The 70492-nt window shown below is 50.2% G+C and overlaps 3 protein-coding genes across 3 annotated transcripts in view; all 3 read right to left on the reverse strand.

Moving 5' to 3' along the window:
- Positions 1 to 10714, reverse strand: part of RBP3 (retinol binding protein 3) — a 10804-nt gene extending 90 nt beyond the window's left edge. The window contains exons 1-4 of the mRNA XM_032141830.2: positions 7539 to 10714; positions 5546 to 5736; positions 3544 to 3686; positions 1 to 1970 (exon numbers count right to left, since the gene is read on the reverse strand). The exon at positions 1 to 1970 is cut by the window's left edge and continues 90 nt beyond it. Coding sequence (XP_031997721.1) covers positions 1615 to 1970; positions 3544 to 3686; positions 5546 to 5736; positions 7539 to 10592 — 3744 coding nt within the window. The 5' untranslated portion in view covers positions 10593 to 10714 and the 3' untranslated portion in view covers positions 1 to 1614. The remainder of the gene's footprint in view (positions 1971 to 3543; positions 3687 to 5545; positions 5737 to 7538) is intronic.
- Positions 10715 to 30259: 19545 nt separating this feature from the next.
- On the reverse strand, positions 30260 to 35403 carry GDF2 (growth differentiation factor 2). Its single transcript, XM_032170962.1, has 2 exons — positions 34843 to 35403; positions 30260 to 33023 (listed from the first exon to the last, which is right to left on the reverse strand). Exons 1-2 carry the CDS (start codon positions 35186 to 35188, stop codon positions 32080 to 32082), a joined length of 1290 nt encoding a protein of 429 aa, XP_032026853.1. The 5' UTR covers positions 35189 to 35403; the 3' UTR covers positions 30260 to 32079.
- Positions 35404 to 44268: 8865 nt separating this feature from the next.
- On the reverse strand, positions 44269 to 57495 carry GDF10 (growth differentiation factor 10). The gene is made up of 3 exons (XM_032170976.2): positions 56718 to 57495; positions 47098 to 48023; positions 44269 to 45235 (listed from the first exon to the last, which is right to left on the reverse strand). The coding sequence occupies exons 1-3, from the start codon at positions 57031 to 57033 to the stop codon at positions 45044 to 45046; spliced, it is 1434 nt and encodes a 477-aa protein (XP_032026867.1). The 5' UTR covers positions 57034 to 57495; the 3' UTR covers positions 44269 to 45043.
- Between the last annotated feature and the right edge of the window lie 12997 nt (positions 57496 to 70492).

Consider the following 70492-nt stretch of genomic DNA (forward strand, 5'->3'; position numbering starts at 1 on the left):
ACGCAGGGGACTTTCGCTCCTCTCTATCTCAAACCCCCTTTCCAGATCAGGCCCAGGGTCTCTTCATGATGTGGTGGAAACAGAAGGATCTTTGGAACTGTACAGCTATGGGTTCAGATCTCACCTACCCTTTAACCAGCTGCACCAGACTGTGCTGTTCAATATAGAAAAATGAAGTCTTTGGTGGATGGAAGCAGACAGCGATTTCATGAAGGAGCCCGGATGGTGCCCAGTCCTAGATGGGCAGGCTGGGGGACCTGGCTGAGCAGTGGGTTGGGACAATGGGTCACTCCACCAGGACCACAGCCAAAGTCACACCAGGAAGTCTGGGAAGCACCTCTTGAGGGTGCTGCTGCTGTCCCTGCTAAGCACAAGGCATGGCTGTGTTGTCCCTGTACACTAGGCTTCTGGCAGATGGCCACTGCCCAGGCTCCCTGGCCACTTGCTCCAGATTAAACATCTTGCACAGGAGCTTCTGGTTGACCAAGGCAGGACCACATGCCCATGCCCTACTGCCAGAAGGGCTGGAAAAGTGGGGCTTCCGGGGTGTTCTGCTTTGTAGTGGAGAAATTACGACAGCTAACATTGGCTGGGCACTAGATTAACTCACTTCATTCTCACAACTCCAAGTGTAGTATTATTTCTCTCATTGAACAGATGAAGAAACTGAGGCCCAGAGAGGTGAAACAAATTGCCCAGAACCACTCAGCTGGGGAAGTGGCTGGGCTGGTTTCCCACCCAGGCGGGGCTGACATCACTGTTTCCGGCTGATTCCTATGGGCAGTGATTCTCTGATCATCCAAAGGTGCTGCAAATGCTGGGTGGCCCAAAGGACACAGGTCCACCATGCTGGATGTGTGACCTCGGGTGAGCTGTGGAGTTTGTCTGTGTCTCAGCTGGCTCCTGGGTAGAAGATGAGAGTGGCCAGCTATGCAGCTGGCATGTGGCTCAGAAGAGATACAGCCAGCATATGTACATCACCAGCAGAAGGGCCGCACCAGCCCTTTCCCTATTTAAGATCCACGGGATCTTTGCCACCTGCTGACCCCACAGCATCTTGTGCCACATCTTAAACAAAATCAGCTGTTCATAGAGGCCAGCAGGGCAGATCCAGAAGAGCTAAATAATGTGAATGGAGAACTCATGAAAAAAGAGATTTAACAACCACTAGTGATCACTAAATTGCGATTAATGGCTCGGTTATATAATTTATTTTATCTTCTTTATTTTGTAGTTTGGAATAATGATGGCTGCATCTGAAAATAATGATATATGCACATTAATGAGTATTTAAGAAAAAGAGCAAAATATGAAGAATAAAGGTAAAAATACCACCCCAAGTTCTACCACCTAGAAGGAACCTTTGTTAAAATTTAGGTTGTTATTGGAAAGCCATATATATATACATATATATACATACACATATATAAGTGTATATACGTGTGTGTGTGTGTGTGTGTGTGTGTACACACACCTCTAGCTGTAACCTAACCGGAGCTCAGCAGGCCCCTTTGCTGCCCCTGGGAACCTCAGGCTGGGCCATCTGCAGGAGTGCCCTTGGTGTGTGTCCCAGAGTTTCTGTCTGCCCTGGGGCTCTGCCTACAGGGCCCTTCCCTACGGGTGGTCCTGCAGGCCTGGGCTCCGCTTCACCCTCAGCTGGTTGTGCTGGAGCATCTCCTTGGCCCTGGCGAGAGCCTCTTCTGCAGCGACAACCACATGGGGTGTCACCCCCACCCCTTCCCAGGAGCTGCCATCCGAGGCCCCCACAGAACGGGCTGTGGGGATAGTGAGGTAGAGGTTGGTGTCATCCACGTGGTAGGTCTGTGGTGGCTGGCAGCCCCCGCTGGTCACCTCCCCGATGACCAGGGCCCGGCCCAGCCTCTTCATGATGTAGGTGAACTCCTCCGCGGTGCCGGCCGTCACACTGCTGGTCAGAATGACCATGCTCTTCTTGGAGCCATAGCGTTCACCTGAAAGACAGAAGGCCCTTCAGGATGGGGGTCATGTCAGGACCCTGGAGCACCTGTCTTCTCTATCCTGCCTGGGCCTGCCGTGATGGAGGAAGCCCCGGGGTTTAGGTCTGTGTCCTCGTGTCCACTTGTGAGCCACTTGACTTCTCTGAGCCTTCATTTCTGCATCCGTAAAATGGGGACAAGAATGCATGCCCAATCCCGATGATTTCAGTGCTTGACAACTCCCAACGAGGCCTTTTTATGCCAAGTGATAGGAAAGGCTTGACTCTTCTGAGAAAGGGGCGTCCTCTCTCTTCATGAATAATGAGAACACCTAAACTGAACTGACTTCCTTTTCAGTTTGGACTCAGAAAAGCCCAATTTATGATGTCATAAGAACAACCCTCCAGGACAGCACTGTCCAACAGGAATGCAATGTGAGCCAGAATGCTGGCCGTAGATGTCATTTTAGGTTCCCTAGTAGCCATGTTAAGCAAGCAAAAAGAAACCCATGGTGTTACTTTTAATCATGTTTTGTTTAAGTCAATGTATCCAAAATACATTCATTTCAAAATGTAATCAAATAAAATTATTAATGAGGTATTTTCTTTTTTTTTCATAATGTCTTCAAAATCTGGTATGCACGTTACACCTCCAGCACATCTCAACTTGGGAGAGCCACATTTCAAATGCTCGGTGGCCACAGGTGACTTGTGGCTCCCATATTGGACCTCGTGGTTCTGGGACCTCACTATCTGTGGAACTGAGTCTATTTTTAACTTCCAGTCTTGAACATCTATTTGAATTTAGAATTCACCTGGTTCTGATTTGTATTTACACTTTGTAATATTATGGAATGTACGTCCTGGAAGCTACAGCAAAATGCCTGTGAATTACAGAAGTGTGGACATGAAAATGGTGGGGTGTTTCTCTGGTCACAGGCACACCCCCATTAGTCTCTCCAGTCCTTTCTTGTTGGATAGGAGCACAAGTTCCTTGGTCTTACACACTGGGCAGGGAAGATAGATGGAGGCCATCCACCCTGGAATGGGGCTTTGAGAGTCATGGTTCTGTAAAGCTCAGGGCCTGCCTTTGCTCCTGTAGCCACTGCTCTGGGCCCAGGGCAGGGAACAGAAGCGCGATCAGCATCATGACCTTTCCAGGCAAGTTTGTGGCACTGTGACTGAGAGCTCAAGTACAGTGAGCACTGGAAATGCCCACTGGGGTCGGAGGGGCGGGGAGAATCCTTCAAATTCTGCATTTGTCCTGCAGGCTGGTGATTATGGTGCAAAGCCTGGGGGAAATTTTGGTATTAGACAAACTAATATTCACATTTTGGGTTTCACTTATTAGCTGCATGACCCTAGAAAAGATATTTGACCTAGTCAATCCCCCCTGTTTTTTCCTCTAGAAAACTGGCGTAGTGATACATGCTTTTCAGGGATTCCAGATCATGCACATCTAGTGCCCGGACTAGGACAGGGCCTTACATTCCGGTTACTATGACTTTTCCCTACACCCAAGCTGTCTTTCCCTGATTTCCCAGAAGCTTCTAGAATGACAGCAGAAAGGGGAAAGCTTCTCCACATACCTACAACCTCGGCGTGTGTCCAGAGTTCACTGACGGAGTCATCAGGCCGGCTGTAGATCTTGTCCAGCAGAACTGGAGGGCCTTCATCAAAGAAGTAGGAGCACAGGATGGGAATGGAGGATGTGGGGCCACCGATGTTGAACCTGAAGGACGGGAAGCAGAGCCTGTTCAGGGGCTGAGCTCACAGTGAGGCCCTGTGTGCCCCTCGGGGAGGCCAGGATCTTTGTCCTGTGGAGGGTTCTAATTCTTGGCAGCCTCAGTCTAGTGCCTCTAGACTGCACTAGAATTCCATGGGTTGGCATTTTCCAGAGTATTTCCAAGGGTACTAGTCTCTTGAGAACAAGAAACTTAGTGGTCAAATATGTTATCCTTTCCTTCTGCTATATAATTAATACATGTTAATATATTAAAGGCCCTGACAAGTCCTGCAGTAAGAAACCGGTTGATAAATCTCCCCCATTTATTGACCATGGACTGCTCCCCTGCACCCATATCTGCCTATGAGTGGAACACATTTTGGGAAACATTGTTTTTCCCAGTTGCATTCTGTGACAATCTTATGACACCTACCAGCTGTCTTAGTTCAGGTGTCTTAACAGGGCACTTAGTGTATTGAAATATTCAGGCTTATGGAGCCACACTGGGAGCAGGGGAGCCTGCATTTCTCCCAGGCCATTTAGACTTGTCCCACTGTGTGACCTCGTTGGGCCCCTGTCTCCCCACTGGGGCTAGTGATGTGTTAAGGAGCCTCGTCCAATTGATGGCCTGGGATGGCCTGGCTGGGTTCGGGGCCTGTGATGTCAGTGTCTGAACCTCCCAACAAACCTCAGGGGTGGAAGTGTCTTTAAGCAAAGTGCACTTGCAGGCTGGGGCCATCTCCTCTTTAAAAAGTGTAATTGGCATATTCAGAAGAAAGGGACTTAGCATGAGTGTCATTCAGGTGCTCAACAGAACTTCTAAAGAATAAAATGATCAGAGACCGTAGGAGCCCCAAGCTCAGGCTGTGAACACACACAGAACTGGAGCCAGGGCTGATGTTTTATCTCCCAGGGAGGAGAAGCAGCGGGTGCAGGACCGAGAGCCACCTAGTGACCACTAAGAACCATGTGAGTGAGCGCTGAGGGCTAGAGAACTGGAGCTGGGTGAATGCTTCTGCTCCGCCACACCCTGCCACTTCTTTCAGACAACAGGGGAGCGTGGAAGGGTCCTATCTGAAGAAGGCGGCCTGCCCATGGAGGGTGCCGGGGCACGTCCACCAATGAACCCTGGAGTCATGGGATGCCAGGTCTGGCCACTGCCTGAGGATGCTCATCCACCTCCTACCCCTGGTCGATGATGTAAACTCATGACATATGAGGCATATTTTTACAGAAACAGAGGGGAGGTGGCTAGCTGAAGACATCCTTCTGACCATCATTTGGTGATGCAAAGAATTCTTTTGATAACAATAGTGATTAATTTCTAAATTCTCCCTGTGTGATTTCCAAATTCTGCCTGTAAGATTCATATGACCAGGATTGTCAAGAGTTGATTTTGTATGACGTGAGGTGCACTCCCAGGTGGGGGGCCTGGCTGTCTCACATGCCACTGACCATCAGAATCACCTGGGATGCCTGTCAAATAGAGATTATCGGGCCTGTCCGCTGGAGCTTCTGAGTCAGTAAGGGGGCAGTGGGGCCCAGGAATCAGTGTTTTTAACGTCTCCTTCCTCTCGTCCCCACTGAATCCTATGACCAGGCAAATCTGGGGTAATTCTCAATCTGGAATGCACATTGGAATCACTGGAGAAGCTTGCAAAAACTACCAGTGCTGGGTCCCACCTGCAATGAAAGCAGATCGCCTGGGCTAGCTGGCCGGATCCCTGATAGGCAGGAGGCCTGGCCCCCTCAGGTCCTCTGCTGTGTTGTAGGGTTCCTTTTCTTCCCTGCTGTGGCCCATCGCTTTGACTGTCCCCCGGCAGTCCTGCGTCCTGGCTAGGAAGCACCGACCCCTGGCCACTGACCTCATGTCGACGATCATGGCATCCGTGTGCATGATCTTCTTCCAGATGTGCTCCACCAGCAGCCTGGAGACCTGGGTGAGCAGCTCACCGTCCCCAAACATGTCAAACCTCAAGTAGCCAATGTTGTCCTCAAGCACGTTAGTGTGGAAGGAAAACTTGATCAGCTCTTCAAAGACTTCAGGGGAAGGGATCTGTAAGAGGTGGAGGTCCTACTGTCAGGAGGAGCAGCCAGTTTTAGAGCCCAGGAAAGCAGGCGCCACGGATCGCCTTTGTGGCATGGGAAATATTAAGGGCATGGGACAGGAACTAACATTTCTGAAGGAGTTAGTAGACACCAGGGACTTTCCCAGTGGCATGTCTGGGATGTGACGTGCCATTGGGACATGTGTGATCTATGGGCAGCCTCCTTGCAGAGGATGCTCCTGTCTGCCACCCACATGCCCTGGTGTCCTGAGCTAGAAGGCCCAGGAATGGTCTCCCCTCTGACCTTTCCAACCTCACCAGATACTTCCTAATGTCTCTAAGCTGCTCCACTGGGGCAGGATTGGAACACGTTAGTTACCTTTACCAGGCGCCTGGCCCTGCACTAAGCACTTTGTAGAGCTTATCATCATCCTCACAGCCACCTTACAGGAGATAACATGATCCCCATCTTTTTCATGGAAAAACTGAAGCACAGAGAGATTAAGTAACTAGTCTCAGGTCACACAGTCAGTAAGTGGTGGAGCCAGAATCTGAATCCACATCTGACTCCAAATCGTGAACCTTGGCTATACTGGAAAGGAAGGAGCTGTTGATTTGGAAACTAGGGATTCTGCAAGCCTAGCACAGGCTACTCCCAAGTGGATGCACCTCCTCCTCCCTCACTAAGGCTGCTGGAGGGAGGCAGGTCTTGGTGAGATTGACGGGCAAGGAGCCTTCGTTGACAGAGACACTGCCCTCCAGGCCCTGCCCTGCCCTCAGTCACAGCTCTCTGGCCTCAGGCCACTCCCCTCTGCTCCTCTCTGGGCCTCAGTTGCAGAAAATGGGGATGACAATTCTGTAGCAGATGCTTTTGGCACTCTCAGCCCCCTCTGCTTTCAGCTGCACACGACCCCACCGACAGGCTGTCCTATAGCACAGCCCTGTGTTTCCACCCTCAGCTTGGGCCTTCTCCAAGAGGGGGGAGCCTGTCCCACCCTGAGTCATGTTCTCAGGGCAACTCTTGGCCAATGCGGGACAGGAGCCACTGGGCCCCGCCTGCAGAGGGCTGTGCCGGGGAGCATCCCCACACTCGTCAGGGTCCTGGCTTCAGCAGAACAGCTTTGAGGCACCTGCCTGTCAGCTTCCCATCTCACTCTCCCTGCTCCCTCCTTCACGGCTGCTTCAGCAACCGCCTCCCAGACAAACTGTCTGCACCCAAGCCCTGGTCTCAGACCCTCCTTGCAAGGGATCCCATGACAAATGCTGCCCTGCCCAATTGTGACGATGCAGCAAACCACAGGTAGAACAGCGTGCAGGTGTGAGTGCTGCCTAGATGGAGCTCCCGGCCAGCGGTGGGGCACTTGGTGAAGCCCATGGCCACCTCTGCCAGGTGTTGGCCTCTTCCCCAACACTGACAATGAGAAGCCCTGCCAACACTCGCCTTCCACCCAGCCAAGGCTGAAATGCCTTCTATCCCAGGAGCTTCCGAATTGGCTTCCTGTGAGTATTGGTTGGCTTTCAAACTGGCTTCCTGTGAGGTGGGTGCAAAAGTAATTGTGGGTTTTGCCACTGAAAGTACTTTTGCACCAACCTAATATGAATGTTCTACAGAGGTGTTCAGCAACCTCAGGGTCACAGAGAGCGGATGGAACAGGTTGAGAAAAAGGAAAGGACTTGACTGGTCAAAACTTAAACATGAGAACAAATCTAAAAGCCATTGTCACGCACTGTGCCCAGAGCCCTGCATGTGCGGACAATGGGTCAACTCACTCCCGGGACTGGGCTCAGCCAGGTCTCTCTTTGGTCTCACCTGCATGGGCACAATTCCAGGAATGCGGTCCTTGGCATTCTCAGGGATATGGGCTGCCTTCAGGTGTGGGTCTCCGGAGAGCATCTGCAGGTCAGCCCCCAGGATCTCGGCCAGGGCCACTTCTGAGGTCACCCTGGAGTAGCGGCTCTGCAGACCGCTCAGTTTGGCGGCCATCTTGGCCCCCAGCTGGGCAGAGGCGTAGTTATCAGCCACCAGCTTCCCAGCTGTCTGCAGCACCGTGGGCACCTTGGCACGCAGAGCCACTATGTCCTGGGCTGTGGAAAGGGCTTCGCTCATGGGCACAGTGATGTCGGGCTCCACACCAGCCAGGTCCCAGGCCTTGCCTGTGGTGGCACTCAGGGCCATCTGGGTGGGCATGGAAGCATATAAGGGGCTGCTGCCCACCTGGTAGATGCCCACAGAGAGTGCCCCTCCGGCCGTGGGCTCCCCAATGACCGTGGCCCGCTGCAGGTCCTGCATGGTGTGTGCAAAGGCCTCTGCCGCAGAGCCACTGGTGTGGCTCATCAGGATGTAGAGGTCCTTGTGTGAGCCGTAGCGCTGGCCTGCGACCTGGGGCAAGGTCCACACCTCCGTGACTTTCGAGGTGGCCCTGTCAAAGACAGAATACAGGTGCTGGCGGGGCTCTGCCTCAAAGAAGTAGGAGCAGAGCAGCGGGATGGCCGTGGAGTAGCTGCCAGGGTTGTAGCGCAGGTCGATCACCAGCGCAGCCGTGTCCACCAGCTGTTGCCATACCAGCCGCACCAGCTGTGGCCCGACAGCCTTCACTGTCTCCAGTTCAGCCATGGCGTCAAAACGCAGGTAGCCCAGCTGGCCGGGCAGCACCTCTGTCTTGAACAGGGCCTCAATAAGGTAGGTGAGCTCCTCTGGAGAGGGGACAGCAGGGGGTGGTGGGGGTGCTTCCTCTACCACCAGCTCGCCAGGGCTGTGGAACACTAGCAGGCGGTGGTCCCCAGACACCTCCTGGAGGTCTGCTGTGAGCTGAGAGGCCAGAGACTCCAAGTCCACAGCTGTGCGGTAGGCGCCCTGGGCCAGCTTGGCCCGCAGCAGGGCACTCGTCTGCCCCACGACCTCTGGCCGAGCATAGTGGGCCTCCAGCAGGTGCCCTGTGTCCTCCACCAAGGCCCCCAGGCTCTGGTGGAACTCCAGCACTTCCTGGGCTTTGTCCAGGGCCTCCTCGGCCAGCACGATGGCATCTGGCACCACTCCACCACCCAGCCAGGCCTCGCCGTGATTGTCGATGAAGGTGAGGACCGGCACGGTGAGCGCGAGGCTGCCTTCGGGTGTGTCCAGCAGCGGCACCGTGCGGGTGTGCAGCAGGTTGCCCGCAGTGATCTCACCTACCAGCGTGGCCCAGCCCAGCGACTGCATGAGGAAGGCGAACTCCTCCGCGGCCGTGGCGGTGCGGTGGCTGGTGAGCAGATACACCCCACGCTGGGTGCTGTAGCGTGGGCCCGGGAGCTCCATGTGGCTGAAGTGCTCCTGCGTGATGTTGGTGCGGCGATCGTAAGTGGTGAAGAGGTGCACGGGGCCGGCCTCAGGGCCCTGGAAGTAGGACAGGAGCAGGGGCACAGCAGAGGATGGCCCTCCAGGGTTGTGGCGCAGGTCCATGATGAGGTGCTCCGTGTCCTGTAGCGGCTCCCACACCTGGCGCAGGACATATGGGGCCAACACACCCAGGACGGAGGCGTCAGCAAAACTATCGAAGCGCAGGTAGCCCACGTTGCCCGGCAGCACTGACACCTGGAACACAGAGTCCACCAGTGCTTGCCGGATAGCGTCGTCCTCAGGCAACTCTGGGGCCACCCCTGGTGGGTCTTCGGCTGCAGCGTCGGGCGCGGGCCCAGAAGGAGTTTCTCTGGGCCTGATGGCTCTCACCAGGAGCCTGGGATCCTCAGACGCAGCCTGCAGGCCGGCATTGAGCTTGGTGACTAGATCTTCCTCGGAGACCACCGTGGAGAAATCCATGCTGGCCAGGTGCTGCAGCAGGGTGGGCACACGGTCCACCAGCGTGTAGTAGTCCTTCAGGACCTCCTGGAGGCAGTGGACTACCCCTGGAAGGGCTCTGCGCAGAGTGAGGATGGCCAGGGCTTTCTCCAGGGCCTGCTCGGCCGGCGTCCCCACACAGGGCAGCACCCCGCTGCCCTCCCACGTCTGGCTGCCTCCACCCAGTGGCCCCAGGGACCTGGACACGGGCACCGTGAAGAAGAAGTCAGACTCGCCTATCCTCAGCTTCCGGAGGTCCAGGGCCCCTCCCCCAGTCCGCTCACCCACCACGATGGCCCTGCGCATCTGCTTAAGGATGTGCGCGATGTCCTCGGCCACGCCCCTGGTCTGGCTGCTGGTGAGGACCACCACATCCTTGTCGGCACCGTACCTTTCTCCCAGGACCTGGGGCAAGGTCCAGATCTCCGTGGTGGTGTTGGAGGGGCGGTTGTAGATAGTGTCCACGTGCAGGATGGTGTTCCCTGGGTGCAGGTAGGAGATGATGTAGGGAATGCCGGAGACTTGGCCTCCCGTGCAGTGCCGGAGATCCAGCACCAAGGCGGAGGTGCCCATGAGATTCCCCCACACGTGGGCCACCAGGAACTCCCCCATCATGCTCAGCACCTCCTGGCCCGGGACGCTGTCCACCCGCAGGTAGCCCACATTACCCTCCAGAACCTCATGGCGGAGGCCCCTTTGCAGCCAGGCAAGCAGTTCCTCTTCTGAAAGGCTGGTGAGTGCTGGGACTTGTGGGGGAGGCTCGGGGGTGCTGGGCTCATAGGAGATGACCAAGCGAGGGTCGTTCAGGGAGCTCTGCACCCCGGCTGTCAGCACACTGGCCAGTGTCTGCGGGTCTGAGATGCTCAGAATCTCATGGCTCTTGATGGCCTGCTGGATGGCTTCCTGCATGCCTAGCAGGTTCTCCGGGAAGCAGTAGTTATCCAAGAGGACCTTGGCCATGTCCAGCACCAGGCTTGGCTGGAACAGGTGTGTGGGGCCAGCCAGGCCACAGAGCAGCGTGGACATGAGCAGAACCCATTCTCTCATCATGGGGACCCAGGGGGAGGCCTGGCTCCTGCACCAAAGCTCCCTGGACTGTGTGCAAGGCCGTGGCCCCGCTCTGTGCAGCTGCCTTCCGCCCTTGTCCTTCTCAGCTGGTGGACAGAAGGTCTGGGGCTAAACTCCTGAGTTGGGGCAAGGCTTCCAGCTCCAGTAAGCCTTTAATCCTGTCTAATTCGAGCACATCAACCCTGGGTATCGGGGAGGAGTGGCCAGGGTGGTTTGACCCAGAAGGTACATTGCATCTTATCTTGCTGTGTTGTGTCTGCATATCACAACATTAATCACTGCCATTATTTTAGTTCCTGCTACATGCCAGACACTGTGCGCCATCCTTTACAAGCTGACAGTTTCCACCAGAGCCTTGCAAAGTCCAGTTATGAACTTGCAAGTCCTCCTTGGAGAACTGGTTCTGCCACTGTCTTTCCCGTGGCCTCAGGGAAATGTCTTAATTACTTATTGTGTAGATTAAATGAGAAAATATGTGTAAAGCACTTCTTCCCAGTACCCAGTAAGTAGGAAGCATTACTGGTAAGTTCTCTGTATTAGATATTACCTCTGTTTCATAGCTAAAACAAAAAACAAAAAACAAAAAACAGGCCAGAGTTCTGTAACTAATAGAAGCCCATCATTTTAGGTGTGGACAGATAGGGGGTGCAGCAAGAAGTCCTTGGGGCTACAATTGGCCCATACAGTGCAGAGGCTGAGTCTGAGGCTGGCATTAGCCTCAGATCTTGAGATTTATTTCTATGTCCCTTTAATGCCTCCAGGGAACAGAACGGGTCCCCCTACAGCTTTCTAATGCCAGGAATGATGTGTCTGGACCACCATGTAGGGTGTGGAGTGTAGAGGCGCCCACCTTCCAGACATCACAGGACTAGTGTTCCCATTCAGATGAGGTTAGCTCTGAGAGTTAATGGCTAGAGGGGACTCCTGCTTCTTGAAGGCTCAGCCCACAGCCCGCAGTTTGCAGGGAGAATCAAGCAGGAAGTCTTGGGCCTCTGTGGTCCCAGGCTTCACATGGAATCCAGATCATTCCTCCTGACTGCATAAAGCACAAGAAACGGGGAAAGGTAGACTGCGGAACTCTTCAGATCCCAGCTCCTGCCACTTCTTATAGAAATAATGTGGGTGCTGCTTGCAACTGACTGGCTGTAGAAATCCAAGAAGTCCTGCTATGGGGTCGGAACCTGGAAGCCCTGCTTTGCCGCTGGATGCCTCTGGAGATGGGCCTTTCCTCACTTAACAGACAGAAAACTACGGCCCAGAGAGTGGTCGCAAGGCCAGGGCAGAGTGTCGGGAGAGCTGTCCCAAGCTGGCTCCAGCAACACCGCCTTGGCTGAGCGGGCGGCAGGCAGGCGCCCCCGTGTGCCTCAGCAGGCAGCTGGAGAAGGTGGTCTGAGGGACATGGGCTTTCTCTGCACAGCTGAGACCCACAATCTGCTCTTCGGAAATGATTATCTGAGGATGTTTACCAACTGCTTTATGAAGGCCAAAGAGGTCAATTAGCTAAAACAAACATATTTTTAGCTCATTAGGATTTGTGTAATGCTCAAGTGACATATGGTCACATCACTCCACTGAATGCAGCCAATGGAAGTGAGCCTGATTTACTATGAGAATGGGGTGGGGCTGGGATGCTGCCAACACCTCCGGATGAATGCACTCCTTGCATATCCTTAGCCCTGCTGGGAAGGCTGGGCCTTCTCGTCTGCCTCCACTTGGAGAATCACAGTTCTGAGCATGCACTTCTGTGTCCTCAGAGGGCACTTGTCTGCCATTGCTTGAGTCCAGGCAAAGCTTCCAGCCCAGAAAGGGCTTGGGGGAGAACAGGAGTAAGACTGTCTTTGGGGAAAGGATTCCCTGGAGTCTTGCTAAGATGTAGTTTCAGGATAGGATGTCTGGACCTATCACTGGAATTTGATTTGTGTGGCTAGCCCGGAGCCTTAAGAGGGACATGAGAAAAAATCAGTCTGTTGCAAGTCCCTGGGGTGCCTGAGTTGGATGGGGCATGGTAGAGAGGCAGTGCTTCTCCTGTGGGTAAGGCCCAAGCAGGTGGAAGAGCAAGTTCTGTCCTCAGAGTTCTCCAAACTCCAGGGGGCCAGGGTGTCCTTGCCCCCAGGCCGTGGGGGGATGTAAGAAGATGGCAGCCAGCCTCCTTAGCTCATGAGGAGAATATGTTCTAGGTAAGTCCCCAGAGTGAAAGCCGAGAGCTCTACATCTTCCCACCCAGTCCCTGACAACTGTAGGCCCAGGGTGGGTTCAGAGAGCCCACTTGATCTTGGGGGCTGAGTTTTGGAGTTGGAGGGGGCTGGAAGGCCCTGCACCCCCTCACTTATACAAATGTCCTGTGGGCAGAGCTGTGGAGGGTAGCTTAGAAGCCACCCTGAACTGAACTGGTGAGAACTGAATAGGTGAGTGGGTGAGACCTTGATAAGATAACATGAGACCTTGATCAGGTGACATGAGACCATGATTAGGTGACTCGACTGCTCTGAGCCTTGGCTTCTTCAAAAGGGAAAACAGAATAAAGAGAAAAGCCTCAGTATTGCTGGAGGATGAGGTGTTACCATCCCAGAAGTTATGAAAGGAAGTTGAGGACATAGGAGTTGGTGAGGGGCAGCTTGGCTCTGCCTGGGATTAGAACACCCCTGTGGTATTAGGGAAAGTCATTCCAAGAGGCTGGGGCTGCCCTGGACACCTGGAGTCCTAGGGCTTCTTAGGCTCCAAACCTTTCCTCGGCCTCTACATATCTAAGGAGAAATGCCCAGACCCAGGCTCCAGAGCCCAGCCCTGCAGCACCTGCAGTGCAGGTTAAGAGGAGGACAATGACACATCAGGGCTGCTGCAGGGATGGTCAGGGAGCATGTGGAGCCGGGCAGTACAGGAAGGAGCGTCTTGCCTATTGCATCACAGATGTTGTCTTTTCAGTGGCCAAAGCCCTGATCTGTCTATTGTTTTATGTTAGTTTTCCCCTCAATGTTTTATAATGGAAATGTTCAAGTGGTACCGCAAATATCTATATGCTATCATTTAAAGAAATGCTTTGACATATTCACATTTTAAAGAACTTATCTGAGCAGACAGCGATTCATGAATCCGGTAGCTCCCCACAAGAGGTAGTCTGGGGCTCTGCAAGGGAGCACAAGGGGAGGCTTCCACAAGGTGAAGGCGGAAGTGGAATAAATATTACAGATGCTTTGGTTGCTTAGCGTTTCGGCCCTTGCATGATTTGGAACATCCTGGTGGAAAGTTCGAGACCGTGCAACTGATGTCCAGTTGGCCGTCAGAGATTGGCTGGACTTAAGCTTCGGTTCCTTTTAAATTAGCTGCTTACAGTAAATGAGTCTGAGTTAGGTTTCAATTTGCTCTTCTAGGAAATCAGGGAGTTACAGCCACCTTGGTTTAATGGTTGCCTCCCTAGATTCTACCACAGACATTTTATTACCCCTTTCTCATCTCAGCTCCGCCTCACTAGCCTCCTCTACCCTACAAGCCTCCTCTCCCCTGCAAACGAACACATTTTTAGATGCACTTCAAAGCAAATTGAACTTTGACTTTTTATTCATTTTAATGTATTTTCATTTAACTTTTTTCTTAAATCAGAGGAGTAAAACATACTCATTTCTGTAGAAATGTGCAAACAAACCTTTCCCAAAGCTTTTAAAATCCAGCCTCCTTTGGTAACAAATAATCAGCCTTGAATGTCTAGCCATTGTCACCTGTCTCTGTGTACACGCAGGGAGGTGCACATACAGGAGAGATCCATCCACACATCTATGGGCACACCATCCGTTTGTCCATCCTATTGTCAGCTCTTTATTAGCATAGATGATAATTTGCATTTTGTTTTACTCACTTAAACTTACAACACAAACATCCTTCCCAGTTGAAGTATACTCATTAAATTCATCCTTTTAATGGCTACCTATAGTCTGGGGATCCCTAATCTAAAAATCTGAAATCTGAATGCTCCAAAACCTGAAACTTTTTGAGCACCGACACAACACCACAAGTGGAAAATTTCACACATAAGTACTTAACACCAACTTCATTTCATGCAAAAAATTATTTAAAATATTGATATAGTTACCTTTAGGCTATGCGTTATAAGGCATACATGAGGCATAAATACTGTGTTTAGACTAGGGTCCCACTCCCAAGATATCTCATTATGTACATACAGATATTCCAAAATCCAAAAAGAATCTGAAATCTAAAACACTTCTTTCTCCAAAACTTTCAGATAAGAGATACTCATCCTGTAGTAGTTCTTGATGATTTACTGATCTGTTCCCTTTGTGAGGCATATTTTAAGTTGTCTCTGTTTTTGCTTCAATATTGTTTCAGCGATATTGTGATAAGTGTTTTTAAGAACACGTTCTTAAGGGCCTAAGGTGCTTTTTTGTTTGTGGATAAATTCCCAAACCTGGGCTTGCTGAGTCAAAGGGCATATACACGTTTGTTTTTTTTGTTGCATTTTTTTCAGTACCTTTTAAATTACCTAATAAGTACGTCCTTTTTTTTCACTACTTAATTGATGTATAATTAACATATAATGAACCTATTTGAAGTGTATCATTTAGTCAGTTTTGACACATGCACACCCCCCCGAAACTCTCGCCACCACCTGGGCAACATATATTGCTGTCGCCCTCTGCATTCCCATATCCAGACAAACATGGATTTACTTGCTGCCAACACTATAGATTAGCTTGTAGCTTCTAGAATTTGCTATAAATGAAATGATACCATGTGTATTTTTTAATCTCTTTTCTTTTGCCCAGCATAATGATTGTGGGATTCACCCAGGTTGTTGAGTGTACCAATAGTTCATTTATTTTGTTTGCTGAGTAGCTTCCATTGCACAGATGGACCACAATTTGTTATCCATGCACCTGTCGATAGCCCTTCAGGTTGCTTCCAGTGATGAATATTACAAAGAAAGCTGATATGAGCCAGGTGTGGTGGCTCACGGCTGTAATCCCAGCGCTTTGGGAGGCTGAGGTGGGCAGATCACCTGAGTTCAGGAGTTCGAGACCAGCCTGGCTGACAAGGTGAAACCCAGTCTCTACTAAAAATACAAAAATTAGCTAGGCGTGGTGGCAGATGCTTGTAATCCCAGCTACTTGGGAGGCTGAGGCAGGAGAATTTCTTGAACCCTGGAGGCAGAGGTTGCAGTGAGCCAAGATTGCACTACTGCACTCCAGCCTGGACTACAGAGCGTGACTCTGTTTAAAAAAAAAAAAAAAAGAAAGCTGATACGGATATTTGAGTGCAAGTCTTCATGTGGATATATGTCTTTCTTTTTGCTGGAATAATATAATACCTAGGATAGGAATGTATATTTAACATTTTAAGAAATGACTCAACTGTTTTCCAAAACTTAAATTTCTACCAGCAGCAAGAGATTGCCAGTTCCTCCACATCAGTGGCAACAATTGGTAAGGGGAGGCATTTAAATTTTAGCCATTCAAATAGGTATGTTGTGGCATCTCATTGTGATTTTAATTTGTATTTGCTTAACAATTAATGGCGTTGAGCATCTTATTATGTATTCATTGACCACTTGTATGTCTTCTATGGTGAAATCGATGTTCAAATCTTTTGCTCATTTGTTGGGGAAGGGAGGCAGTTGTTTGTCTTACTATTGATAAGGTAAAAGTTATTTTTATGTTCTGGATGTAAGTCTTTTGCCTGATATATGTGTTGCAAATATTTTCTTCCAGTCCATGCCTCGTCTTTTCATGCTGTCAACAGTGTCTTTTGAAGATTAAAAGTTTTTCTTTGATGAATCCAAATTTATCATTTTTTCCCTTTATGATTCATGCTTTTAGTGACACAGCTAAGAAATCTGCTGATCTCAAGGCCACAAAATCTTTCCTTTAGTATTTTGTTCTAGAATTTCCACAGCATTAGGTTTCGCGTGAGTCTATGATCTGTTTTCAGTTAAGTAGATATCCAGTTGACCCCACGCTAGTTGTTGAAAAGACTTTCCTTGTTCTAGCGAAGCGTATTGGCATCTTGATAAAAAAGCAATTGGTCGCATTTGTGTGGGCCTATTTCTACACAGTCTATTCCACTGCATTCATCTATTTGTCTGTTTTCTACCCACGTCACACTCTCTTGTTTACTACAGTTTATGTCTTGAAATTATGTAATCTGAATCTACCAACTTTGTTATTGTTTATCAAAATTATTTTGGCTATTCTAGTTCCTTTGATTATCCATATACATTTTTGATTCAAATCATTGACTTTACGATCAGATTATTGATTGGGATTGAGTTGAATGTATAGATGAGTTTGCATATAATTTACCTCTTAACAATACGGAGTCTTTCAACCCGTGAATATGTTATATCTCTTTACTTACTTAGGCCTTCTTTGATTTATTTATCAGTATTGTGTGGTTTCACTATATAGATCATGCAAATATTTTGCTAGGTTTATACCCATGTATTTTGTGGGGGGTTTTTTTTTTGGTGCTATTGTAAATGGCACTTTTTTCTTTAAATTTTAATGTCCAGTTATTCATTATGTTTTGATCATATATTTTACAACTTGCTAAACTCCTTCATTTATTCTAGTATACATTTGGAAGATTCCTTGGAGTTTTCTAAAGGGGTGTTCATGTTGCATTTCTTGATTGACAACTTATGGATGCTATTTTTTTTTTTTTGAGACAGAGTCTCGCTCTGTTGCCCAGGCTGGAGTGCAGTGGCGTGATCTCGGCTCACTGCAAGCTCCACCTCCCGGGTTCACGCCATTCTCCTGCCTCAGCCTCCGGAGTAGCTGGGACTACAGGCACCCACCATGAGAATGCTATTTTTTATTCTTGCCTTATTGCCCTTGCTAGGGTCTCCAGTGCCTTGTTCATGATCTTAGGGGGAAAACATCCAGTTTACCATTGAGTATAAAGTTAGCTGTAGATTTTTTTTTTGGTAGAGGCTCTTTATTAGTTGAAAATTCTTTTCTATTCCTAGTAATTTGAGAATTTTTTAAAAATCATGAGTGAGTTTTGAATATAGTCAGATGCATCTACTAACATGATGTTTTTTCTTCTTTAGTTTGTTAACATAGTTAATCATATTGACTAGTTTTCTAATCTCGAACCAGCCACTCATTTATGGGTTAAATCTCACTTGTTCATGATGTATTAGCCTTTGAATATGTTCCTGGATTTAATGTACTGGTATTCTGTTGAGGGCCTTTGCATGGTTATAAGGAATATCGCTCTCAAGTTTTCTTTTCTTTTGGTTTTGGTATCAAGGTAACGTCTACCTCATAAAAGTGCTGGAAAGTAATTTTTTCTCTTCCTATTCCTCCCTCTTTCTATTTGCTGGGAAAAGTTTGTCTGGAATTGATATTATTTCAAGTACTTGAGGGGCTGAGAAGTATTGCGCTAAGCATGAAAGGAGGGCTGGTTGTGCTTATACCTTATTCCTACTTTTCGACTGAGCATTTCACAGTTTTGTGTCATCAGAAGAAAACGATAACTGAAGTATCAGAACATAGATTATTCTAGCTGTTGATGATCTATATTAGAAAGTATTCACAGCCTCAAAGATGACATCACTTGCCTGATGGAAGGCAGGAGCTGGAATCATGAGGGTGCATTACCCACTGCTGCCTCCAGGGGGTGCTGTGTGTCAGGCAGCGGAGCCCAGGGCCTTTGAACCTGGATGAGTTCTGAGGTGTGTAATGGGTTCAGAATAGTGACCAAGTTCCCGTCAGCCAGGGGCTCATCACCCACACAGTGGTTGGGTGGAAGGATAGAAGTCCCTTCTCTGCAGGATGGAAGCCCCTCGGAAGCACATGGCTGTCCTGCCCCTCCCTGCGCGACACCTTTTCTGTGCAGTGAGGGCAGAAATTCAAGTTTTCAGACAGTTACAGTAAATTTCGGCCAGAGATATCCTAGAGACTGAACACAGGAGGGCGGGGACTTAGGTGGTTTGGAAGGCTTGATTTGCACAAAGAAATGAGGAAGCAATTTGCGTCTGGAGAGAATGCATGAATGACACTGTTTAACAGGAAGGTAAGACCACAAGGCTAGCGACCCAGGATCGGAGTCGGGTCCCTGCTGCCTGAATTTGCAGGGCATGTGCCGTGTTTATGGATGATGCCTTCATCACTCCCCACCCAGGCCATTTCTCCTGAGCCACTGCTCCTTCTGCTTTGGGGATGAAGAAGCTGGGGCTTAGGGAGAGCACAGAACTTGCTCAAGAGCACAGAGCTGAGGAGACATGGACCTGCTAAAGGGAGAGAGGATTCCACACACACTCCCCTGAGCTTTGGTTCCTGTTTGTGTCGTATTCCCAGGCACGGACTTGTGGCAGGAGGTGGGGTGGGGAGAGAGGCTCCAGCAGGGACTAGGACCCCTGTGGCTGTGGCAAGGCTGTGTCTCCAGTAACTGCAGGGCATTAGTCTAGAGGAGACGGAGGAGATGGACCCCGCACTGACAGATGCAAGGGTGAAGCCTGAACCCAACAGGCAGAGCAGCCGGGGCGCCCTTCAGGAATCCAGGCCATTAGGTGGGATGACACAGGGGGCTTGGGAGTCGGTAGTGGAACACAGCCTTGGGAATCTGAGAGCAGGACATTGCAGGGTTTGGGAAGCAGGGTTCACCGGGGAGGCCTGAGAACAGGGAGGGCTCAGGGCCCAGGGCTGGCGTAAAGTCCAGGGAGCGAGGCTGGGTCCACTCATAGGGATGTGGTCTCAACATGAGGACCGACTTCTGGGCAAGGCAGAGTATGCAGGGAGCAGGGGGTGTAAAGCGTGGCCAGGCAGCAGGAGGCAGCCTTCTCTCTCTCTTGCCTAAGGTGTCTGATGTGGAACTGATTCAAGGAAGTGGAAATGTTGGTCCAGGGGCTCAGGGTGGTCTAAGGCAAGGAGGTCCCTAGCAGGCACTCACAGGAGTCATCTTCCTCCCTGAGTGTCCTCCTTTATCAGCACCCTAGGCACTTTCTAGAAGCTGAGCAGGGATGCTGAGGTAGGTATCTCAGCGGAGCACCACATCCACGAAGCCCTGTGCCGGGCGCTGCCCTGACAGTCCTGTGCTTTGGAAACCCGGGCTTGTGTGTCCTGAGCCTTGCTGCAGAGAGGACTTAGTCTACAGGGGCATCTGTTTCCCCACTGGTGGATCTGTCTCTGAGAAGAAAAGTCTGGAGTCTGGCATCTGAGGACAGCCTAACTGTGAGGGATTGGAGGAGATGCTTTGACTCATAAAAGCTGGGACAAAGGCAGAATGGCTTTGGAAAATACTTACCACTTCTGTTTGTACCCTGTCATGAAGATTGTCTCTTTTAATCTTTTCTTTAATGATTTTCTTGAGATACAATTCACCCATGTAAAGTATATAATTCAATGATTTTTAGTATTTACAGAAATATATGGCCATTACCAAAATCAATAATATTAGAACATTTTCATCACCTCAAAATAAAACCCTGTAACCTTCAGCTCTTACTCACTATCCACACCCACATCCCTGCTTCCCAGCTCTAAGAAACCACTCATCTACTTTTGATTTCTATAGATTTTCCTGTTCTGGAATTTTTCATGTGAATAGGATCATATAATATGTGATTTTTTGTGACTAGCTTATTTCATTTAGCAAAATGTATTCAAGGTTCATCCATGTTTCAGGTTCATCCATGGCTCACTACAGTCTCGACCTCCTGGACTCAAGTTCACTCCTTTTTATGGTTGAATAATATTCCGTTCTATGCATATGCCACATTTTGTTCATTCATTCATTAACTGATACAAATTTGTTTTTTTCCCACCTTTTGGCTATTATGAATAATTCTGCTATAAAAATGTCCGTATAAGTTTTTGTGTGAACATACATTTTCATTTCTCTTGGATACATGCCTAGGCATGGGATTGTTGGGTCATATGGTAACTCTATGTTTAACTTTTTGAGGAACTGCCAGTTTTCCAAAGAGAATGTATAATTTTGCACTCCCACCAGCAATGTGTGAGTTCTGATTTCTCCACAACCTTGCAAACAATTATTATCCAACTTTTTGATCATAGCCATCCCAGTGGGTGTGAAGGGGTATCTCATTACAGCATTGATCTGCACTGCCTGATGACTAATGATATTGGGCATCTTTTCATGTGCTTATTGGCCATTTGTGTATCTTCCTTGCAGAAATGTCTATTTAGATGATTTGCTTATTTTAAAAATTAGGTTATTTATCATTTCATTATTGAGTTGTAAGAGTTTTTTATATATGCTAGATTCAAGTCCCCGATGATATATGTAATTAGCAAGTATTCTCTCTCACTCTGTGGATTAATCTTTCACTTTCTTGAAGATGTCCTTTGAAGCAAAAAAGTTTTTCATTTTGATGAAGTCCAGTTTATCTAATTTTGCCTTCATTGCTCTTGCTTTTGATGTCGTATCTAGGAATCTTTTTCCAAAGCCAGGCTCATGAAGACTTACCCTTATGTTTTCTTCTAAGGGTTTCATAGTTTTAGCTCTTATTTTTAGTTCCTTGATCCATTTTGAGTTAAGTTTTGTATATGCTATGAGGTAAGGAAACAAATTTATTCTTTTGCATATGGAAATCCAGTTGTCCCACCATGTTCTCATTTAATCATTACAACCCAGAGATATCATGAGCCTATTCTTTAAAATAAACATCTCCCTTTTACATCCTCCCTTTAAGGAGTCTTACGGGGAGATGTAAAACGGAGATGTTTATTTTAAAGAATAGGTTCATGTGATTGTGGGAGCCGGAAAGTCTGAAATCTGTTGTGCAAGCCCCAGCAGACTGCAAATTCAGGCAAGAGTCCATGCTGTAGTCTTGAGACCAAATTTGACAGGGCAGGCAGCTGGCTGGTAACTCAGACAGGGTTTCTCTGTTATAGTCTTGAGGCTGAATTGCTTCTTCCTAGGAAACTGCTCATAAGGCCTTCAACTGGTTAGATGAGACCCACCCGCATTATGGCGGATAATCTGCTTCATGTACAGGCTACTGGTAGCAAAAGTATATTGCATCCACTAAATACCTTCCCAGCAGCATCTAAACTAGTGCTGCACCAAACAGCTTGGTACCACAGGATAGTCAAGTTGACATAAAATCAGTCATCATAGGTAGTATGGTTGCCGTTTCTTAGGAGAAGAATCTGAGGCTTGGAGAGGTTAAAAGATTTCTCCAGAAGCACAGTCAGTAGCAGAGTCTAAACATAAACTGGATTATCAGGTGCTGGGTGAGGAGTCAGGAAAGGGAAATGGGAAAATGTTGGCCAAAGGGTACAAAAGATACATAAATTCCAGAAATCTTCTGTGTAGCCTAGTGACTGTGATTTATAATGCCGTATTGTATACTTGAAAATTAAAAGAGAGTAGATTTTAAACATTTTCACCACAAAACGTGTAAGGTGATGGATATGTTAATTAGCTTGATTCAATCATTTTGCAATGTGTACACAAACATCACATTGTATACCGTAAATATATGCAATTTTATTTGTCAATGACATCTCATAAAGCTCGCAGATAAAAACGACACTTAGACCGGAAGCTGGCTTCTCAAGGCACTCCATTCTTATGCCCATACTAAGCCTCTCTGTTCTGAGAACAGTCCAGACTTAGGGAGCACTTGAGTTCTCAGAACTCCAAGTAGGTTCCAGGAAAAAGTACCTTTTCATTGATGGCAGACACACACATTGTGTGAATGACTAGAGTTTCTCTAAAGCATACATTCCTCCTCTCACTGTGCCTGCGCTCTTAGTCACTGCAGTGTGGGGTGCCATCCTCATTTAGGAAAGTTCTTCCATGACGTGGCCTCTCTCTTTGTGTTTCTTCCTGCTGTTTCTCCTAAGCTCATCAGACATGTGCTTGTGTCTGAACCCCAGCAATGAACAGGCATTATGATCTTTTCCCTGAGAGCCACGGGGACTTGGCTCGCCTTCGGGAGGCTGTGGCTGCCTAGCAGACGGAGGGCCTGGGGGTGTGCGTGCAGCAACTTCTAACTCAGGTATGACTAGAAAGGCCGACGGCACTAGGAGAGCATGGGAAAGACAATGAAGAGGAGGAAGGAAAAAAAGAATGAGGAACAAAATGAAGGTTTCAGGTGACAGAGAACGCAGTGGCTCAAATGTTTTCCTGAGCATTACACACAAAGAGAAGCAGGCAAGGACAGAAGTACAGGCTTCCCAAGAGCCCGGGAAACATTTGTGTATGTGACACTTTGTGGATCATGAGCAAGGACCCAGTGAGCCACCTCCCCTGGCTGTGACCATGCAGCCAGTGTGAGACCTGGTCAGGATTTGAACACAGGCAGGGCCAACTCTCCCTCCGCGCCCTGCCAGCCACCCCGCTGTTTCAAGCTGGCCTCTGCTATTGGCTCCTGAGCTCCCCCTGACTGGGGATACTGCATAACATCATCCAGTACCCTAGTACTAGTTACACAGGAACAGCAGGCATTAACCAGAACCATGCCAGGCAAACTAGGACGATGGTCACTGAGCCAGAGGAAGAGGTGGCCCAAGTACTGCCTAGTGGGAGCATTGTCCAGAGAAGGGAAGAAGAATGGTCTAGCACTAACATAGATGACCACAAAAGGTGCCAGAGGTTGGGGTGCAGCATGGCCTCCAGGATTTGAGTGTGATGTGGGGGTCCTGAGTGCTCACACACTCCCCACCTGGCTCACATGAGGTGGTCACACCTCGGGCATTGTCGGGGATTTGAGAAATGTTTGCAGCTTCATGCCTTTTGAGCTGGGTCTCCCTTCCTTTTGTGTCCACTGCTGAGCCTCAGAGTGCCCGGTCCAGTTTGGCCTGGGGACAGTCTGTTGCTTCCAAGAGTCATTTCCAGGGTCAGCTTCATTTTACTTATGCTGAGACCTCCAAATGCCCTTAGTACTAGGGATGTCACCCCCCGCCAGCCGAGGAGAAATGTCAATGCACAAGTTCAGAACACCAGGAGACTGGGAGTGCAGATGGACTTTGAGACCTCTCTTCCCTTGCTTTCTGCCTACATGCTCTCCTAAGAGCTAACAGGTCAGTAAGAGACATCAGGCATGAAGGTGTCTGTGCAATGGGGGGACAAAGTCACCCAGAACCACCTACTCTCAACACCAGCTCATTCACTTCCATTCTTTTTTCTACGTATGGATTTTACAAAATCACAGAAGAAAAAAAGACCATTATCAATTAAGTGACATGTCTTTTTGACATTCTTCTCCTTCTTGCCATTTGCTGTGTGTCTTTCTGGTCCTTTTATGAACTACTTCCTTATACATAAGCATATCCTTGGAACACAGACGCTCTGTGGGTTTTTATGTATGTGCCAGATATCACATGCCACTCCGCAACCTGCTCGTTTTGCTCAGCACTATATTTTTGACATGTAGCCATGTGGGTGTGTGTCAACTAGGATGATTTTTAATGGTTCTACATTATGTCACCATAACCATGTATCACTCTTTAGTCAGCTCTTCACTGACTGATGGATATTTGGTCTGTCACAGGTCTGGTTTCCAGTGAAACAGACTGAGATGGGACTGGCTGCAGGAAGCATGCAGGTGGCGCCCTAGGGAGCTGCACTTGTCAGGAGGGGAGGGCCTTGGACTGCACAGACAGAAGGAAAGGTTGAGAGTGATGCAGCTGCCACGGACCTCAGCCAATTCCAAGGGTAGTGGGGTTGTCTCTTCAAAGTCACCCCAAATTGAAGCCAGAGCCAAGCCTTCATGCCCCCCATGCCATTCTCGGATGGAGATTGTCCTCAGGGATGGGATGGGACCTGGGCAAGTTGCTCCCTATAGGCTATTGAGGACAATTCCAGGGGAAGGGGTCCTGATCTGGGCAGGTGCTCGGCACCCACTATGAGGCCATGGCCAGCCTTTCATGATTACAAGTGATGCTCCAGTGCTTCTCTCTGAAGTGCCCGTTTGCTCCTGTGCAAGCATTTCTCCAGAATGGGTGTAAATAAATGGAGTTTCTAAGTGTTTCATCTCCACTTGATGCTGCTGAATTGTCCTCCGGGATGACTGAAGCCATGACAGTCCCACCAGCCACTGATGATAGTGCTCGTTCCTCCCCTTACCAGTGCCAATATGCTATATTGTTACACGCCTTCATTTTTGCAAATCTAATGAATATAGAATGGAATCTTGTTATCATTTCCATTTGCTTTTCCATAATTATAAATAAGGCTAAGCACACACACAGACAACACTTTGATGCAAATTCTCTCTTCAACATCTGACTTTGGCCCTGAATGTAAACCACAGCATCCTCAGACACCCTTTCTTCTCTTCCTTTCTTTCTGCCTCAGTTTGCCCAAGAAGAGGGCATTTCCTCTGAGCCTTTTAGTAATTTCGGAAGTTGCCTAATGCATCAGAAAGTCCTGTTGCATGCATGTGTGAGCCTGTGTGGGTGTGCACATGTGTGGTACACATATGTATACCATGCACACACGTGCATGCATGCATGTGTTAATGTATGATGTGTCCATGGATGCACACAGGTGATGTCTATGTAATCAGTGAGAAGTTTCTGTAAAGAGTCTTGCAATACTCATACTCTTTGAAACAGGAATCTTGACTTATAGCCTCTCTCTTAAAAAATATATGAAATATGGAAAGATTGAATATATTAAGTTGTAATATATTAAATTATATATGGTGTGTCCATGTGTGGACGTGTCCACATGTAGTGTGTGGTGTGTCCACGTGGACATATGTAAACAGCTACGTGTCTAGGGCGGGTGTGGGTGAGGGCGCTGTCATTCCTGGTCAGGCTCTGCTTCAATTCAAACCTGTGTTGTATGAGGCAAAGAGGCTGGTCTCTGGAGTAACTGAAGACACACACAATCTTGTTATCTTTCTATCTCCTGCTGCCCCTCAGCTGTGTGTCTCAGTGACTTCTGGAGAAAAATTGGATGCTCTCTAACCTCACCCCAAATCAGGTCCAGGAAGAACGAGGAAGGGAACTAACCACAGTTCATTAAATTATTATCCTATTGTTGGTCATTTTAGATAGTTTCCTGTTTTTCCGTACGAAAAGCAATGTTCAGTTAACATCAAATTACACTAAATTAAAGCTACACTTATTTTTAAAATTAATTTAATTTTAATATACTGAATCTTTCCATATTATTAATTTTTAAGATATAGACTTGGAGTCAAGATTTCTCTTTCAGAGAGTGTGAGTATTGGGAGGCTGTTTAATAGAAACTTCTTGTTGATCTGATCTTCATTGCTTTGGTTAGTAGTAAAAGCAGCCGCCTTCCACTGAGGGCTCAGAGTATGCCAGTGCCGACGCCTGCGTGGGACTAGCATCTGTGTTCATCTCGTCTTCCCACCTCTGGGCTCCGGTCAGAACTTGTGTAGTAGTAGTAGTCCCAGCTACTTGGGAGGCTGAGGTGAGAGGATTGCTTGAGCCCAGAAACTAGAGGTGATAGTGAGCTAAGATCACTGCACTCCAGCCTGGGCAACAGAGTGAGACCCTGTCTCAAACAATCATTTTGAAAATCATGCAGAGTTGTCACAATTTTATTTTGCCAAGTCTGAACATTATTAAAAAAACCCCCACAAACCTGTTACCTTACTGTCTCTATTATTTCATAAAAAGTAGGAAGATATTTGGACACTCTTGAAACTGTATTTGGCTTTTACAAACAATATTTCATTGTCTTCATTTTTCTCACTTTGATCCAGAAAGTGACCCAGCCCCTGGCCCCTGGTTGGCTACAACCCTGACCATTTCTGCCCAAGCCTAACCCCCTCTACCCTCCAGGGAGATGGGTCATATATCACGGCTCTCCAGGACCAAGGGGACCCTGGAGTCAGAGCAGAAGCTCATGGGAGGGTGCTGCGGAGAGACAGACTTTGGCTGAGGCTCGAGAACATCCTTCTGACAAATGGGCGTGTTCACATGAACCGGGCTTTCTGGGAGAGTGGTGGGCGGCTAAGCCAAAATTGTTCCAGGGAAGCTGAGGCCCCTGCTGCGCAGGTTTCTGCCTGGAGTAGGTGCTCTTTTTGAAGGCTCAGATTCTACGATTTGTAAAGGAAAGGAAAAATGTTCTGAAGCTTTGTTCAGTCTGACCCTGCATAAACCGCCTGTGTTCCCTGCTGGGTTGAGGTGTGGCCTGCCTTGGGCACGGTTTCCTTGGTGCTTCGGGAGAAGGCCAGGGAAGAAGTGGCAGCAGTTCCGACCCCTCTTCCAAGGCGCTGCTGCACGGATGTCACAGGCTGGTCTTTGAGAGATGACCTTGGCTGACACATTGGAGAAGCCTCAGGGCTTTCTTACCCTGCACCTGGGGAGGCAGGCAGGGCTGTTGGACTCCCTGGGAAAGCTCTTAGCAGCAATGTTCAGACTCCTGTTTTCCCAAGACCGAGTCACCCCTGAGGCCTGAAACAGCTCCCAAGTATCTCTGGGACTTAGGAAACCAAGATGCCACCCCCTACATGCATTTAGAATTGGCTGTACCGTTGGTGGAGCTGAGTGCGGAATGAAAACATGGGCCCCTTCTTCTAAACTTACTACACATTTCAAGATGGCAAGAGCAGACCATTAAACCAAGCGCAGAGCCTGAGCGCCTAGTGGGCCACACACTGGAGCCTGTGAGCACTGTAGCGTTCTCGGAGCCAGGCCCCTTGTGGGTGAAAGGCCAGCATGGTCCTACTGGCCTCTCCTCCATCTCTGCACCATCACAGCTGGAGGCCAGGCCTGCTGCAGGGCCTGTCAGGGAAGGGAGTGCACCCCCAGAGGTGACAGTGGTCCGGGCTCCGCTGCTGTGTGCCCAGCACTGCCTCCTCCACCTCCCTTCCTCATCTGCAGAGGAGCAAACCCACCTCCCTGAGGGTTGCTGTAAGGACCACCAGAGATGATGGCATGGAGCCTTCCAGGTCCAAGCGGGCCTATCTTAGGGGCCCAGAATAAGAGGCCCCAGGGGCAGTCATAGCAGAAATCTAAGGAAGATTCTGAGGAGGAGCTGATGTCCAGGGCAGAGACAGCAGATCAGAAGAACCAGATACGGAACCAAAGCCTTGGTGCCCCACAGGGAAAAAGAGCTTCTGAGTTCAGTGGGGCAGGGCCTCCCACTTCCATCTGCGCTGGGGAGTTAAGCCAGGCTTGAAAAAGACAAGGCTGCACACTCCCAAAAGTACTGACCAGGGATTATCCTCTTGCAATTCTGGTAGAATTCTGAAAATGGGACAGCCCCAGTGTTTAGTGACCTGCTAACAAGACCTCTCCTTCTCAAGTGAGTAGTGACCTACAGGTGCCAGGCTGACCAGAGATTCTCACACTGGCAGGGCAAGAAAGGCAATGCCCAGGGAGGGTGGTCCCTAGGTGGGGAAGAGCCTAGGGAGGGGAGAGTCCAGGGAGGGAAGAGTCAAGGACAGAGACAACCCAGGGAGGGTAGTGCCCAGGGACGGCAATGCTCAGGGAGGAGTGATCCCAGAGAGGGCAGAGTCCAGAGAGGGTGGAGCCCAGTGTGGGTGGAGCCCAAGATGGGGCAGCACCCTGGTAGAGCAGCATTTGCCCAGGAGAGCATAGATTGTGTTTGTTTTATCTTTTTTATGCCCTCGTTTAGATTTTTCCTTTCAGTGTGACTAACTTTGACACTGAGGAAAGCACCAGGACAGTAGTCCCTACAGTAGAGAATCTGGGCTTGGTGTCACAAACTGGAGCTCAAATTCTGGCTCCAGCAGTTGCTGGCTTGTGGCTCTGGCAAAGTGTGAGGGCTCCAAGTGCTTCTGTCTCCTATGTGTTTGTAAAAGGTAGGATAAAGACTCCTACTCATCTGCTGGTTATTTAGAGGCACTGGAGGCAGCGCTGGGCCAGGGCTGGTGCTCAGAGGTGCTCCAGGCAGCCTCTCTGCATCCCCATTACCTTACTGCCTCTGTCTCTCCATGTGTCTCGCTGCTGCTTTCTACATGGCATTCCCCAGCCTCTCTCCACTTGCTGTAGTACAGAAGTCAGGTCACAATGAGGGGCAGAGGACAGCCTGGCCATCCTGCCAACTCAGTGTATGGCTGGGGACAGGCCCCTGGCTTTGCTGGACTTCCACTTCTTCATCCATGTGGCATTGATAAGATTACTATCCTGATGGAATGCAAGGGAAATACTTCAGGAAACATTACAAATGCAGCCTTGAACGTGGCAGTCATCAGGCAGAGGAAATTTGATCACAAGAATCACCCAGTGACGCGGAGGCCAGGGAACATGCCTTGGGTGTTTCCTTGTATGTTCTGTCACTGCACATCTGTCCCAATTATGTTGGCCCTCCGGGAGTGACCAAGGTGAGAGGCGCACAGGACTTTTCTCCAGGGGACTCAAGAAAAGATGTCAGCAGCTCTCAGAGCCAGGCCAATGATGACCATGCGGGAGGAATATTGCGGCCCTCCTCAGAGCCAGAGAGGTCCATCAGGAGCATCAGGAGAGGGGTGGGGATGGTGGCACTGTAGCTGGACCACCCAGAAGATTGGCTGGAGCTATAAGGCTGGGAGTGGGGCCAGCAAGGTAGCCCCCCTGGGGGTCAGAGAACAAGAAGGTGGTGTTAGGCTGGAGAGGAGGGGAGGAGTTAAGGATTGTCTTTTAGGGCAATTCAGGGCCCCCTTCTCCAGACGTGGGGAGGTAGAGGAAGGCAGGGAAGTAAGTGTCATCTTTGACTTGAAAACCCCTACACATAGACATCCCACCCCCTCACACATAGAAGCCCATACGTGAGCACTCCACTCACCCCAGTGTGCACACACCACATCACTCAACCCCCTCAGTGTGCACACACCACATCACTCACCCCAGTGTGCACACACCACATCACTCACCCCAGTGTGCACACACATCACTCACCCCAGTGTGCACACACCACATCACTCACCCCAGTGTGCACACACATCACTCACCCCAGTGTGCACACACATCACTCACCCCAGTGTGCACACACATCACTCACCCAAGGGTGCACACACCACATCACTCAACCCCCTCAGTGTGCACACACCACATCACTCACCCAACCCCATGTCACACACCTCATCACCCACCATGTCACAATCATCATCCATTCATGACACCAAATCTCACCCCCATGTACACACCACATCACTCACTCCGGTGTGCGCACACATCACTCACCCCAGTGTGCACACACCACATCACTCACTCCGGTGTGCACACACATCACTCACCCCAGTGTGCACACACATCACTCACCCCAGTGTGCACACACCACATCATTCACTCCGGTGTGCACACACATCACTCACCCCAGTGTGCACACACCACATCACTCACCCCAGTGTGCACACACCACATCACTCACCCCAGTGTGCACACACCACATCACTCACTCCGGTGTGCACACACATCACTCACCCCAGTGTGCACACACCACATCACTCACTCCAGTGTGCACACACCACATCACTCACGTGTGCACACACCACATCACTCACCCCAGTGTGCACACACCACATCACTCACCCCGGTGTGCACACACCACATCACTCACCCCAGTGTGCAGACACCACCCACCTGCATCCACCCAGCCCTGAGATGGCCGCCTGCCCCTCCCCTCTGCCTCCTTAGGAAGGGGAGGCCCATCCCTGTGGGGTCTGGAGAGTAGGGTAAGCAGGGTATGAGTCTATAGGGTCCTCAAGATCGGGTCTCACATTCAGCAGGGGCTGCAAATTAGACATTTGACTTTATTTTCGAGTGAAATTTTCAAGCAGGCACAGAAGCACACCACTAGGACTGAAAGAAGATGCTCAGCACCCAACTTGGAATCGCATTGTAACACCACACTGCCCGGCATGTACCAGGAATTCATATTTTCTCTAACGCCAGTAATTAAACAAGAATGTTTCGTTGTATTTGTGTGTTAAAGTTGTTCATTGGTTCCATGTAAACATTTAACATAACGTTTTCCCCACCCCCCACTTTTTTTTTAATAAATGGGCGCTTCAACCACGGAGAGAGACCCTGGCCTCTCTAAGCCTCCCCTAGGCCCTGCTTTGGCTGGAGGTCAGAGGGCCATAGGTGCACTCTTCACCACTTTCAGACTCTTCCTCATACTGCCCTGTTCCATGTGTGGCCAGGAGAGTCAGAGGAGAGGGTGAAACACAGAGCAAATGGAAGCCTTATCCTCCCTTGGGTTCGGGGAGGCTGAGTCTGGTCCCACAGTCCGAGCCCAGGCGGGGCGCTGGGATGCACATGACTCAAGAGAGTCGGCAAATGCAGGCAGAGCCAGTGATCGCCGATAAGGACTGCAGCTCTTCCGAGGCTGGGGAGGCCTCACCCAGGAAGGCTGGAGTCTTGTCACTTGAGGACATGTCACCAAGGAATAAAAATAGGTATGTTTCAAAGACCAAAGCCAGAGCACATTTAATTCCCACAAATTCAAATCCAGGCCCATCTCCCATGGGGTTGTCGCTGGGGGGCACCCTGGGCACAGCATGCTGGTGAGCTGGCTGTGCTGAGTAACTGCAGAGGTGCTGGCCACAGGCTGCCCCATCCCTCAGGGGAAAGTGTGCCCGGCCCTCTCAAACGGTCACATGGTTTCAGTCCATGGACAGTGAATGGCCCTGTGTGCACCATTGGCCATGGGAGCACTGCACCAGGGGGTCACAATAGCTCCGGCCACAGTGTATCATGCAGCCCACGGGGCTGCTGTTCTGACCTCTCTCTCTATCCTGCAGTTGGCCTGGGGTTAGTTTTTCAGTGCCTCAGGGGTGATATTAAAAAGCATTTGGCCGCTAAGTGAGCACTGGCGACAGTGGCCAGACCACGCCCTGTATGTGACACGCCCTGTATGTGACAAGCAGCCCAGTCACACCTGTGACTGATAGGCCTCAGCCTGGCCTGGCCTCAAAACTCCTGGGCTCCCAATGTCTCACTGCTCTTTAGCTGGAGAGAACCTGCTAAGCTGCAGCAGGGCACTTGGGAAGATCCTGGGCTTTGGTGTCCCACAAATCTGAGTTGGAATCATGCCATTGACCAATGCTACTTGACCTGCCTGTGTTTTGTGTCTCTAAATTGGAAGCCATGCCCCTCTAACTGGGTTGTGGGAAATAACATGCAATGATGGATGTGGCACGCGGCCTGCTCCTTCCCTCTACTCCCCAAGGGTTTTGGAGTGAGCTGGCCTCTTCCACCTCTCTAACTTCCATCAACCTCTGCAGTCACCTGCCCGCCTGTGCTCCTCTGGCTCACTGCTATTGTTTTCTGCTGACTTTGGATTATTTTTCCCCCTGTCTCCTTTTCATTACCTCCTTGCACCCAACAACCCTCCCAGGCTTTCCTGTTGTGCTCAAATCCCCATTTCCTTAGCCTTCCCTGGCAGTTGAGCTCAGTGGTGTATGCTTTGGGTGGGGGATGGGGAGGGAGAGCGGGCTCCCTTTCCTCCTCCAGGCTGTCATGCAGATTGAATCAGTCCTTGTTGTGCCCAGGGGGATGCAGGACCTCTCATGTGGAGCCCCTTTGGCCTGCCTCCCCAGCCCCGCAGGCAGATACTACCTACACCCACACTCTGCCACGCTCATGCCCTCATAATGGTACTTGAGGGTGGGCACCCCCATGTCATCCTTGTAGAGGACGGAGATGGGGCTCAGTTTGGTGGGCACACAGCAGGCCTTGCCCACCTTTGTGGGGAACTTGAGATGCACCAGGGTCTGCACGATAGCGTGTTTCGTTGGCGTCACATCATCAGCCAAGGGGAAGAAGCAGCCGCCCTTACACTCGTAGGCTTCGTACTCCTTGGGTGCAATGATCCAGCTGTCCCAGCCGATGTCCTCAAAGTTTACCCGCAGGGAGGTCTTTTGACAGTGGCTGCCAGCCCCGGTGCTCCTTTTCCGCCTGGCTAAAGTCGACCCCGCAGCCACGTGGCCATCCGCGTCCTCCTCGTGGCTGCTCTCACCTTGCTCTGTGGAGCCGTCCTTGGACAGCTTCTTGAGCACGCTCTCTTGTTCATGGCTGATCATCTCCCTCAGCTCCAGCCTGGTCTCCTTGGTCCCGCTGCTGTGGTCATTGGAGAAGACGACAAAGAAGGGCAGGTTTCTGGAACCTGGGGGGACACTGATGTCCAGCGTGTCGCAGCCCTTCCTGTGGTTCTCCACAGTCACTTCCAGCTTATTTTTGCTCTTGGTGGAGTCAGACCGGACCCAGCGCTTCACGGCGCTGGACACTTCCAAGGTCTCCCAGCCCTCATCCTGAATGTCCTGGGACACCAGGAAGGTCTTGGTCTCTGTAGCACTATCCCAGGCATCTGTTCCATCCAGAACATCATAAATGACCACATTTCCTTTCAGGTCGTGAGAGGGGTCCACATGATTTTGACAGGAGACATAGAGTCGGAGCTCAGCTCTGGTGATCTGCTCGTGCCTCGGAATGGAGATGTTGAAGAGCAAGATGTGCTTCTGGAAGGGGAAGTCCTCCGTGGCAGTTATGGAGATGGCATCTGAAATGCAAACACACGTGGTGGGCATCTGCCAGAGGGTCTGTTTCCATGACACTGAAGCTGAGTCTCAGGGTTTAGACAGAAGGGCATCTGGGATAACAAATTTGGTCTGTATTATCTCCATTTGGTTTCACCCAAGCCCTTAAGGTATAAGAGTATTTTGAAAGGTACATTTAAGATCTTCCAAAGGAGATGCCTCCAACTGGGATTGACAATTCCTACTGTTTATTGAGCATCTACTATGTGCCAGGCATTACACTGGGAGCTTTGCAGAATACATTTCACCTTAATCCTCTCACTTACCCTGGGAGGATCTAATTATTATTCCACGTTTGCAGATGTGGAGACTGGGATTCAAGGCAGTTAATTGCCAAAATGCCTACAGCTAGTTAAGTATTCCGGGACTTACTAGCACACAGCTAGTGAGTACATAAAGAAAACAGCAAAACTCACTGTCAGATCCTGAGTGAAGATCCTAAGTTTATGAATTTAAAGGAGAGATCCTGGGGGGACAGTGAAACCCCAATATTAAGACAATATCAAAAATCTCGGCCTCTAAACAGTGTATAAATCATTTGAAATTGTAATTTCCAACCAAAGAGAAAGTGGATGATTGGTTTTAGTGTTTCAGGAACAAAATCTATTAGCTTCAATTGCTTTGTTATGTCAAGCAAAAATGGGGCTTGCCTTTTGGCCACATAGTTATCTCGATATCCCATTTATCCTGGGCTGACACTTTGTCATTAGCACGCTCCTGCTATACCATGTCTGGTTCACAGACAGGGAAAAGAGGTTGTATTTTCTGAGCACTTGCTATGTGCCCACATATGTGGAGACCTTGTGCTATAGGGAAACCTAGCTGGCAGGTTTTGAAGTGCTAGTCCTGCCTCTGCAGACCCGTTAGGTCTGGCCTGGATGTGGTATGGAGTAGGGCCCCTTAGCCATTTGCAAGTCTCAGACCCAGGAAGGGAGAGGCTCTGTGCTCCTGGACTTCAGAGGGAGACAGCAGCAGCACGAAAAGCCGGCTGTGCAGGCAGACAGGCCTGGGTCAGAATCCAGCGGCTTAACACTTCCTAGGTGACATGGGTGTGTACCCTTGGTGGCTGCAAGCTTTGACTGAACAGTTTCACTCTTCAGAAACTTATTTCCCCTGTGTCATGTGAGCTTGACTGAGTTAGGACATAGGTCCTAGGTCTGTGTTTGTTATCTTCTAGTCCTTCTAAATCAGATATATTTCTACTTAAAAACAATTAGGTTCTCTTCCAACACTTCTCTGTCAAAGAATTTTATCTGATTTTTAAAACCCTTTCACAAGAAAGGAATAGATGTGCTTTGAAAGTTTAAAAATATACCAGTCAGTTGGAGGTGAAATAGGTTGTCTGTTCTGTTTTGAAGTAGGAAGGGCACAGGAAGGGAAGGGGGAAAGGAAGAGAAGTGAATCACAGGGGAGAGACAGAAAGAAGAGGAGAGTAAAGAGAAGAGGTGGAAAAAAGGGAGCTGGCATCCCTGCGTACCTGCTGTGTGGAATGTGGCACACAGCCTGGGGAAGGTGAATCCTTCAGAGCAGAAGCGCTGAGTAGAACTCTCAGTGACCATGGAAACGTTCTGCAGTCTGCACTGCCTGATAGGGAAGCCATTAGCCACACATTTGAAAGGAAGCTGGTGAGGCTAAAGAACTAAGTTTTAATTTTATTTCATTGTAACTAATTTAAATGGAAGCTTGAAGAGCCTCCTATGGCTAGCGGCCTCCACCCTGGGGAAAGCAGCTGTGGACCTGTGATTTCCACCCCAGCGTGCATGGTGCAAGCGGAGACCCTACCTTCCATGCTGAAGCTCCGCACAATGTTGGACGCTGGCGTAGTCGACTTATCGGACGTGTACCTGTTGTACAGGTCGATCATGTACTGCGGCGGCTCCACCCTGGTTTTGTCCTGCGAAGGGACCCCACTCAGGTTAAGGCTGCGCAAGAAATCCACCTTCATGTTCTCCAGAAACATCTTCAGGTTGAAGGTGTGCTCCGGCAGCCCACCTCCAGGCACCCCCAGTGGGCTGTGGGCATTTCCCCCAGCAGACCCTCGTCCCCAGCTCTGCAGTGGCTTCCCCTGTAGGGAGCCAGCCAGCAGGGACAGCAGGGGCAGGGCCACCCACAGTGCCCCAGGACACATCTTGGGCCCGCGCAATCACCCAGAGAGGAGACTGCAGGCGGCCGTGCTGTGTTAGCGGGCACGGGGAGGAGCCGGGAAGGAGCAGGCCGGCATCTCCCTGCTGTTTGCTCTGAAGGAGCCGTCCTGGCCAGCACCCACTCTCACCCGCCGCCGGGCTGGATTGTCCTCCACTTGTGCTTATCTGGTCCTCGATGCCGCGCTCCGACGCCTTATCTGAGGGAGCCTTCCGTTAATGAAGGCTCTATAAACATCTGACAAACACACAGGGCATGCGGGAAGGACACGGCCTACTGTAAAGAATCTGTGCTTCTCCAGGGGGTTATTGCCCCCTAATTAGGATACTTTCTCATTTCCTTGCCAGGGCTCTTCAGAAGAATCTCCAGGCAGGGTGACATATGCTCCATCTCCTGGGCCACAGGAGTGAAGAATCCAGGAAATAAGACCAAGTAGTCCTCCAAATATAGAAAGGACAGCACAAGATCACAGTGAACCGTGGGGGCTGGGGGGATGGGGATAGTGTGGGGACCACATCGGGGCTCAGAAGAGGCCTGCTCCTTGCAGAGTCGGAGCTTGCCAGCAAGGCTGCCTGCTCTGTTGGTGGGATGCATTGCTGAGCATTAGAGATCACGAGTGAATACGGCTCCCGTGCAATTTAGTGTGGTGATGAGTCAGACTAGACACAGGCTGGGATCTCAGCTCCCTCACTGATTCCCTGCAAATGTCACCTGGAACAAGTCACCGCAGATCTTGGAGCCTCCCATTCAGAAGATAGTTGTAGGGGTTAAGAGGATGCTGTGCCCCCGGCTGGCTTGGTGGCTGCATTCTGGATGCCCCCTCTCCAGCCCAGGCCTGATTGAGCTGGAGCTGGGGGAGGAAGCCCTGGGTTCCCCCAGCCTGCTCTGTAGGAGCTCCACAACACACTGCAGCCTGTGGGGAGCTCCCCACATCCCTGCATCCCAGCTCTGTCACTGGTCTGTTGTGGGGTGGTCTTAGCTCACACCGACCTGGCAGCCACCTGGCCCACACTCACTAGCAGAGAGAACCACACAATCTGGTAGACAGGGGAGCAGGAGGGTTGTTCTGAGACTGGTATATGCCAAGGAGATGATCCCCTGGCCTTTGGAGGCTGACAAGCTGTGGCCCAGGAAAGGGCCCCAGGGACTGCGTTAAGAGCAGTGTGTCTACACTTGAACTCTGTCCATTTCCATCATGTGTGGCTTTGAGCAAAGCAAAGAAGGAGCACGATTAGAAACACTCTGGGGTATGCTGTGCCTGGTGGTTTACTCAGGGGAAGATATTCTATGCTGGTGAGGCTGTTGGGGAGAGGTTCAGAGAGCTGAGCAAGTTTAGGGGGGTGCAGGAGGGGCCACAGCATGCTGCGGTCAGAGATTGCAGAGGGGGATGGGTGAAATCAGGAGCCCCCGAATGGCTGGGCCTGGACAGAACTTGCTATCTCTGTCCTTTGATGACCTGGGCCAGGGGAAGACGGGAAGTGCGCTGCTTCAGAAATGCCGCTTGGGAAGAGGACTGGAAGTGTGCTGGGCTTTGATCCAGCTCAGTGCAAGAATTCCATGGGGCAGAGAAAAGATGAATAAATGGGTGCCATGCCCAAGAAATGGAGCTGCAAATGTGGAGTGGGGTGTGGTCTGGGAGGAGTGAGGACAGGGCAGACACCTGCAACGTGGTCTGGCCAGGAGCTTTTCACACACGAGAGGCTGAGCAGAGGGATAGCCTAGTGGCCTGGATGTGCTCAGGACTCCTACCTGATGGTAGCCCCTCCTCAGGGGCTTCTACCTGATGTTATTTTTTAAATGTGACTTTTTTTTTTTCCCCGGTTATAACAGTAGCCTATAGTGTAGAAAACTTGGGAAATGGAAAACATTAAAGAGAAAATAAATAACCTACAATTTAATCATCCAGTGATGCCCACGGTTAGCATTTTGAGACACATCCAGCTCCACAGTCCTATATCTGAAACCCTTGTGGCCAGGATTGTGTTGAGACTCCGACAGTTTCAGATTTGGGGGATTTTGTATTGTGCACATGCAATAACATTCCCAAAGGGGTCAGAGACAACTCCTTATAATGACACACATGAATATTTCTGCAGTGAAACAAATAAAGACACAAAGGTCCATTCAGGTCATGTTTTCCCAGAAAAGGAATTAAAAGAAACTCTAGGTTCTCAGATGGTTCTTTATTTGGAGGTCTCAGATGAAGGACTATGGACCTGATGACCCTGTGATCCGGGGTCATCACAGCTGCCTGTGGGTGCTGGTCACACAGACTGTGACATGGGTGTCTTTCCCTGGAGCTGTGCAATGCATCATGCCGGTGTATATCTGAAATGATTTGCCTCACAAACTCAAGATATCAATATGTTCACATCTCTTTTATTGTTTTAAATGGATTGCTTGAGGTTTCCTGATCCATATTATCAGGAAGTCTAGTCTTCTCCTTTCCTGAATTGTCCAAGTGTCCCATGGGTCAATTAAGTCCAAAGGAGATGGGGTGTGAAGGTGTGAGTCCAGCTTCTTCATGCTGGGAAGCGGGAGGGAGAGACGGGTCCCACCTGCTGTTGCTTCTCAACAACACCGGCTTTGCTGTTGGGCACTGGTCCTACATGTCTAAACGGCTGCTTGTTCTTAGCTGATGGGATGCTCTCCAGCCCAGGTCTGTGGGTTGGCCCCCATGAGGCAACAAGGTAACAGTGTTCTTAGACATGTGCCGGGCTTACCCATCTCCAGCATGCATGCCTCTGTGGCCAGTGGCTGGGTGAAGGTAAGAGGCCAGTTATGGTCACACACCAATTCCAACCAGCCCTTTCTCAAATCTGTAGGCTCTTAAGGGGGGCCTAGGTCACCAGCTGAACTCCCACTTTCATCAGGTGGTGATTTCAGGGACCTGGTTACCTTTTCATTCAAATGGACCCTGGTACATCTGAGAAAATCCCCCTAACTCTGGGTCTTAGGGAACAAGTCTCAAACTTGTTCTGATTTTCCCAGGAGGAAACAGACCCTGGATGTTCCCTCCTGCAGAAAGACCCCTCCCTCTGCTATCACCAGCTTTGCATTGTTGGGGCCTCAGGAAGGAGCTGCCTCACTTGAACCACAGAAGTTCTTATTTATCTCTCCTTTCTCCCCTCCTCCTCCAAATTGTGTACTTTCTAATTCTTCACCGACTTCCCAGGGAAATCCGTCCATGTGATTATTCAAAGACTAAAGATCTGAATTATGGTAATCTTATGTGTCTACACCTAAATAAAGCAAAGGCCGGCATAAAATTTAAGAAAATCTACACCAAAGTGTCTTCAATCTCTGCCTTAGGTTTATTTTCGAAGCCACTTGAGGTATACAAGGTTTAATATATATAGGCTTGCTTCTCTTTGACAAAAATTTTTAATTAAAAATAAATTTTAAATGTCATCATTTGGATTCCTTTTGTCACAGGTTGCAGAAAAGCAGAATCCAAACAGGCCTAAGCAAAGTGGATTGCACCTGACTAATGAAACCTTCTCAATTGGCAACGGTTTGGCTTTAGCATGGCTTGAGCTACAGGACAGTTCTAGCCATGCTTTCTCCTCTCTCAGTCCTGCCTTACACTGTGTTGGCTTCACGCTCCATCTCTCTGTGTCTCGGCAAGGTGGCCACTCACTGCAGCCGGCCTGCATCCCTTTCACATGGGGGGCTAGGTGGGGTCAAGGAGGAGCAAAAGCCTCTTTTCCAGGAAGTCCTAGGGAGTCTCATGGTGTCTCTCTGACCCTGATTGGATAATCTGTGAACACTCCAGCCAATCACTGTGGCTGGGGGAACGCAATGTCTTGAATGTCCTGATTGGCTTAGGACCCTGGGATGGGCGTGGCGCAGACAGCACAGGGAGAGAGTAAGGTTAGCATGAACCCCAGAAGGGTCTAGGTCTGGGCACCAGGAGGAGGTATTGGGAAAGGATTGTATAAATACCTTCCCACGTCGTGAAAAACTTTTCATGAACTTCATTTTTTTTTTTTTTGAGACGAGATCTCACTCTGTCACCCAGGCTGGAGTGCAGTGGCATGATCATGGCTCACTGTAGCCTCTTCCTCTCTGGTCCCAGGTGATCTTTCCACTTCAGCCTCCTGAGTAGTTGGGACCACAGGCCTGAGCCACCACGCCAGCCTAATTTTTATAGAGATGGGATTCTGTCACTGCCCAGTTTGGTCTCAAACTCCTGGACTCAAGTGATCTGCCAGCCTCCACTACACAAAGAACTGGGATTACAGGAGTGAGCCACTGCGTCCAGCCCATGAGCTTCCTTTTTAATGACTAAACATTTTCCAATTCTATGGACATATCTTAATTTGTTCAAATATTTTCCAATGGTAGGACAATCAAGACTATTAAGATAATATTGCAAGACACATTATCGTACATTGTTATAGTGTATATTTTGTATTATTTTATTGGACAGGTCACTGGAGGTAGAATATCTAGGTCAAGGTATACGTAACATTTGCAAAGCTCTTGGTAAGCATTGCTAAGCTGCTTTCCAGAAATGCTTTTTAAATATTCACTCTCAGCTGAGCCTAAGAACTCATCTTACCACACTGTTACCAATACTTCTTTCTAATCCTTGGCAAATTAATGAACAGCAGCAACAAAAATGCTAATTTGCATTGCTCCTGAAGCTGGACTATATTTTCCCCCACTTTTTTCAGGAGACAAACCACAGGATCTGGGCTTCAGCCTCCAAGGAGGTATAGCAGTGGCCAGGTCTCACCTAGTGCTGGTCCAGGGCCATGCTCAGGAATCACATTTGTTACGGTGCTGTGAGCCTAGGGAGAGGGCCAGAGGGCACCACAGCTTCCTGGGTGTTCCACAGGAATATGGCCCAGGGTAAGCACGCAATACTAGTCATTAGTATTGTTCCTATCAGTACATGATCTTTCTGTGACTGTTTCTATCTCCCCCATCCCTGGGACAGCTCTGCCCTTCCTTTCCATGGAGCTGCAGAGTGAGCTGTCAGCTCCACTCTTCTACCAGGACTACCTCATGCCCCTTCCCGCTGTCCTCCACCAGGGCCAGTTCTGATTGCCAGTTAGTACCTGCCTAGGACTCCCACACCATGCAACCTCTGTGTTCCAAGAAAGAGTTGGATTCATCTAACAACTACTAAAGGGCCCCAGGGCTGCTCCTCTGCTGTCAGCAATTTGACATGCCCGGCCTTCACAGCCAAGGCTCCTCCAGGGCAGGCCTCCCATGCTCATCTCTGCATATGTCTTTGAAGACCTCGGCATGCTCTGTGGTGGGTGCTTGTCAGGCTGGGTTCTGCCCCAGTGGCTGCCAGCTTGGCCCTGTCCTCCTGCCTTTTCTCAAAACCCAGACAGTTTCACATGACTGTGCTGTTGTTACTTTTAACCAAAACCTCAATAGGGTCACAAATCTCAGGACTTGTGAATTACAGAAATCATGGCATCACTGCAATTGGTATGGAAGAAGCACAATTCAATGAACAAGAGAAGTAAACCTGACTCATCCATTTATTTCAAGTATCCTTGAAGCCTGTTCCTCCAAAAAGGTGACATTGACCTCAGTGTTCCTTCATGGAGCGAGAAAGGATTCACCTGAGTTTCTGTTACACATGACTCCAGAGCATCAGGGACCCCTTCCCTCGCAGGAGGCATCACTAAAAAAACCTATTCTCAAAGCATGGCCATTGAACCAGCAGCAGCAGTGCCTGGGAACTGGATAGAAATAAAGCCTCAACCTGAATCAGAAACAATGCTAGGGGGCCCAACTCTGTCAAGCTCTCCAGGCAACTCTGATAGGCATTTTGCTCTGTGGTTTTGACAAAAGAGGGAACTCATAAGAGCCTTCCAAGAGAAAACATATGAATACATTGCCTAGCATGGTATTTGGCCCATAGTAAATATTACATAATTGGATAAATAAACATATTTCTTCTCCATCCGACCCACCTATCCCCAACTCATACAAACAAGCCTGCTGGGAGATGCTGGAGGAGCATGGCTTGGGGTTGGGCTGAGCGTGAGTGAGCGGACTGGAGGCAGGGTAGATAGAGGATGCATGGACATCACTATCTCAGGGAGCAGAGAGAAGGGGAATGGAAATCCCAGAAGCACCTCTGAAGGATCTTATGTTTCCAGGTTTTGGTAAAGGGAAATAGTTTTGAACTCTAATATTGGTGTTTTGGTGCACAAGTCACAGCCAGGGCTGGTCAGCTGGCCTGCCCTCCTGGTTTCTCACTGAAACTACCTTCCAGCCCTCCCTGGCATGTGCTGCTACAGACGCTCTTTGTGATGTCCTTATTCCACCAGCCAAGCCCAGCTCTTTCGTCCTGCTTGATCTCAAAGTCAGCCTCTCTGTGGAGTCATCTCCATTCCTCCTCCTCCACAGTCTCCTCCTCTCACCCTCCCCTTCCCACCTCAGACATCCATAAGTTCCTCAGTCACAGCTTTGTCTCCATCCTGGCCACAGAAAAAGCATGAGTTATAAGCTTCTGTTCTGATGACATTTTATGAAGTCATAGAGAGGCACCTATTGGGACACCCCAGGCAAAACACCTGGTAGTACCAGGACTCAAGTATCCCCATTTCTCAAGTATAAAGGTTGTATTGGAAGCCTTCTGAAGTTTTCTCCCAGCCCTCAAGTTTCTCGCTCTCAATGGTACTGTTTATGTTTGTCACATAAACTAATCTATAAGAGGCCCTGCCCTTCTAGAGGATGTGTAAATTCAGAGGTGGGGCCCGCTGCAGGCCACCACCCTGCTCCCTCCAGAATGAAACAGGCCCAGTTGAGTGACAACAGCAAACCATGTCTAGACTGTATGATGGAACCTTTTGAGCTCTTATGACAATGTAATGTTGACATTTTTTGTTTTAAGGGAAAAACAAGTTATTTCATAAACGTATTTCTTTTTTAACCTCACTTTACTGTGTCCCAACCTCAGTGTCATTGGGACAACCCTAGCAGACTGGGGATCACTGGCCAGGAAGTTCAGGGTCAGTGCCAGTCATGTAGGCCTTGAGTCGGGTGGCCTTGGGCATCAAACTTAATGTTCCCTGTGGTCTTGGCAAGACATCAATGGACATGTTACTTATCCTTCCTGAGCTTGTTTTTCTGCAGCTCCAATTGGGCAGTAAGTTGCAAGGCTGCTGTGAGGCTAAGCAAGATCCTATAACTGCATGGTCTTCTATACATTGGAGGGGTCACTAATGATACCAGCTCCTCCTACCATAGAGTTGGGACATGTCATGTCCCCATTTGGGACCTGCCCCATTTCACATTCCAAGGTCTTCAGGGCATGCCCAGGAAAGATGGCAACTACTGAGCACCTTCCATCCAGGCACAGGCCTGGAGGCCCTGCCCACGGCTGGACCCAGGGAGAGTGTCCCAGCCTGCCCTCCCCAACCCCAGTAAGCCAGACATGAGGACTCAGAGGCATTCCAGGTATTTGGGGGGAATCCAGAAGGTCTCCCAGGAACTGCAAGTGCTAGAAAGAATAAGATAAAACTACCTTGGGACAGCCCATGTTTAGCAAAAATAGAAAGGGGGCAGTTGAATGAGAAGAAAATGAGGGATGGAATATTCGGAAGAAAGGGACTTGGGAGTTTTATTAAGCCCCAATATTTTTACTTATTTTGCTATTAACTTATATCCTGTCATGTTCCAAAGAGAATTAGACATGGCAAACCAAGCACTAAAGTGCAGGCTAGTTTGCACCAGCCCAGCAATCTAAAGCAGCTTGAAGGCAACAATTTGGTCCCATGTCCAATTCCTGTGGGAGTAAGGGAATAAGGTGGTGAGTGTGGAGGACCATCCCAGCCCTCCCCTGACCTCTGTCAGCAGGCAGGGCCATGTGCCCAGCATGTGGGGGTCCCCACAGCAGCTGCTCACTCATGTGTCCCAGGGCCACTTGGAGCACCTCATAGGAGATGCTGAGCAGAAGCTGCAGGGCTTCATCCTGGCACCCTCGCATCCCCCTCACCTACCAGTTCTGGCTAATCATTCTCCAGTTTCAATGGCTTGGCCTCCAGGAGTTGCCACTCTTCGAATGCTTCCTAGGCTCCTGGAATCACTGTGGCTGCCTGGGCAGAAGGCCAGGGAACTGGGACTTTACATCTCCCTTCCCAGGGCGGCCAGAAGCCAAGAGGCCCTGAACACCCAGCTCCCTTGCTTGAGGCCACACTGCCCTGAGGAGTAACTAAGCTCCAAAGCTCCCCACAGAATTGCTCCTAGCCCGCTTTTCTGCTTCACCCCACCCTTGCCCATGTCTCCTGGGAGCACTTCCCCATACATCCCTTGCACAGGAATCCTGGTCTCCAGAGCCCAGCCTAAGGCCCAAGACAGACACCAGGGATGCTTCTCTCCTTGGACATCCCCTCTTAGAAAACCACTGTGGCTTTGCAGTTTCCTCTAAGACTTGGGGCCATGTCATCTGTAGGTCCCAGCTGATGGGACTGCTATATACACACCTGTCTCAGACTGGACCCAGATTTTCTTTCAGAAATGCTGGTTAAGCAGCTTCAGGCACTCCATCATAAGGCAATGTAAACGAAGGGCATAAGGGAACAGTTTGGGGTGGCTTGGGTGACCCTTCTACACACAAGCAAAGGAGAAGCAGGTGCAGGAGACCACATGGCCCGTCCACTTCCTCATGAGTCCTTGGATCTCAGGAGAGACCCCTACTTATGTTGAATCTCTTTCTCCATGAATTACCAAAAGTAAAAGATCTCTGACCAGGCAACCATAGATGTTTCTTTAAACACCCCAGGCACCTCCCAATCAATCAATGTCCCTGAGGCTAGGGGATGAGGAGAAACCCCGAGACCACTGTCCCTGTCTGGGGCCATGTCCATTCTCGACATCCGCTTAGGTTGGGTTTGCAGGAACCAGTAGTGGGGCAGGCCCCTGGAAGGCACAGGAAAGTCTGAGTTTCTGGAGGCTGGGACAGACACCAGAGAGTATGGGGATGGCCTAAGGGACTCCAACGACCCTAAAAGAGGCTGAGTCCCCAGCAACCACCAGATGGTGTACTTACAGATGGGGAGCCAGTGAGATTTTGAAATGGGTGACATTCAGTTATTCAAGATACCACTGTACCTTTAATTTATTAGCTTTCCATAAAAACACATAACATACACAATCTACAGTATAGAAAGTATAATTTACAAAAATATAAAATCTTGGTTATTTTTTAGTATTCCCACGTTACTATATGTGTTATTTCAATATGCATGTTTAAACAACCCACACTCAGCATGACTATCTCTGTGGGGAATGGTGTCAACGCCCTCCTTTTTTGTTGTTTTAAAATAAAATATATATATATTAAGAAAAAGAAACCAATATTGGCTACATGTGCATACCGTATGGATAAAAGCTCTGCAGTGGACTTTGAAACACCCATTTACACCACGATTATCCTGTTTTCCAAAATCACTATGTGGCCCAAAGTGTTCTGAACTGAGCATTTAAACAGAGTTCTTTCCGTGTGCAGGGAGCGAGTGCCCTAAGATTTGCAGAGTCTTCTTGCTCAGTTATGAGATGATGATCACGTCAAGCCAATGTTGTGGACACGTTTTGTTTTCAAGCCTTCAGAACAGTGGGTATGAATGATGGGCCACTTTCAGGCCAGGGCTAATTCCCAGATTCCTTCAGGGACTCAGGCTGGCATTTAAGGGGCCAGTCACTAGCAATGAAAGACCCCCAAATGATGCACTGGCGGACAGCTCTCTCTGGGCCCCAGTGATGTTGCCCATGAGCTCTGCTCTGTGTCTGCAGCTGCACCACAAGTCCTGCAGAAGGCTCTGAGAGGGCGGCTCTGCTGGGCGTGGCTTCTTTCCACCCTGGAGTGGTCTCACCGGCAGGCACAGGTGTCCACGGACATGTTGGGGTACACCTTCAGAACCACATTCCGATTCTCATCCAGGAAGAGGACCCCAAGGGAGTTCATCTTATCGGGAACACAGCAGGGCTCTGGGATGCCAGGGACGATGCCCACAGCCCTGACAATGCTCTGGATGGTGGCATGGTTGGATGGACGAACGATCTGCAAGGCAGGAAAGGAGTAGGGTTACCTCAGCTCCACCCTCACCCACCTACCCACCCATGCCGTCCTCACAGTCCCAGGCCATACTGCTCTGCTGTTGTTCCCCAGCTGAGGCCACAGAAGAGGCATCCGCCTAGAGGAATGGACGAGATCCCAAGGCGGGGCACACGATTCCTCTAAAGTCAGACATACGCTGAGTTCCGGGCTGAGGTCTCCAAGAGGCCCCAGGCCTTCCTGCCCCTTGGCTTCCCTGAGGCATGCTGTGTCCCCAACACGGCAGGGCCACATGGGGGCGCCTGAGTGTCACACATCCCCGTGGAGCACCAGGAAGCAGGCAGAAGCTGCCCAGAGGGAAAACCCAGCGAGATGCCAGCACAGCCCTGATCTCGCAGTCTGAGGAGGACAGGCATGCTTCCCACGAGGTTGTGCTCTTGTCACTGAAGGGAAGGCCTGACATGTGCGTGGCAGTGTGACAGGCTGGACACTGACATTTCCTAGGGGCTGCTCTCCCTGCATCACCCCCTTTTTTTTTGTCAGCTTAGCAATTTTATGGGGTGGGTATTACCTGGACTTTACTGGGAAGACACCGAGGCTTAAAATGACTGAGTAACTTAACGAAGACCCCCAGTTAGAAAGTGACCTGGCTTGGAAAACTGTGCCCACCTCTGACAAGATGAACCAACCGGGTCATCCACTTCAGTGCATCACCAGCCAAACAGAGATTTTTATATGTAGTGCGGTTGAGGAGGAAGCCCTCTTGTGTCGGTGTGGTGGGAGGGGAGCAGGGCAGGGACACCTGCATTTGCAGCGTTCTGGCTGGTGTCCCGGAAGGTGGGGAGGCAGCAAGCCAGGGTGATAAGCTAAGCGCATGGCCAACCAGCTGCAAGCCTTCAGGGTTCCGGGCTTGCATCTGCCTGGGTCTTTGTTAGGCCCTTTTAGCAGCCCCTGTCTCTCTGTCAGGCACCTCCTTCTCTCTTGCACATGCACGGTTTTGAGGAGAAGCCATTTAATTCCCAAACACGTTACTGCTGCCCCATGTCTGGGTCTGGACTTCCCCAGCTGGCTGATTTAAGTTCAAATTGGATTTATGCACTGACTTTCTTTTCTTGGAGGGAAAGGCATGACTGCCCTGGGCAGAGTAACTAAGCAGGAAGAAACTGTGTGCTGAGTGCCGAGGGCTGACATCACAGGCAGCCAGGCTGCTGCAGGGCAGGCTGCAGGGAGAGGGATGGACTCAGCCACAGCCCAGGCTGGAGTGAAGGTGAGAACTGGAAAGCCTTAGGCTGGTGCAACAGACAGAACAGCCCAATGCTGTGTGTCCCGCAGACCCTGTGCACAGTGAAGGCCTATTCCCTGTGGATTCCTGCCCTGAGCTGCAAGGAGGAGGGAGCCTACAGTGGGAGAGCCGCTGAGGCTAGCACTGTGCTGGTCATAGATCGCCACACTCTGGGGTCCAGGCTGGGAACAGAAATGAGAGCCTTCATCAGGAAGGGGCTTCTGGGACCTGCCCTGTGTACAGGAAGCAGCATCTACTCTACCTCTGCAGATAGTTGCTATGTGGGGATGGGTTTCTAAAGACATGGATTCTCCTGCTTTTCAAAAGAATGTTCTCATTTTAAAGTCCCAATTCAACCAAGCCAATACTTCAAAAAACACAGCCAAACTCCCACATGTGTGAGTGGCAACTACCCTACGGGCTGCCACTGGTGACCTATGTCTACCTATTTCCTGCCTGGAATAGATAGGAGGTACTGTTATTCCCATTTTGCAGATGGGGAAACAGAAGTCCTGTAGACTGAGGAGCTTGACGGTAGCGGCAGAGCTGAGCCTTAGAATCTGACAAAAGGTGGAAGAAATCTTACCTTAGGCATGGGGAACTCACATGCTCCCGCGCAGTAGTAGGCATCGAAAGATTTCGGTGAGATTATCCACTCATTCCAGCCGATGTCTGCGAAGTCCACCTTCAGGTACCTCCGGGAGCACACCCTCGGCTCGTCCCACTGCTTCCTCCGGGCTTTCTGCATCGTCTTCTCGTCGAAGTCCAGCACCTGCGAGGAGGCCATGAACACGTCCTGGCCCTTCTTCCTGCGGTCTTTGCGCCCTGGCCGGGGTTTCAGTGCCCGGAAGGGGCTGGGCCACAGCTGGTGCTTGTGGAAGTGCTGCGCGTGGGCGCGTGACGGCCTCTCATCCAGCCCCGGCAGCTCGTTGTCCTGGAGGGGCCCAGTGGCCTGCGTGGCTCGGCGCACGCGGGGGTCCGCTGAGCTGTTGGGGGCTGCCCGGGGGTCGGGGTCTCCGGCAGGGAAGGGGTCGTATCTCTGCAGCGTCACCGCCACGCTGTTGGGCTCCGAGATGGCCAGGTCGTTGGCGTAGACTAGGATGTAGGGCGCATAGGGGCTGGGCCGTGGCACCCCCGGGTCCCTCTCCTCAGAATCCAGCTGGGCGGAGAGAAGCAGCTCGTCATCCCGGCGGGCCGCCTTGACGATGGGGGAGATGTCCTTGGCCTGCCACAGGCCGCGCGTTGGGGGCGCCAGGGCCATGGCCCCGCGGAGTAGCCCCTGTGTGGCCGTGTTCTGCGAGAGGCTGCGGAAGAGCAGGTGCTGGCGTGCGGGCGGGCCCAGGGGCAGCGGGCGGCCTGAAGCGTTCTTGGCCCGCGGCTTGCATAGCACCTCGAGCGCTCGGGGCCACCGAGGTGGCTCTGAGTAGAAGTGGAAAGTGGCCGTAAGGATCATTTCCGAATCTTGCATGGAAGTCAGGTTGAAGAAATACACGGACTTCTGGTCGACCACTTCTGTGAGGGAAGGAGAGACCACACAGGCTGTGAAGTTCTCGCTGGTGCTCCTGAGGGTCTCCCACCCAGGGCTGGAGGAGCAACGCCCACCGATCCACACTTTCAGGACCGCCCTCCTCCCCCGCTTTGCTTCCCTCCTTTCGTGTAATCCTCACATTAAACTGATGAGGGCGCCTTTTGCAATCCTCAGTGCACAGGTGAGGAATTAAGGTTGAGACTATCAATATCCCATAGCAAACAACAACAACAACAAAAAGAAGCAACAGCAAAGAAATAGGAGCAGACAGGGAGGCACTCAGGCCTGCTGGACTCCAAAGCTCCTGTTTGCTCCCTCTGCCCTCTACTGCCTCTGCATGCACAAATGAACAAATGTCACTGACACCTTCATTAAGTGCTCAGGACGGCTTGGGTTGGGTCCAAGCCCTGCATCAAGGCAGCCCCTCCTGTATTTGCACAGCCCTCTATTTATGCAATCAGTTTTTAAATGCAATCATTAAATACACTTCACATTAAACCCAAACATTCTTCCAAAAGAGATGAAATAAATAAACGCTTATGCTTTTTGAGCACCTCCTAAGGGAAACTGGGATAAAAAGTACAGCCATTTAGGCATTTGCTCTTTGTTCTGCCTGAGGACTTTTAAGATTGTTTTAACAAGAAAAGAGCAGTATCAGGATTACACAAGGCAACTTGACTAAATCTCCAACGTCCAGGTAAAGACCGGTACATCTCAACGATTACATCTGCAACTTGGTTCAAGAATGCTCCAGCTCCGGCTTCCCTGAGGCTGCCGGCCACTCCTTCCTATTTGTCTGGTGGCAGCAGGCATTCCTCAGGGCACCAGGGCAGCATAGCCATCTCAGCAGTCCCAGGAAGCTGCCCCAGCCTTGGCAGCAGCATGAGTATTGTGTCAGGTTTGAATCGCCTAAACATTTTTATATATCATTGAGTGTTCTCAAATGGCCAAGTCCGCTCTAGGCTTCTGAGGAGTGGGGAGTCTTTCCTGGTGCCTCCCTAGGATGCTGCACACTAACAGGACACCAGAGAGGCCGGGCCTTCCCACTGCTTCATTTCCTGACAACCAAGTGTCCTTCTTCTGGGGAACATCTGGAGAGGAGCAGAGCTCCCAAGCCTGGGAAGTGTGTGTGGGAGACACTGGGCTCTCTAGGGGCATGGGTCGGGGCCACACCTCTCTGACCCCTGTACCTACAGGATCTGCAGGGATTTTTTTTTTTTTTTTAACAGAAATATTCCACTTTCTCTTCTTTGTTTCTGTTGGGAAGAAGGCATAATTCAACTGGGATTGTTCACATACTCTTAAGGGACTATGAGCGGGAAGAAACAGAGAAGCACATCTATGGAGGGCCTGATAAATAAATGCCAGTAAAGGCTCAGGTGACACTGAAGCCATTACCTTATTTAATCCTCACAACAAACCTGCCAGGACAGTGTCGCAGCCCCTCAACATGCTCCACACATAAGCAGCAGCCCAGGGTCTCAATGCACATTTGAACCTGGCTTCCCCAAGCATGTGGCCTTGACTGTATAACAATGACTTCCACATTTTAATCAGCAATCCAGGGGACTCTGGTCATCAGGGAAGTTTGGGAAGTCAGTGGCAGCTGATAGCTCACTCTGGTGGTAGTGGCGGTGTATCTGCAGCATCTGGGGATGAACTATGGATGGGGTGAAAGTTCACCAATAATGTTGCACCCCCCATCCCCAAGCTAGAAAATGCCCTAGGAACCAAGCTCCCAGGACGCAGTGGGGCCAGGCCCTGAACCTTGCTTTCCCCATCTGCCTCACAGGGACAACAGCCTCTATCTCACATAGAGGATTGTCTGGAAGATAACAGAAACAGCCTAGTGAAGTGCCAGGCACAAAGGAGGTTCCCCCAAATGTGCTTTCTGCCACTTGAATCTAAAGGACCAAGGCTGGCAGAGCAAGGTCCTCTCCATCAACTGGGGTATCTTGCATTCACTGATCCAAATATCTGAGCTGCAACCCAGCCAACACAACACGTTGTTTTTCTTTGAACTAGTTCAAGTCTCAACTCTTCCATTGTTCTGCTAACAGATTCAGAGTGGGGAGGAACCTTTGAGGTTGTGCAAAAGGGTATAAGTCCTACTTCCATGTGGCTTGAATGCCTCCTGCCAGAGGGAGCTCAGTCCTCACTGGGCAGCCTGCTCCAGGAAGACCCTCCCTGCTGGGGACTGCTGGGGACAAGATGGGTCACCCCCAGCCCCAGTGCATGAGGGACCACAGGCTGTTCCTCTCTCTGGATGTGCCTGCATGTACGCAGTGCAGGGGGCTCCAGGCTGTGGCTCAGAGAAGGGACCTCAATCTGAAATCTCTCAGTTTAGCTGAGCCCAGGCCCTAACAGAGAAGCACTGAAGAGAAAGTCATTATTTCCTCTGATGCATGCTGGTGCCCTGTGATTCATGTCTTTTCTCTCTTCTTTCTTCTCTGCCTTCCTCCCTTCTCTCTTTTCTTCCCCTCTTTCCCCTTTTCTATCCACCCTCTTATCCTTTCTTTCTTCCTCTTCTTCTCTTTGTTTTCCTGATAAAGATTTGCAAAACTCCTACTCTGGGCTAAGCTGGGCTGACCAGGGTCATAACAGAGTTGCCCAGGAGGAGTTCAGCCTAGAGGGGAGACAGACTGGTAATGGTAATGACACCCATCTTCAGTGTCTCCTCATGTCACAGTTTTAAAGAGCACTGTCCAAGCAAGGCCCCTGGTGTGCGGGTGCATTCTGTCATAGGTCACCCCCAAGCTCGGAGCCCTCCATTGCCCCAAATAAAACTCAACCCCTTACCAAGGCCTTACTTGATCTGGCCTGCCTACCTCTGCAACTTTATCTCCTATCCCCAGCCCAACCCCACCCCTCTGCCCCCACGTCACACTGGCCTTCTTGTCCTTCTGACATGTGGCTTTATTCTCAGGACTGTGCCTCACGCTTCCTTCCACCTTCATGGTTCCCCATCCAGTACCACTCAACCTCTTCAGGTATCTGCTCAAATGGAACCTCCCACAATGGGTCCCCTGGGCTCCCGTGGCTGGACAACAGCCTCAACACTCTGTCTGCTCCTGCTTCATTGGCCTTCAGAGCACTTCCTGACATCCCGCTGTATACTGATTTATTGCTCTTATCTTCCTAAAATATAAACTCTAACGAGACAGGGACACTGCCAGTTTTATTCACTACTGCACCGCTAGACCTCACCATAAGGCTTAGGTGACAGTTGGAGCTCAGAGATGCATGTTGAATGAGATTGTCTGTGCAAATCCTGCCCAAGTGGGGACAAGAGAAAAGTGCGGTCTGTTACTTCAGTTAACACTGGGGGTTCCTGGCATGCTGCCCTAGAGTGCAGTAACCACAGCCTTAAGAAGTCAAGAAATCCTCATTCTTTACAAAGATGCAGCTGATGATGCAAATCCAAATGGAGACAGTGGGCAGCCAGGTGTTTAGCCAGACTTCCCCTTGAGCCTGAGTGTTCTCATCTGTAAATTGGAAGAAGAGTGTTTATTAATTATGACATTCTGAGCTCCAAGTGTATGTGCTTGGTCCTATGCTGAGTGTCCTGCATGCTTGATTCATCATTTTCACCATGAAGAGAGTAGGGAGCGGTCATTCATTCTGTGGACAAAGAGCTGAGGCTTCAGAGAGGGTGTGCAATTTGCCTAAAGTCACACAGCTGGCAAGGGGTGGAGTCGGGGCTTGTACCCAGCTCTGTCTGACCCCAAGCCCATGCCTTTTGCTCCTCCATGTGTTCTGGATATGTTCATGATATGCTTAAGAGCTAATGGACAAAGATCACGTGCTGTGAACTGCAGCATGTTCTGCAAACAGAGGTCATTATTTTGATATTTTTGAGTTCTGACTCCCTAAGAAGAGAAAGACCGACTTTATTTAGACAAGCTGATCTCAGTGGCTCTTGGGAATTCTCAGAACTGTGACCAGGTCCACTTTGCTGGGCACTCAGCCTCCTTCCTGAGGGCAGTGGGGATGGTACTGGGGGAAGGGACTTCCTCATCCAAAGGTCTGTCCAGCTGGTCAACTCTCAGGCCAAGAGCAGCCCCTTAGATGCTCTGCCCTATATAAAAAGATTCCAAGACAGTTTGGAGATATGTCCCTTCACCCATTGCCCCTCAAACAGCCACCAGGGCAATCAGTGAGAAGGCTGGGCTTAGATGCATACACCAACAGAAGCTGGAGGAAGGGGCGGTGGGCCAGACGGTGCTGCAGAGAAGAGCAGGGAACTCACACGGATTTAGTACTTAGTGTCTATTTCCATGCAGGCTCTAGGGTTGAGGTTCAACTCCTGCTTGCATCCCTCACTAGCTGTGGGGCCTCAGGCAAGTCATGGAACTACTTTGTGCCTCAGTTTCCTCACCCACAAACTGGATAGAGTATTTGCACCTCCAAAAGTTATTGTGAGATCAGCTCTGCAGAGCGCAGTAGCAGCACTGTGGCTGGCACCCAGCGGGGGCTCAGAACAGTTATGGCCTCAGGAACTATTGCCACCCTCAGGGCACCACATCCTTGCTCCCTGACCTCCTGCCCAGTGGGAGGCCTCACTTCTCCTCCAGCCCCTCCAGCAGGAGCCTGAGAACTCTTTTGCCTCTCCCACTCCTGCTTTTAACCAATCTCCAGGCCCTGTTTGCTCTGCTTCCTGTTTCTACACAACCATCCGGAACACAGCATCTTTCCACCCTGCGTTCAGGGCTCCAGACTCAACCACAACAGTGGTCCCAGAACTTTGTTGCCTCTTACGTCGCACTCATGCCTCAAAAGCAAATTGTCTATTAGAAGTGAAAGGTTAAGATCCTTACTATGTAAAGAACCTTTGCATATCAGTAGGAGAAAGGAGGGACTCCCATACAAGGAGGCAGTTTCCACAGGAAAAATTGCAAATGGCCAGCAGGCATGGGGAAAAGTTCAAGATGACCAGTAATGAAAAAAAATAATTTCAAATGGAAATGCCTGCAAGTTTTACCTGCATGCTGAAAATATAATCCATAAAAGATGTATCCACATATATCTCACATATATATATCTCACATATATATCTCTCAGATATATCCATATATCCATATATATCTTACAGATAAGGGTAAAACAATGGAGATATAGATAGATAGTGGAGACATAGATAGATAGATATGGCTGGAATGATTCTACCAAAATATCATACTAACAATTCTGGTTATATCTGGCTACGTGATTAGGGATGACTTATGTTCTTTACTGTGATCTTCTATAATTTCCAGGTTTTCCCCATAAGCATGCATTTATTTATAATCTCTCTCTCTCCTTTATCCCTCTTTTTCCCTGCAGTCTCTCCTCTTCCTCCCTCTCTCTCCCTCTCTCCTTTCTCTCTCTCCCCTCTTCTTCTCTCTCTCCCTCCTTCCTTCCTTCTGTCCCTTATGCATGCACATTGTATTTTGCCCCATTGCCTATGGGGGAACAAATTCATAATACTCATGGCTCTCCATGGCCTGCTTGCAACCTGTTTGTCCGTCTCCATCTCCTGCCTTTCTCTCCTTGCGTTATCATTAAAACCAAACTCCTGGCAGTCTCTGAACACAGTGGACAGCTTCACTTCCATACCTGGCTAAGCCCCACCTGCCCTTCAAAATGGCTGGGGCCTGGCCTGCTCTGGGAAGGCTTTCCTGGCCCCACCCAGAGGCCCCGCCCCCTGCCAGGTCAGTGCGCCCTTGGGCTCCCGCAGCACCCCTGCCTTCCTTCCTATATGGCAACCCCCAGGCCCGCTGCCCTATTCTGCTGCTTACTTTGATCTGCCCTGCTAGTTTATGAGCTTTTCTGGGCATCTTTGTGTTCCCTGAGCTTACAGCATCTGGCACCAAACCAAGTGCTTAGGAAATACTTGGGGAACTGAAATCAACTTGAATTTTGGCATTTTTGACAGGTGAATATGTAGTATTATTCTCAATTTAGAGATGAAGAAAACCAACTCAGTATCACATTGGTAGGTGACAAAGTTTACATTTAAACACAGATCATTCAGTGGGAATTAGGGGTGGTCTAACCTTAACCCTTAGGGTCAGGCTCATAGGCTTTCTCCACCGATGCAGATTTAATAAGGAACAAAATGCACTTCAGGGAGCAATGAGGGAGGGAAGGAAGGGGTGGCTGGTATATCAACAGCAAGAGCTAATACACCATTGACACTTACATGTGTCAGGAATGGTGTAAGCACTTGACATATCTCAGTTTCCATTAAAAAAAAAATCCTATAAGGAGGGGAGCATTATTAGCCCCATTTTAGAAGTGAAAAAAACTGAGTCATGGATAAGTTCAGTCCCTTGCCCAGATCGCAGAATTGGGAATTGGACCCTACGAGGCCAGCTCACAGCCAGCACTTGGCAGCTGAGCTGCGTTGCCCGGTGGCAGGGGAGGTATAGTTACGTACCGCAGGCTGTGGGGATGGAGGCATTTGTTGTTCAGGAAGAGGTGCTGCCCCACTGAGGCAGCAGAAACCCACCACTGGGGAGCAGGCTGAGACTGGCATATTCTCGGACCACACCTGAAGCCTCCCACATGGGTGGCATCATCCATGAGAGAAGGGTCCCTGCCCAAATTCATACCTCCTGAGACAGGTCACTGGATCAGGAAGCAGGCGCATCTGAGGGCAGGCAAGGGGCTCGGCATGAAACACTTAGATGAATCAAGGGAGGGGAGGATCAAGCAACCTGCCTGGGCCTCCACTGTACGCAAGGCACAAAACCTGCTTAGCCCATTTAATCCTCACTTCTTCACTGTACTACAAGGAAACTGATGCTCAGAGAGGTAAACTAACCTGTGCCACAGCACACACCTGGTAGCTGGTACAGCTGGGATTCACATCCAAATGCGCCTCAGGCTTCCAAAGAAGAGGGATTTGTCAGACACTCCAGACTACCAGAATCCTGATTTCCCAGGCTTATCTGTTTCACCCTACCCCTCCCAGACCCTGGTCGCAGCTCTGAGTCTCAGTTTCCTTATCTTTAAAGTGGGAGTGCTGGATTTGAGACACTGTCTTCAGGTCCTTTTTGAGATTAATATCCTGAACTCCACTGCTACTTGTACTACCCCCTTTCTGTGAAAACAGAATGACACAAGCAGGCATCTCCATGCCTGGCTGCAGCAAGTAGATAGGCTCAGTGGACAGGCTCACCCGTGTTGCAGCAGTGACCCTGCTGGCCTTGCTTCCTCAACTACAAGGCTTCGAGGATTGAGTTAATAGAGAAGCAACGTCAAGTTTAAACCCACAGGAATACACACTACTTAGCACGATTCTCTGTGCTCCCAGGGAAATCCCATACATCAACACTTAATCTGGCTGGTGCTGGGCTCTGAGCTTACACCTATGACCTCATTTCATCTTCCCTTCAACTGCACAGGGGAGATATTGGCAAGCCTTGCCCATTTTATCGATGAATACACTCCAGTCCACATAGCTTTAGTGATTTACCCAAGGTCATATTCATGCCAGATGATTCTTAAATGGCTTAATTTAGTAATGTTCCTCCAGAAATGGACCCCACATGGTGCAAGAAAGTTATGAGTGAGGATGGAGTTAGATCCAACTGGCCTGCAGCCCAGGGCCACTGACCTGGTGAGTCTGCTAAGTGGAGAAGGAGGGCATGGGGCCTCTTTGTGGCAGGTGCTCCCCAATCCATGGTTATGAGAGGCCACAGATGTTACCTTGAGTCACACAGCCAGTGACAGATCTGACCCCAGGCTGTCTAGCTCCACAGCTAGGCTTGTTTCCCTCTCCCTCAGGAGGGGAGCCTGTAGACTGCAGATTTTTCTCCTATTGAATGGCCTCATCTTCTACAGAGCTGCAGGAGACCCCCATCCACATTTTCTGGAACATTATTCTGCAACCAGGAGTAATCACCATGACAACCAGGGTCTTCTCACCACCCCTGCGGCCCTGGCTGCACCTCCTCTCTACCCAGGGCCTGCAAAGGTGGGCAGGCTGCTGAGGCAGGAGCCTGGAAGCGCTCTCAGAGCAGGGCAGCATGGGCCTCTGCAAGTGCCCTCTGCCCAGCTCCATTCAAGGGGCTGAGGAAGTGGAAAGGTGGGACAGAGGCCGGAGACAGACAGAGTGTTCCCACTGCCTAAGCCCCTGGGCCTTTCCTTAAACCCCTGTGGTCTGAATGCTTCATGCCAGTCCGTGGAAGTCCTCAATCCCGGGCAGCCAAGGCCCTTCTCAGTCTACTCTGCTTCCCTGGACACAGGAACCATAGCTGCCACCAGCTAGCGGCTCCTGCTTCCTGACAGGGCACAGTGCCTGGAACTTCTGTCAGGGCTGCCTATGTTCACCGGCTGTGCCCTCATTTGTAAAGTCCCCACATAATTGCCCCTATGACAGGGATACTTCCCTGGCCCATGTTCCCTCTTCCACTCTTTGTGCTTAGAGCTTTGTGTATGGGGTAGTCTGTGTATGTCCAACAATGTGGGAGCACCCCAGGGGCAGGACCTCTGTGCCACCCACTGCCACTCTTGGTGCCCCACTGGAGGTTCAGGGCCTGGCATGGAGAGATCAGTGAATCATTAGTGAAAGAATGAATGAACCACCCACCCGTTGGCTAGAAGAGGAAAAGTAGAGGTGCATGGGTGGGGAGACAGAAAAGTGAAGAAGGTGGAGAATGAGGAGAAGGGGTCCTGGGGCACCCTCTACTTACCCAGCCTGGCCCTGAAGCTGCGGACCGTGTTGCCCCCTCCCGGCCTAGCGCCCTGCCGGCTGTACTTCTCATAGAGCCTGTGCATGTGGACAGCGACCATGTCCTGGGCGCCGGGGCTCAACGTGGCGGCCGCGTCCCCAGGGGGCCGCTGGGGATCCCTGTCCCCCTGCAGGCCGTCGGCGGCCGAGGGCAGTGCGGACCAAGCGGGGGCCCTGTGGCTGCCGGCCACGTCCTGGAGCAACAGCAGAAACAACGGCAGCAGCAGCAGCAGCTGGGGCCCGGGTCCCGGGCTGGTCCGAGCAGGGACATGAGCCATGGTGTGGTGAGGGCGGCAAAGGGCCGAAGTCCAGAAGGAGGAAGGCGAGCGCTGGCGCACCAGAGGCTGCGGACTGACCTCGCGGCAGCAGGGCGCGCGGGGAGAGCCCGGGCAGCAGAGCGCTGGATACCGGGGTCCGCGCGGGGCGAGGGGCTTAGCGGAGCAGGCACTCGGGCGCGCGGTCCGTGGGTACCGGCGGCCGAGCCCCCGGCCAGCGGTCACAGCTGTCCGGAGTAGCGCAGAGCCGAACCGAGCCCGAATCGGCGCGCTGCCTTGGCGGACTCGCGCCGCGAAAGTTTGCAGCCCACGGCGCGCCCGGCACGGCGGGTTCGAGGGGCGGGGCGGGGCGGGGCGGGGCGGCCGGCGGCGCCCTGGAGGGGACCCGGCTGCGCGCCCCGGACCTCTGGGGCTGCAGTTGACAGGGTCGTCCCCGGCCCGGCTGCCATGTGCGTGCGCCCGCGTTTGGCAGCGTGCGCGCGCCGGAGTGTGCGCCCGCGAATGTTGGGGGCGTGGGCGTGGGCGAGCGGACTCCCCGCTCCCCCGCCGAGAGCCGGAGACCCAGCTCCGCAGCCGGCTCCTGTGTGTCGGCGCCGCAGCCTAGCCTGGCTGCGAGGGGGGCTGGGCGGCAGTTGAAGGGGGGCCTGCCTGCTGGGTTGCCCCTGCAATGGCATGCGATGGCTATGTGATTGCAAGATGACAGCTCCCCTGTGAGGACCAGAGAGGGGATACGTGTGAGCCCAGTTGCCTCGGAGTCAGCGTATGTCCAAAATGTGAGGGTGTGGGTAACAGAGATCCTCTCTGGGCTGACTCCGTAAAGAAAAGCCCTCATCCCAAAGCTCATGCCACCCAAGGGAACTGGAACAAGATCGTGATTAAAATTCAGAATTAGCTGATTAACCAGCCCTTTATTTGGCAAGAGTAATTCCAGTTGTTGAAGAAACACATCAAAGGTCCTTATTAATCTTTGGACATGTAGCCTTCAGGATTGCAGGAGTAAGACATGCTTTCAATTTGCCTTTAAAAACATTTCCAAAGCATCAGAGCAGGAGGAGAGAAAGCAGTGGCTTTCCTAAGAAGGGTTCCCATTGAAGTGAGGGTGTAGTGAGTCCCTGGCCCACTGCCCCTCAGCTTAACCCTGGGGCAGAAGGTCCTGATCTTTGTCTTGCCTCTAGTAGGGTTTCTTCTCCGTTGATAGAATGCAAGGGCTCCTATGAACTTGATGGGGAAAAAAATACATCTTTATTTTCATTAACTCTAACTGAAACTTAGCATTAACTAATGTTATAAATGCAAGCAACCAACCACAGTGGTATTAGTGACTTTGTCACCAATAGACACCATCCACAGATATTTTCATATCACGTGGGAGTGGTTGCAGATTCATCAAAGTATCATGTTTGCTCATTACGACTTCAGTTAGGCCTACTGCTAGTTAGTTAGCAAAAAGGAACATAGTTACTATGTTGCAAAATTGTTTTTAAATATTTATGATAACTATATTCTAATGTAATTGTCTTCCTTTGTAACTCTGCATATTTTATTTTATGCATTTAAAAACATTCTTTTAAGAAGGGGTCCACTGGTTTCCCTAGACTTAGAAAGGGGCCCAAGACCCACCTAAAAAGTTTAAGGACCCTTGAGAGGGAAAGAAAGGACCACGTCAAGCCCATGTTCTTCCAGAAAACTCCCAGATACAGTCTATGCTACATTTCAAAGGACTATTTGCAAACCTGTGAACAGGCTGTTCCCTTTACTTGGTAACTTCGGGCTCTGTGAGCCAAAATAGTTACTTTTCTTGGAGGGCTCACAATGCAATAATTGAAAAATTGCTGGAAAAGGCTTCTGTTGGTGTGTAAAACATGACCCATTTGTAATTTTTTAAAATCTTGCAGTGTCAAATTAGAGGCCATCCTATTAAGAGCTTCTGAACCTCAGACTTGCAGCTTTTGGAAAACCAGAGAAAAGCATTTTATTTGTTTTGAAAATTAGATCACAGTGTGTTCAACTTCCCATCAGGATAGCTCCCATTTGTTCTGAACCAGTTTTCAAAAATGCTTTGCCTAGAGGTGAGATGATCGGGTCTTAGCCTGGGACTTAGTGAATCTCTCCTTATAAATGATCCAGACCATCTTTCAGTGGTCCCTTCCCCCACTCCCACCTCCACTTCCCTCCTTCTCCATGTGCCCCTCACTTCCCCTCCGTCCCCCTCTCCCCTTCCCCCCCCAGAATGCCTCTGACCTGCACCGGCTGGGGGTAACCTCTGCTCATGGGTAGTTTTGTCTCTGTTGGGGCCATACACAATCGAGGCCTGTGAAAAGGAGGGTGAGTCCGCAGGAGGCCGGCACAAGCTGGGCTATTCGGAATCCGTGTCCATTAAAGCTTTCTGGCTCTCCTTAACTCATTCCCGCTCCATTCAAGCCAGCCTGAGGGTCAGGCTTTAGCCAGCACTAAAACCTGTAGGGTACAGATTCTCTGACATTGTTGGGAAAGAATTAAGGCATCAGCCCGGGACGGCTAATATTTCTTGCCTCATTTTATTGCTGAACAGCGGGACCGTAAAGTCTTGAACACGAGCACTGTGGCCCCCTTTCATGTAGCCGAGATGATGGGATAAAAATGTGTTTGGTGAAGCAATTCAGATTACCACTGGGTCACATCCTCGCTGGCTCTCAGCACGGCCCTTGAAACAGCATCACTATGACAAGAAACAATCTCTGTGCAATTTCAGCTCATGCAGAACAGTTTTTCTAGTGTGGAAATGAGGCTAATTGTGGAGCTTGCCCACGAGAATGTTTTGTTTTTAATAGCTCAGGCCGCAGCTCAAAATAAGAGTTGAGATGGCAGATTGTGGAGACAAGTCCTTAGAGCTGTGATTTCTGACAGCTTCCTACAAAATTATCGTGGTTCTGGGAGTTCCGTGCACTGCAATTACCAGGGGTGCTGAGGTCTTGAACTTGCCGATTGGAGTGTACAGTGTTCCCTCCAGACAGGTGAGAAGTAGTTTGGGGGCCCTCAGTCCTCTAGGCCTCCTTGCTGTGCATTCTCGGAGAGCAGGGTTTTCTTCAGCTCAGAAAGTCATGAGCAAGGAATGAAGAGACTCCATAGTTAAGAAGCTCTGCACCCAAGTAAGGAAGTAAAACAAACCCTGGGTAGTTTTGAAAAGCAAGCTCATTTGGTTTCATCAAGAACCTCTCCCCAAATCAATGTTCCCAAGCGATTGTTTCATGATATTGTCCAGTTAATTTGTAGCAGAGCTAGTGTGTGATTTTAACTAGCTCTGTAACCCTGGGGCAGCCCCATTGCCTCTCTGGAATCCTGGGAGCCTCTTCTTTAAGTGAGAAGTCTGGCCTCCAGGCTCTGCTGTAGCTCCTGTACTCTCTCCCTGGTTCTGTGGCCCCATATCAACATGTTCTTGGAAGTGAGGGGGTTCCCGTGACCCTGTGGAATCAATTGGGACTAGATTCATGTCCCTATTTTCACGGCTACTTAGCTGTGTGATGTTAAGCAAGTTACTTGCCTTCTCTGGACCTCAATTTTTTCTACTCTGAGATGGGGACAAGAGCAGGATAGTATGAGGATTCTTGGCCAGATTTTAAAGTGACATGATACTAACTAAATTGCATTGATAATTCCAATTGATCTTTTTGTTTATTGTGTGTTTGAAAGAAGTTGTAGTACATTTAAAGTGGACCCAGCCTGGCAGATTTGGTGAGAGGTTCAAGCCTGGCTGTTCCTTACTCTGCAGAGAAAATTCGTTTCTTAGTGCACAGTGCCAACCACTAAAAAAAAAAAAGGAAAGAGAAAGGGAATGTTTCCTTGATGAGGAAGTCGTAGACCTCTACCAAGGAGCTGTTATGCTGTTATTGTCTGTGTCTGCGTGTTCTTGTCCAAAGACTGGGAGGATGATTCACAGCTCTTCATCTAGATTTTCAAAGCTCCTGGCCCTTAAGGACAAAAGAAATGCAAGTGAGTCCCTGTTCCCCTTGGGGCATGAGCTGTGGGGCGCTAGAGACAGGAACCCCAGGGCCTCCCCAGGCCGTGGGGCCAGAGCGTAATAAATCTGTGAAATAACAAGCACAAAGGACTTTATAATCAATGACAGATTTTATTTTTGCTCTGGCAAAATCCATCCGTGGAGTTAACATTTTATAGGGAAATAACTACCCACTTTGTGACTCCTCCTCAGCCCGTATTCTCTTTCTTAAAGTTGGGAAAAGCTCAGAAAATCAAAGTCGGCTCCTCTGAGAACCGTGGCAAGCGAAAGCATGACTTCCCCTGGGCGGGGACCCAACTCTCCCGTTACTTCCTAGGGTGGTGGGGGCCATTCATTTCTGTTTTGCTAAAATACCCGTGACATGTGAATAAACTAGGATTACAGAACATTGTCTCGGTCAGTAATCTGAGCTGGCATGGGCTCTGGTTTGATGAAATATGGTGCTCTCTGAGCAAACATGGGAATTGGTATTACTTCTCGTTAAAGCTGAACAGTGGGGCTATTTAGAACTGACGCATGAATGCAGCACTGTGGGGAGTGACAATTTGAAGGGAACTGATTTGGGGGAGGAGGGCAGTGGTGTGTGTGTGTGTGTGTGTGTGTGTGTGTGAGAGAGAGAGAGAGAGACAGAGAGTTGGCCGGAGCCAGCCAGTTAAGAGGAGTCTATGGGAGAGGCGGCCAAGGGGACACTTTGAAAATTAGGACCCCTTTGTGGCTTCACAGTCTCCTTATCACCCCCAGATAATCTTGCTCAAAACCCTTGACTACTCTTCTTCACAGGATGGATAAAGCCTTCTCTCCTTGTCCTGGCATTTAAGCCCTAACCATCTGGCCTCTCTGTCCTGGTGGAGTGTTTCTCCAGCCTCTGTTCCTATGCATCCTCTGCTGTCCCAGAATTTAGAGCAGCTTCATTCCTTGAGTTCTCATCCCAGGTCCCTCCCCATGGCTTTAAGGTGGCTGTAGCTAATTCCCCTGTTGCCAGCACCCAGACATTCATGGCCTCAGCTGCCAGGACTTCTGTCTGTTGAGGGCTCACAGTGGAGCCCTTCCTCAGGAAGGCCGACAGGAGTGGCCTCACTCAAGTTATCTGACACTCCGGGGACAGCCAAAGCCAGTAACTAGGTGCAGGGGCCTGGAAAGCACTGTAGGGCCACCTGGCTCCGAGGCTGTCTATACCACTGTGTCATTTAGCTTCTCCCTCTGGTTATCGTAGTCCCTCAGCTCCCTTATTGGTGTGGTCCCCCTAGCACTCTCCCATACACTTCTGCCCTCAAATTTCGATCTCAGAGTCCCTACCCTGAGATATCCAACCTGAGATAGTTCATGCCAGGAGTGATCTAAGGAAGTGGGCTCTAAGGTGGTATCTGAGGCCCTCATCATCTGACATTCAGTGGCAATGAGGACTCTGTGGCTGCTGTAACTGGAGTCCCCATAGCCTGATGCTGTGGTGGTGAGTTGGAGGGGTCACTTTCTTAGGGGTTAGAGAGGTTCAGGGGAAGGAATAATTCTGAAGACAGTGGGATTGTCAAATGCCATGGATGCATTAGAAATAGACAATAAAAGATTGAGAGGGATGAAACACTAATTGAAGGCAGAGTGTGAGAATTGGAGGATCGTGGCACCATATAAAGAAACCCTCAGTTCTTACAGCCAGTCCTGCTGTGGACTGGGCCCAGGACTTACATATTAAGATAGCAGAGCTCCAGAAATGGTTTGATTCTTAACCCCAGCACTTCTGTTATGCCAAAATCAGGCCCTTCTTAATACCAGCACTTCTGTTATGCCAAAGTCAGGGGTGGGGCCCTGAGACTTGGAGTGGGGGCATCTTGGTGGATGTACTCAAGAGTCTTAAAACCTTACACTTCCTTGAACACTCTGGACCTGGGGTGGTGGGCTCTGCCCACCTTGCTTGAAGATGATAAAGATGTAGCATGCACCCCTCTCATAATCTACCCTTACCTGTCCCCTGGCTGCCAGATGAAACCTGGGCTTATGTCATCACCTCGCCCAGCCAGGGAAGTCCCGGTGAGAGGTGAGGCCAGTTAGACTTCCTGGGTCAAGGGGGGACTTGGGGAACTTTCCTGTCTTACAAAAGGATTGTAAAATGCACCAATCAGGAGCTTTCCTGTCTTACAAGAAGTTTGTAAAATGCACCAATCAGCACTCTGGAAAATGCACTAATCAGCACTCTGTAAAACACACCAATCAGCAGGATCCTAAGAGTAGCCAGTCACAGAGAGGATTGAAAAAAGGGCATTCTGATAGGACAGAAATGGAACATGGGAGGGGACCAGTAAGGGAATAAAAGCTGGGCACCCCAGCCAGCAGCAGCACTCGGGTCCTCTTCCATGCTGTGGAAGTTTTGTCCTTTTGCTCTTCACAATAAACCTTGCTACTACTCACTCTTTGGGTCCATGCCATGTTTAAGAGCTGTAATGCTCACTGTGAAGGTCCGCGGCTTCTTTCCTGAAGTCAGCCAGACCAGAAACCCACTGGCTGGAACCAACTGCGGACACACTGGGCCCACCAAGGGGAAGAATATGGTAGACTGGAGGATCTGCAGAGTCAACATGTATAAGCAGGACCTGAGGGAGTATGATTGGGATGGGTCCCAAGGGTGCTGAATCAAGCGGGACTGGATATGGAAGTGGATAAGGGAGAGTTTGTCAATCTAGGAGCACGGTCCCATGATGCCGGTTTTCCACCATGGCAAGGGCCCTAGGGTATGGGGCTGATATGCTTATGGGTTGGCCGTTGGACACTTGGAAAAAGCAATGGCCTGCACTAAGTGATGTGTCAACGCTGAAATAGCTGTGGTAAGTGATAGAAGAATGGACTAAAGGCTCAGAGAGCAGACATGCTGGATTAGAAGTGGTACACAGGCTGGAAGGCCACCAGCCTATATGTTCCATGGAAGGACTCAGAGGACTCTCCATTTACCAAAGTGACAAGGAATCTACTGGTGAGAGGGATACCAGCAACATGCAAAGCTGAGGGATGGCTTCTATCTGTAGGCTGGGGCTGAGGGTAGAGGGTATTGTTACTGATCTGGGCTCCTTAGCAGAAACGAGGGTGAAAGGATCCCAAAATAATGGAGTATTTTGCTGTCCAAATCAAAGTAGATGCAATTATCAAAATGAGAGGTGCAGTCAGATTTCAGTCAGGGTTCCCAACTCATGGGGATCTATGAAGATGTTTAATCAAACCTGCAGTTGCTGGGGGTAATATTGATGGGCAGCCCACAAGAGCACCATTCAATTTGTACAAACTAAGACAAATCAAGGATGGGTAAATGAGGCTGAGGGCGACCACTCCAAAAATGGTCACACTTCTTTGATGGGCTTGAGCCAGTTTCTATACCTGAACACTTTGAGTGAGGGGGAGGCTGGGACCTCAGGAGGAAGGCGCCTGCAACACCACAGCAAGAATAGATGGTGGTGATTTCCAATCCTTCCCCAAAGGGACCTATCACCATTTACTCAGGCAACCACTGAACCTGAGGGAAGAGAAACATCCAGACACTTCAAGAATAAATGGACACATGGTCCAGGTTGATATTGATACGAAGGACCCAAGGCCTCATTATAACTCCCCTGCTAGAGTGGATTTTGTGGAAACCAGATGATCAATGAATCCTGGTGCAGCCCGGCTTGCTGGGCTTGTGGACTCATCCACAGTGGTTTCCCTACACCTCAAATATAGAATTGCAACAAACATCCTTGGTAGCTGCTAGAACTTTGCATTGGTTCCTTGGCTTACAGGGCAAGAGTTAGAGGAGTGGGGAAGGCAAGTTGAAACTTGTGGGGTAAGAGTTACCATAGTAGAGAAGTCCAAGGAGAAGTGTCTGAAACCATTCCCTCATCCCTGTCCTGGCCAGATTAATGAATCAAAATCAGTGTCGTGTCCCAAGGGAAATGGTAGCGATTAGTGCCATCCTTAAAAACCTAAAGGATGCAGCTGTTATGCTTACATGCTGTCCTCATTTAATTCACCAGTATGGCCCCTACAGAAAACCAGATGTATGCTAGAGAATGACAGTGATGACTGCAAATTCACCAAGCGATGTGTGAGTAGCCCTTACCGCAGCATCTGTGCCAGATGTGGGATCTTGGCAGAGCTGATTGACATGGCCTCAGGAATCTGGTATGCCGCCTCTGACCTGGTGGATGTATTCTTTTTCATCCCATTCAAGAACACAGAAGCAGTTTTCATTCCCATGGGGCAGGTCCCAGTATGCATTTTCTAATATGTGTATTTCTTGTCTTAGGGCCATGTTAACTGTACCACCTCTGTCATGAGGGATCAAATGGATATGGGTCATTTGGATATTCCACTGAGCATAACATTGGTCCTCTGTATTAATGACATTGTGTTAACCAGAATGAATAAGTAAGAAGTGGAATCAGTAATCAGTAAGAATACTTTAGAAACCTTGGTAAGATGCCTGTGCTCCAGAGGGTGGGAGATGAACCCTATGATGATTCTGGGGTCTGCCTCATCACTGAGACTGTGAGGTGGTGTGTTAGTCCATCTGTGTTGCTATAAGGAATACCTGAGACTGGGTAATTTATAAAGAAAAGAAGCTTATTTGGCTCATGGTTCTTCAGGCTGTACAGGAAGCATGGCCCCAGCATCTGCTCCTGGTGAGGGCCTCAGGGAGCTTCCACTCATGGTGGAAGGCGAAGGGAGAGCAGGCATCACATGGCGAGAGGGGGTGCATGAAAGAGAGGGGGAGGAGGTGCCAGATTCTTTTAAACAATGAGATCTCATGTGAACCCATAGAGTGAGGACAAACTCATTATTGCGAGGACAGCACCAAGCTATTCATGAGAGATCTGCCCCCATGACCCAAACGCCTCCCACTAGGCCCACCTCCAACATTGGAGGTCACATTTCAACGTGAGATTTGGAGGAGACAAAACATCCAAACATATCAGGTAATGAGTGGCCTGAGCAACTCAGAACATTCCCTCCAAAGTAGAAAACACATTGTATCTTGCACTTCCCATCTCTAAGAATAAACAATTCCTCGTAGACTTTTTTGGGCTCTGGAGATGACAAGTTCCATCCTTGTGAATGCTACTCTGACCCAGAGGGACACAGAAGGATGCCAGCTGTGAGTGGACCCAGAGCAGGAAAGAACTCTGCAACCTGTCCAGGCTGTGAGCAAGCAGCTCAGCTGCTTGGATCATAGGAGCTGTCAGACCTGTAGTATTACAGGTATCTGTGGAAGACAGACATCATGTGGGATTTGTGGCAAGGTTCAATAGGAGCGAGTCTAAGCCATCTGCAGCAGAGAATTATATGCCCTTTGAAAAGCACCTCCTGATACTAGGCTTCATTCGAGATGAAGAGCTTAATCATGTGCCATCAGGTGATCATGCAGCTAGAACTGCCTGTCATGAACTGTGTTCTCGTAGATCCACCACGTCTACATGGTCCATAAGCTTGGGTGGGCCCAGCACTAACTCATCAAAGATGGAAGTGGTCCATCTGGGATGCACATGAGTAGTGTCAGCGGGTGCGGTGAGGCTGCACTGGTAGGTGGCTCATACCTCCATGCCATCTACCACTGTGCACCTGTGCTTCTCTTTCATTTCCTACCTGTGACCACATGGGGGTCCCTTATGATAAGGTGATGGAGAAGGAAAATGTATGAGCTTGGTGCAGGGAGTGGTAGACTTGGTATATGGGTATAAAGTAAAAATGGACTTTTGTTGCACTGTATCCGAACTCAGGGATGACCCTGAAAGATAGCAGCAATGAAGGGAAATCCTCCTTATGGGCAGAGCTGTGGGGTACAGTTGGTCATCCACCTTATATGGAAAGAAAAGTGACCTGAGGGATTTTTGGGGCAGTGGGAAATGGCTTGGTTAGTTGATTTGGGGCCTGGAAGAAAACATCTGAAATGTCAGGGCTACAGAGGCCTGTGGTCAAGGCATGTGAGTAGGCCTACAGGAGTCGGCAGGGAGTGAGAGGATCTTTTTATTGCATGTCAACGTCCACCAGAGAGCACCCACTGTGGAAGAAGCACTAAATAGCCAAGGGTATAGACTGGCTCTGTCAGTTGACATCAGCAGCCTCTGCCATCAGTCAGAATGAGTGCCTGCCTGGAGCTGCTGTGGCAGGAATGGGAGCTGTGGATAGCATGGCAGCATGAGTGCCAACAGACCAGGGCCAATCTAGCTCTGCCACTTCCCAGTGTGTAGCCAGCCAGCAAGGGACACCAACGCCAAGCCTGTGATATGGCCCACCCCTGGCTGAGCACATGAGTTACTTGGTGGAAGGATGATTAACTGGATTCTTTCCACCCTGGAAAGAGCAGTGATTCGTCTGGTCTGGAGTCTACACGTATTCTGGGTTTAGTTTGCTGTTTTTGCCTTCAGAGCCTTAGTCAGCACCACAAAACTTAGAAAGCATTTGATATCCTCCTTCAGGATCCTGTGTGGCAGAGCATGGACCAAACGACTCACCTTGCAGCAAAGGAGGCACCACAGTGAATACAGGCCAATGGGATTTACCAGTTCCGGCACATCTCCGTGACAGAGCATTGGAAAGTGTGGCTGAAGCACCATCTGGAGAGGATGCTCTGAGAGGGTGGGAGGCCATCCTCCACAACACAATACTCAGCCCAAACCTATGGCCAATATGTGTTGCTCTGTCTCAGTCAGTAGAAATCATGGGTCCAGAAACCAAGGCACAGAAATAAGAGTGGCATTGCTCATCGTCACACTTAGTGGCCCACCAGGGGAATCTGTGCTCCCTGAATACTCGGCACAGTGGGTCTAAAGGTCCTGGTGCCCAGAGGAGGAATGCTTCCTCTAGGGGACATGGTAAGATTCCCTTTTCATGTTCAGTGACAGGTGCTGCCAACCACCCCCAGCTGCTATGTCTAGAGACTGGTGGGAGGGAGGGGAGTCTCCATCCTGCACAGGTCATCAAACCTGTGCTGTCACACACTGGGGCAGGGAGGATGTGTTTAGCATCCAGGTGATCTACTGGGTCACTTCCTGCTACCTCCCTGCCCAATTCTGATGACAAATGGACAAGGGAAGGAGCCACAGCTTGAGAAGGGCATGACAACTCTCTGGGGCGCAAGTTTGTGCCACCCACCAGGTGAGCCCCTAGAGCAACAGAGGCACTAGCCAAGGTGGAAGAGAACCTGGAATGGGTGGCAGAGGAGGGAGGTGGTGAGTACCCATGGTCCTGAGCCCAGCTGCAGCACAGGTACTGTGATCACCCCTTTAACCTTCCTCTTGTAAGTTTTCCCAGGAAAAGAGACCAGGCAGCATCCTGGGGGAGCTGTTCCCAGGCAGGACCAGATTATACAAAACAAGTGGATACAGCTATGGAGAGGGAGGCCTGTAGAGGACTCTGTGGAGCTGCCCAGCTCTGCCCTTCAGGGTTGAGGCCCCCATTTCCCAGCTTTCAGGGGTGGTGCCTGCTGATGTCTCCTGGCTAAAACCCTCCCCAGAATTGCCCTCTGCAGCCTAAAGGAGCTGCCCTGCCCGTGGCCATGCCTGCTCTTCCCCAGGGCCACTGCATCTCCCAGCTGGGACCACATGGCAGTACAAAAGCCTGGGATCCCTAGTCTCAATCTGGGACAACACTGAGGGGCCATCCCACCTCCAGAGCTACCTGTGGGAACAGCCACAGCCCCCATTGTAATCGCATTCCAGTCAACCTCCCCCTCTGTCCAGCAGCCTCTCTTACCCCTTCCTGGTGGCGATGTTCCCAGGTTCTGGCCTCATAAACCGGCCACGCTCATTTTTCCACCCCAAGCCTGGTTCTGGGGTGCTGCACGTGAGATGGCAGGACCCAGGCACCTAGAGTGGCCATGTGTCTCAACATGACAACTGCTTACTTCCTCATTCCCCTTCCACCTTTCTGAAAAATATCATTCTTCTTCTGGTATTTCTCTAACATCTCTCTCACACTTCCTGATTCCCCTTGTTCACAGGAAAAGCAGCTGGCAGGTTCATAAGAAATTCATGAGCCCATGCTTCTTTTATTTATTTTTATGGTTAACTTCTATTTATAACAAGGAATGCTGGTTTTCCATTTATACCTGAGATTTAAAGATTCTGTTTAAAATAAATTTAAGTAAAACAGAGTGAGTGGGTTTTTTAAAAAGCAGCTAAGTAAATGATAGCGATGGCAGGCACGGTGAAGGTGGTTCACTGAAGGATGGCGACTTGGGCAACGCCTACACCAGCAATTTCTCCTGCCTGGGAGGCCCTCTGAGTCAGATGAATAAGCACCCTGCAAAAACAAGCCCCAAGACTCCATTCTTTGCAAAGGTCCTGGCCCCTGAGTTTCAGAGATAGTCATGTCTTCCTGTAAGATATATCCCACTGTGTGGAACAATCTGTCTCCACGTCTCATCCGCATCAGGCCAGCAAGGGCCTTGAGCGCTGAGTCTTTCTTACGCCATGTTGTTGCTCCAGGACCCAGTGTGGGCTGAGACACAGGGAGGTATGGGGGCAGGATTTTAAAGTGGCCCCCAGAATTCTGCTCCTGGTGCATTTGCCCATAGCAATTGCATCCTGAGTTGGGGTGGGGCCTTTGAATATGATGCATGTCACTCCTGGGATTTGCTTGTGTTATATGGCAGAGGTGATGAGATGTTGTGTGTATGTAATTGAAGGCCCTAAACCAGCTGATTTTGATGGAATGAAAAGGGAGATTATCCTGGGTGGCCCTGCCCTAATCCGGTGACAGCCCTTGAATGGCGGCCTGGGCCCTTTATGAAGAGAGGGCTCCCATGCTGGCTGTGTCCTGACAGAGGGTCCTGTCATAGGCCTCTAGGAGCTGGAGCCATTCCTGATGACAGCCCAGAGGAAAGTGGGGCCCTCGTACTACAACTGCTAGGGGCTTGGGAGAGGGAGGACTTGGGCTCGGGAAAGGTCTGCAGCCTGGAGAATATCTGGATGGCAGCCAGGTGGGAACCTGACTGGAGGGCCCAGCCAAGCTGTGACCAGACTCCGGGCCCGTGGAAGTTGTGAGATAACACATGTGTGCTGTTTTAAGCTGCTAAACTTGTGGACGTGTATTATGCAGTGTTAGGAAACTGGCACGGCAGCCTGCAGACATTGGCCGAGTGAGTGTGAAAGCCTGTAGGGCACCCCCCACGACTGGCGCCTGAGATTCACGGGTGCTTTCCACCTGGGGAGATGAGGCTGCCGGTGTAGGGAAGGGTTGGCAGCTGCTGCAGCCCTTGAGTTGCCCCTTACCTCGCACGATGCAGACAACAAACAGGCTGGGGACTGCTCAGGGTCACTTAGAGTGGAGCACGTCTGGGAACCCCTCTGAGCCTGGCCTCCTCAGCCATGCTTTTGGTGCCAGCCAGTGCAGTGCCCACTCCGTGACCTGGAAGGCATCACAATCTCCTCTTTCTTTGGTGACTTCAGCTGACAGTGGATCTCCCCACCCTGCCACCTCCCCATGGGGTCTGAGTGGCAGGTG

Source organism: Hylobates moloch, unplaced genomic scaffold, assembly GCF_009828535.3.
Source record: "Hylobates moloch isolate HMO894 unplaced genomic scaffold, HMol_V3 SCAFFOLD_3, whole genome shotgun sequence".
NCBI lineage: Eukaryota > Metazoa > Chordata > Mammalia > Primates > Hylobatidae > Hylobates > Hylobates moloch.

Coding starts and splice junctions, on each gene's coding strand:
- GDF2 (XM_032170962.1), bottom strand. CDS start 35,188: ATGTGTCCTGGGGCACTGTGGGTGGCCCTGCCCCTGCTGTCCCTGCTG. Junction 33,024..34,842: donor GCGGAGCTTCAGCATGGAAG/GTAGGGTCTCCG, acceptor TTTGCATTTCAG/ATGCCATCTCCATAACTGCC.
- GDF10 (XM_032170976.2), bottom strand. CDS start 57,033: ATGGCTCATGTCCCTGCTCGGACCAGCCCGGGACCCGGGCCCCAGCTG. Junction 48,024..56,717: donor CAGCTTCAGGGCCAGGCTGG/GTAAGTAGAGGG, acceptor CTTCCCTCACAG/AAGTGGTCGACCAGAAGTCC. Junction 45,236..47,097: donor GTGAGTTCCCCATGCCTAAG/GTAAGATTTCTT, acceptor CCTGCCTTGCAG/ATCGTTCGTCCATCCAACCA.